This window comes from Ovis canadensis, chromosome 23 (assembly GCF_042477335.2).
Source record: "Ovis canadensis isolate MfBH-ARS-UI-01 breed Bighorn chromosome 23, ARS-UI_OviCan_v2, whole genome shotgun sequence".
In the NCBI taxonomy this organism is placed as follows: domain Eukaryota; kingdom Metazoa; phylum Chordata; class Mammalia; order Artiodactyla; family Bovidae; genus Ovis; species Ovis canadensis.
Window position 1 is genome coordinate 25,879,166 of NC_091267.1, and position 72,089 is coordinate 25,951,254.

Consider the following 72,089-nt stretch of genomic DNA (forward strand, 5'->3'; position numbering starts at 1 on the left):
ATGATAAATTGAGTCCTTAAGTCCTTGGCAGAAGAGCCAACTTACAGATAAGAGATAAGGAAATGAGTTTGCAATAGACTCTCTACTGATTAGTTGGGATGGAAATCGGAAGGTCTTCTGCAGTCTGGATTGCATTTTATATTATCTTTGCCACTTATTTAGTACATCAGCATATTTTGCAACTTCCCTCCCACCCCCACCACCAACTCAGTCTCTTCAGTAACATCTTTTGCTTGAGTGAGCAGTAAATAACAAGGAGAACTAGGGACAATTAACTATTATTGTAGCCCTATGACTAATGAAAATTCGTGCATTGCACATTGGGGAAAAATGTGCTTATTAACATGCCTGTGGGGGGTAGGTTAATGTTGCTATTTTAACTTTGCTTGGGAGAAACTGAAGTCAAATAACTTACCCAAGGTTATCGAGGCGTCTGTGGCTGTGAGAATTACACAAGCTGAGTTCCTCCCGTCAGTGGCCCCAAGACACCTGGTGAAGAAAGTCCAGGGTCCCAGCAGCACCCTCTGGCCGTATCCCAGACTCTAAACACAGGATTCATCTCTGTGTAGTGAGGCTCATTAGCAGGATCACTAAAAATGCATGTAGCAAGTAGTAAGTCTTGCTAATCTCAAGGCTTTTCTCATGCACTCACATATTCACTGGATCATTCCTTTCTGAAGATTTTTTTTTTAATTGGAGTATAATTCCTTTACAATGTTGTGTTAACTTCTGCTGTACAGCGTGAATCAGCTCTGTGCATACATGTATCGGCTCCCTCTTGAGTCTCCTTTCCAATCCCCCACCTCACCTCTCTAAGTCATCATAGAGCACCGAGCTGAGCTCCCTATGGTATACGATAGCTTCCCACTAAGTATCTCTTTGATATGTGGTCATGTGTATATTGGGCTTCCCAGGTGGTGCTAGTGGTAAAAGACTTGCCTGCCATTGCAGGAGACATAAGAGACATGGGTTCACTTCCTGGGTTGGGAAGATCCGCTGGAGGAGGAAATGGCAACTCACTTCAGTATTCTTGCCTGGAGAATCCCATGGCCAGAGGAGCCTGGTGGCTATAGTGCCTAGGGTTGCAAAGAGTCAGACACAACAAACACACAGTGTATATATGTCAAAACTAATCTCACAATTTATCCCACTTTCTCCCTCCCCCTCTATGTCCACAAGTCTGTTCCCTACCTTTGTGAGGTTTTTTAACCCAGTAAAAATGTCAGGACCCCCAAAAGAAAGCTTTAATGGTGATGTGACAGTTGGCAGACTTGGCAAGCAGGTTCATTAGGCACAAATGACACTGTCACTTACTTCTTTATAAATTCAACCAAAACTTACGTGGCACTTATTGGGTAGTTCCGTGCTGCTGTAGTATAAGTCTTAGTAAACGGAGGACTGCAGCATTAGGTGGGGCAGGTACTGAGGACTCTCTTTGTGACATAAAAGGGAGTATTCTATTGTATAGTTAACGGTTGTTATTCAGTCGCTAAGTCTTGTCGGACTCTTTGTGAACCCGTGGACTGCAGCATACCGGGCTTCCCTGTCCTTCACCATCTCGCAGAGTTAATGGTTAGCCGCTGGAAAAGTCTGAACAGGGGTGTGACTTAATTAGATTTTCTTGACTGCTACTGACAACAATCTGGCAGAGGAGGAAGAAAAACCAGAACTAGGAAATAGTCCTTTCCTGAGAGAGAAGATAAGAACTTGAACTAGATCTTTAGCCATGGGTTTGGCAAGATGAAGATAAATAGAGATATTAGTATTCACAGGACAAACAGAGAGGAAGACAAGAGTGGCTGGAGGTAGGAGACAAGAAGGGGGGCGAATTTGGGGATGACTTCTAGATTTCTGGTTTGGAGGATGGAATAGATGATGCTGTCATTCAGTGGTTCCTCCTGGAATTACAGGAGGCAATTGAGGTGGAGGCTGCGTAGGGTACAGGAGATGCAGAATAGGAAAATGTCTTTGCTTTGAAATATGCTGAGCTGAAAATGCCTGCAGGCATCTGGACAGTTTCCAATAAGCAGTTTGCTATAGAGGTTTAGCCCTCAAGGAGAAATCTGCACTAACATCAAGATTTGACAGTCTTGATGTAGTGGACACTCGTGTATCTTGGTTGGCCTGGATTCCTCACCCAGCCAGTGTCTGATCCTGAATTAAAGGTTATGGCCTGTAGAACTGAAAAATTGAACATGGTCATTCACTTTCTCTTTGCCTTTGTTTTTATGTTGTTGCATTTGTTTTTAAGCCATGAAAATATCTGATATTCGCAAGTACTTGGGAAAATATAAAGTCAAATATCAAGATGTGTCTAAGAAACTTTGATAGACTTATAAATCCATTATAACCAAGAGTACAACTCACAGGTGTTTATTTTTTTCCCTTAGTTTCCTTGAGTTTTTTTTTTTTACTTTTGTCCTTGACCTCATGAGAATCATTAGGATAACATATTTTGTAAGCTGCAAAACATTAAACAAAAGTGAAGGATTAAAACTATCATAATGATAAAGATAATTATATTTTAAAATGCAAACATTTTAAACGCAATGTCATTTAACACAATGGCTTCACACGATAATTGTTCAATCAATATTATTTTTCTAAGCCACTCCAATGGAACCAAATGCTTACAACATCTTCAGCACAAGAAAACTAGAACAATTCTAATAATCAAACCACTAGTTGTAAGAAATCAATTCTTAATGTTCCATTCACTTTGTATTGATTGGCCTTTAACAACATTTTAAGAATTCCTTCTGGTTCTGTAATTTCTGCTCAGTGCACCAAGATGATGGATGTAATTAAGGAGGTTTTTTAATTAGACAAGATTTATTTGTTCAGAAGTGTCTCTGGAAATAAACTCAAAGTTGACTACTATTAACTTTTGAAAAATAAAATTAAAAAGCAAATATTTTAGTTGAATTCTAATATATCTATTCTAGTTTAGCTCAAAAGTATTTCTTTAAAATAAACAAGTTGTCATCTGTCTAGAATATGTGAAAAGGAAATTGTGGTTCAGTTACCTACATACAGGCTAATAGCAACACCAAGTGGCAGCATATTGGAATTGTTTTCAGTCTGTTTTATGAATGCCTAAGAGAAATTACAATCTAGGAAAGTGGCTATTGTGAGCAGCATAATCTGTAATTGGCCTTTAAACGGTTGCAGATTTGAAGTATAATTACAACTAGTGCTTCTGTAATAAAAGTTTTATTTCCAGTCCAGAGTCAGAGTCAAAAATGACTCTCCATATGGACAATCTTAGTATATAAATGAGCATAAGGAAAGTTGCTTATCTTTTGGAAAGAAAGAGAAGGCATGTGCAGTGTGGTGGGGCCATCAGCCTGCTACAGGGGTCGCTGTTACCCCTTACTGATGAGAGGAACTAATGGGAATGGTAAATCAAGCAAGGTTAAATCCTCGGCTGCTTGTTGGATATATGATTTCCAGTTCATTATTTTAAACTGAATAAGGTGGTTGTTTGTTTGTTTTTTTTTTTTTTCCATCTTTAAAGTGGGGACTGCTACACTCCAGTTACAGAAAGGGGAAGCCAGTTACAGAAAGATCCAGACTGGACAGTGAATCTTTATCACTTTCAGATGACTGGGTTCCTTTTGTCTCACCTTTACCTGGGAACTGCATCTGAGAAGTTCTCCAGGTTGCAGGGTATATATGATGGGCAGATCCAGGGGGCAAGTAGGAGATGACAATAAGAGGGCAGGAAGCATCAAATGTGGCAAAGATATGAAGCCACATGGAATATGAATCAGGCTACCAAGTTCACTGTAGCTGAAGTATAAGTGAGAGAAAAAAGGGAAGCAATGAGAGTAAAGAATTAGTGAGGGGACTTCCCTGGCAGTCCAGTGGTTAACAGTCAGCACTTCCACTGTAGGGGGTGTAGGTTCAATCCCTTTTTGGGAAAATAAGATTCCATATACCATGCAGCACAGCCAAAAAAATAATAATAATTAGGGGGCAGATCATAACTGGTCATGTCACTTGAACAAGTTTGGATTTTATCATACGGGCTTTGAAAAATGGAGAGTGGTTGAACAATCTTTATTTTTTGGAAGTATGACCCTAATAACAAGTTAAGGATTAAATTCAGGAAAGAGTGGATGAGACTGGAGCAGAACTAGTGAAGCGTTGGCAGGGTGGGAGAAGCACATGAATTTATGAAACAGGCAGGGTTTTTAACCAATCAGATATTAATTAATTGGGGAACCAGAGAGGTAGAAATCAAGGATGATGCCTAGGCATCTCTTGTTTTCCTATAGATGATATTCTATCAGTGGAGAAGGGAGGGCAAAAACAGCTTTCTAATCACAGTTTCTGGTGGTGAAAGTCTTAGGACTTAGAAAAGGAGTTTAAAATTCAAGGATTCTTGAATACAGGTCTGTTTCCCATTCTTCTCCTTCCACAGTCCAGGACTGCCACCAAGATTTGTGCTACTGAACACTTAATCCAGAAATATTTAATATACTGCTATAACATGTGAGGTGATCTTCTGGATGATGGACAAGCTATACAAACTCCCCGGGTCTTAGATTCCTTAAAACAAGGGTTTTAAGGAGAAGTGAAAAGTGTTAGTCACTCATTAGTGTCTGACTCTTTGCAACCCCATAGACTGTAGCCTGTCAGTCTCCTCTGTCCGCGGAATTCTCCAGGCAAGAATTATGGAATGGGTAGCCATTTCCTTCTCCAAGGGATCTTCCTAACCCAGGGGTTGAACCCAGGTGTCCCTCACTGAAGGTGAATGCTTTACTGTCTGAGCCACCAGGGAAACCGTAAAATAAGGGTGGGATTTAGATTATTCCTAAAAGCTCCCCCTATTCAAATACTGAACCTCTGTGACTTTCCAGTAAACCCCTTTTTATTCACTAGTCATCTTTAGCCATAATAAAACTTATTTATCCCTTCCATTCATCACTATGAATATTTCTGTCTGTGATGTCTACCTGAAGGTAAGGAAATCAACCTTGCTGCAACCTCCCTTGAAAGCAGAAGTCTCAAAACTTCTGGGTTTTCTAGGACAAATGTGATTTCAGATCAGAACAAGTATCGTTTCAAACCAGAACACACCCGGTTTCAACCAGAAAAAAAGGGAAAAACAAACACAGTTTCCAACCTGTGTTTCTGAAAACACACGTGCATTGTGCCCTGACTCAGGATAATCAAAGCTGTGATCTTCCCAGCAGTTATGTATGGATGTGAGAGCTGGACCATAAAGAAGACTGAGCACCAAAGAATTGATGCTTTCTAATCGTGGTGCTGGAGAAGACTCTTGAGAGTCCCTTGGACTGCAAGGAGATCAAACCAGTCAATCCTAAAGGAAATCAGCCCTGAACATTCATTGGAAGAACTGATGCAACCTGAAGCTCCAATACTTTAGCCACCTGGTGTGAAGGGTCAATTCATTAGAAAAGACCCTGATGCTGGGAAAGATGGAGGGCAGGAGGAAAAGGGGGAGACAGAGGATGAGATGGTTGGATGGCATCACTGATTCAATGGACATGAGTTTGAGCAAACACCGGGAGATAGTGAAGGACAGGGAAGCCTGGCTTGCTACAATTCATAGGGTCACAAAGACTCGGACATGACTTAGCAACTGAACAAACAATAACTAATTAAGGTTTGAGGGAACTGGTCTTGGCAGAGACAGCTAGAAAGATTTTCTAAAGAATCATCTATAAAGCTTTGTGACCTATTGGATAAACAAGGCCTCTCCCAATGGAAGGACTTTCTGGCAAGCTTCAGTCACCAGCTGTACTTCTCAGGAAGCAGCTGCCCTGCCCCCAAACCCTGGACTTCCAGGTGTTACCTGAAAGAGGCTTAGCAGTTCTGTGAATATAAATAATCTTACTTCCTAAGAACTGCACAAAAGCCGCGTGAGCCTCTGAGCCCTGTGGCAGCTTTTTCCTCCAAATTTTGGTCCTCTAATCGAATGTCGCTCTCTTTATCAGGAAGCGAAGAGACTGCCTGGAGCCCTTGGTTAACACGTAGCAGGCTTGCCTAGACCCCTGTCTCTGACACAAGCCGCAGCCCTGGAGAACTATTAGCAGAGGCCTTCTTTCTGATGAGAGGAACTTCAAAGATCCCCGATGAGGAAAGCAGTACCCCTGGAAAATGTTAAAATGACAAATAGCAATATTTCCGCTGACAAAAGATGAAGATGAAACAAATGTAAGAACAGAAAACGTGATTTTATTTTGCTGGGCTCTCACTGAAAACTGTCATCAAAGTCTTTGACTGAAATGAAAAAAAAGGCATCACTATAACAAGCCCGGTAGAGCCAACTTAGATTTCTAACACTGAAAGTCATCTTTGAAATAACAAAAGCTTACAAAGTAATGAAAAATCTCAATGCAGAAAGTCACGTGTGTGGCCCCAAATAGTCTTGTGCTGCACATTTGGTAGACAGCAATAGAGCTGGAAGTCTCTTAGGGATTCATGTTACAAAGGAGGAGAAGACATGCGGGAACCCAGAAGACATGCGGTAACTTTCTCAAGGTCGTAGAACTAGTTAGTGACTTCCAAATTCTTAGCAACTGCCTCTACATCCGGGGAGCCGATTGCTTCTCCCTGCAAATCCAGCTTCGCCCAGTGATTGAGGCAGCTCTAATCAGGTGGTGCTAGGGGTAAAGAATCTGCCTGCAATGCAGGAGACCCAAGTTTGATCCCTGGGCTGGGAAGATCCTCTGGAGAAGGGAATGGCTACCCACTCCAGTATTCTTACCTGGGAAATCCCACAGACAGAGGAGTCAATGGGGTCGCAAAGAGTCAAACACGACTGAGCAACTAAGCACACACAGCTAGGACTGAAATTCAAGTTCAGTAGGTCCTGGGGCCTAACATTTGTCCTGCTATCTCAGGTCCATTCTGTGTTATACTCATTAAGCCATAGACTTGCTGAAACCCACCTCATCACTGCCTCACAGCTGCAGAGTCAGAGGTCCGTGTGCAGACCTATGCCCTCTGCATCAGATCTGTCTGATGACATATGACCTGGAACACAGGGGCCAAGGCTGTAAATTTCAAAAAAGTTCTGGACAAAAAAGATGAAGGGCTGATGAAAACGTGGTGCATCTTAAAATTTGGAGCCCACAGAGTTAAACATTAGGGATAAGAGAAAAGATAGAAATCCCCAAAGATAAAATGACTTTTTTCCAAACACTGCTTAATATGAGAAGTCCTAAGATCAGACAACAGGTGAGACATTCAGACAGTTCAGCCTTTTAAAAGTTGTAAAATATTTGGAGTTTTGTGGCTTAATCTGCTTTTCAGATATACAGATGCCACATTTTTCAAGAATAAGTAATTTTTTTTTAAATTTTAAGTAAAAGGCATAGAGCCTATAGAGATGAACCCTCAGATCAAACAAAAAGAAGTGGCATGGAAAATACTCAGAGAAGGGCAATCTGAGAAGGCTCTCCTGCAGAATCTGAAGGTAATGGATGGAAACTGGCATGTACAACAGAAATCAAGTTGATGAGTTATTTATGAAATTAGATCACACCATCCAAGAGGAAGGAGTCTGCGGTTGAAAACGAGATAATTGGCTTATGGAAGGATTGCTAAAAGGACTCTCAATTTATATTCTATCCACCTAGGGCTCTTCATCCCCAACCACTTCCCTGGCCTTGCATCATCTGACACTGTTCTGTGCTCCAGATCCAGCTATGAAGCTACCTTCTTGAAATAACACATACTGTTGGCCTTCATTAGCCACAAGTTCCACATCCATGGATTTAATCAACCACAGATTGAATTCCACAGATATGGAGTGCCAACTATTCATAAATGTTGCAAGAATCTCAGGGTTAACCAGTTCAAAATGGGACACTTGGTCCCCATGCCACCTAAAACTGCCTAACCCTGCTCCCCCTTCAGCTTTTCCCCACTGCAGGGAAAGCACCTCCTTCTGTTCCTTAACTCATCCCAGACCCTTCCATAGCTTAAGTTGCCCTCCCCACCCCTACATGTATCCTGGTACATTTTGTTCCGTACTGAGACCTGTGATAACTTCTCTAAAATATGTCTCTAATGCATTCCCTTTTCTAAGCATATTCCTCTACTACTCTAGCCAGATCAGCCCTCATCTCTTGCCAAGACTGTTAAAATTACCTCCCAACTGGACATCTTGTTTCTATGTTTGCCCTATTTTATTCTCCATACAGCAATCCAAATCTTTTTTAGAAACTGCAGATGATTTAAGTCTTCTACTTAAAACCCTTTTAGTAGGTGCCAATAGCATTAATGAAAGAAAGTGAAAGTGTTAGTCACTCAGTCGTGTCCTCTTTATGACCCCCTGGACGGTAGCCCACCAGGCTCCATGGGATTTTCCAGGCAAGAATACTGGAGTGGGTAGCCATTCCCTTCTCCAGGAGATCTTCTGGACCCAGGGATTGAAACTGCGTCTCCTACAGCCCCTGCATTGGCAGATGGATTCTTTACATTTTAAGCCACCAGGGAAGCACACCAATAGTATTATTAGTTAAATATAAATTTGTGTGTGTGACACACCCACCCTTCATGACTGACCCTGCTTCATTTTGCTTCCTTTTCACCCCTCCTACTCTGGCTCAAAACTTCCCTCACACACTGTTCCAGTGCTCCTTCAATAAGCATCTTTCAATATCAGGAGTTTGCACCTGCTGTTTCTTCTTCCTGGTGCATTTTGCTCATTAACAGCATGGTTATTGTCACTCAAAATTTAGATCTTAGATGGCACTTCCTCAAAGAGATCTTCCCTCTTTGGCCATCTAAGTCAGTCTCCCAGGTGATTCTCTCCTTGCCTCCTTTATTCTACTTCTTTTCCTGATATTTAGGATACTTTGTAACTATATTGTTTTGCATCCCTTTGGTTCATCTTTAGGACCTTCACTCCACGAGAGGTAATGGCACAAGAAGACTAAAATGATCTCACTAAAATGCATTATTATTTCATGTTTTGCTAAGGAATTAAAACATGTGCTGACTGAATTATGATACAATAATTGATGCTTTCCAATTGTGGTGCTGGAGAAGACTCTTGAGAGTCCTTTGGACAGCAAGGGATCAAACCAGTCTATCCTAAAGGAGATCAACCCTGAATATTTATTGGAAGGACTGATGCTGAAGCTGAAGCTCCAATACTCTGGCCACCTGATGGGAAGAGCCGACTCATTGGAAAAGCCCCTGATGCTGGGAAATATTGAGGGCAGGAGGAGAAGAAGGGGGCAGAGGATGAGATGGTTGAATGGCATTCTGACTCAATGAACATGAGTCAGAGCAAATTCCAGGAGATAGTGAAGGACAGGGAAGCCTGGCGTGCTGCAGTCCGTGCAGTTGCAAAGAGTCAGACACGACTTAGAGACTAAACAACAGCAGCAGCAGCAATATTTTATTTCACTTGAAATTTCATGATAAATACGTAAAAAGTTCCTTTGTGTTTAGACATATCTTTTGGTATATCTTATTCATATGTATTGATAGAATGCAATATTTGCAAAATAAATAAAAAAGAAACCTTAAAAAAAACTTTAGAATCTGATTCTTTTAAATGGTTATGGGGCTTAAAACCATAGATGCTAATTTTTCACAACAGTATTCTTTATTATGCTGGCAAGAATTTTGGTATGTGGGCATTACCAAACATGAACAAACACAGTGCTATTTTCAGGAGGTTTTTCTTCCAAGCTACTGACATTCTTCCTGCAAGCTTTGATGCTGGCGTGTGAAGTGCCACCCTGTAACACACTCACCCACTTGCTCTTTCTTAGGTCCTACAACGTTGCTTTGCAAGAAAATTGGGAATTTCACTCATTCCTCCAAACCTAGATATTCACTTCCCTAATATCAAATTCCACATCACTGTTTCACTTCAATAATTTTTAGCATTTACAATAATGTTTTCAATGTCAGATATAATCTTTAAAATTAATGGTGACTATTCTCAACACATACAACACCAAAAATAACTTGAAATGAAAAAAGAAAAGATACCTTGACTAAAACAAACATGTATGGACCGTGACAATTATATCAAGATATATCTTACTTTCAGAGGTGTGAAAATGTACAAAAATGGGTCTTATTGTGAAGTATGGTATAGTCTTTTGCGTTTTTATCAGCTTTTTAATTATTATTCTTTTATGTGTTCTTCTGTCCCGTTTTGAAAGAGGCACATTGAAATTTAAATTGCATCTTCACTATGAATCGTACCTTTTCTATATCAAATGACAGCATTTTTCCATTTTAATTCATTCCTTAAAGTCCGATTTTTCTGGTATTAATAGCTTGACTCCTGTTGTTCCTGTCTTTAAATCTGCCTATCTTTGCTGATTTTATGTCATTTTGCTTGAGATATGCTAATGGAAGACAATATTTGACAAAACACCATATTTTATTTTCAATGTAAGAGATTTCTTTTAATGAGGAAGTTACATTTAGTTCCATTATTAAATTTGTAATAGTCTTGTTTCTCTTAGCTGGCTGTTGTTCTTATGGCATCAAGCTATACCATGATTTCTCCATTCTTTTATTAAAATTTTTATTGTGAAATGTATCACAAATACACACAATGGAGATATATATATATATATATATATGCATATTTAAAGATTAATAGTTAAGTTGAATAAAATTCTAGTAGTCACTATCCAGCTTAAGAAACAGAGTATTGGGTATAATTCTGAAGCTTCCTGTTGACTTGATTACACTCTTTCCCTGCACTGGATTTAGTACTATCCTGTATTTTGTGTAAACTGTTCCTTTGCTTTTTCTCTATGGCTTTACTACATATATGTTGCTTTAAACAATTAAATGATCAGTTACTGCAGATGGTGACTGCAGCCATGAAATTCAAAGACGCTTACTCCTTGGAAGAAAAGTTATAACCAACCTAGATAGTATATTCAAAAGCAGAGACATTACTTTGCCGACTAAGGTCCAGCTAGTCAAGGCTATGGTTTTTCCTGTGGTCATGTATGGATGTGAGAGTTGGACTGTGAAGAAGGCTGAGTGCCAAAGAATTGATGTTTTTGAAGTGTGGTGTTGGAGAAGACTCTTGAGAGTCCCTTGGACTGCAAGGAGATCCAACCAGTCCCTTCTGAAGGAGATCGACCCTGGGATTTCTTTGGAAGGAATGATGCTAAAGCTGAAACTCCAGTACTTTGGCCACCTTATGCGAAGAGTTGACTCATTGGAAAAGACTGATGCTGGGAGGGATTGGGGGCAGGAGGAGAAGGGGACATCGGAGGATGAGATGGCTGGATGGCATCACGGGCTCGACAGACGTGAGCCTGAGTGAACTCCGGGAGATGGTGATGAACAGGGAGGCCTGGCGTGCTGCGATTCACGGGGTCGCAAAGAGTCAGACACGACTGAGAGACTGAACTGAACTGAACTGAACTTGCTTATTGTTTTACTTTGTACAAATGCAATTGACACATGATATCTTTGTTCTGGACCATTTTATGCTGATGGCTGTGATTAATTCATTTTCCCTAATATATGGTGTTCTGCAAAAAATCGTAGAAGCTTATACATTGTGTTCTGTATCAAAGGTGCTGACAATGTGGATGGTGCTCCAGAGCTGAAGAAGGTCATAACCCTGATCCTTTGTATGAATACAACAAAATCTATTCATTTTAATAATTCAGTATTTTTCCTAGGGTTGTTTTTCTAACTTTTTATTTCTTTTCTTTCTTTCTTTTTTTTTTTTTTTTGGCCATGCTGCATAGCATGTGGGACCTTATTTCCCTGACCAGGGACCAAAACCGCCCCTGCACTGAAAGCACAGTCTTAACCACTGGACCATCAGGGAAGTCCTCCTAGGTTTCTTGAGCTTTCTTTAACAGTTTTTCCTTAGCTGCTTGCAATAGTGTTGCCATGAGCATTATTTTATATGTCTCTGGAACATATAGTTTCTCTAGGGTTTTCAACTAGAAGTGGAATAACTGGTAACAGTGCATACCAATACATACATTAATAAACTTTTGTTCCGGGCTTCCCTAGTGGACCAGTGGCTAAGGTTCCATTCTCCCAGTACAGGGGTCCCAGTTTGATCCCTGGTCGGGGAACTGGATGTTACATGCAGAAACTGAAAAGATCCCATGTCCTGCAACTGAGACCTGGTGCAGCCAAATAAATAAAAAATAAACAAACTGATTTTCTCTTGTTAATCTTTTTGTTAACAAGTCTCAGCTGGAAACCTAAAACAGTGGATAGAAGATTCCCTTCCTTACGACAGCATCAGATGGATGGGGGACCACCATTGCTGGCTTTGAAAATGGAAGAAGCCACAGGAAAGGCCCTCAGCTGACAGCAAAGAGGAAACAGGGACCTCATTCCTACAAGCACATGGAGCTCAATGCTGCCAGTAACCTGAAAGTCCCCAGAAATGAATTCTCCCTCAGACCCTGCCGAGGAGGTAGCCTGGCTGACAGCCTGACTTTGACCCTGTAAGACCTAAGACAGGGCAGACAAGTCTCTGACCTACAGCGTTATGAGACAGAGATCTCTTACTCAGTGTTAGTCGATCAGTCTGTCTGACTCTTTGTGACCCCGTGGACTGTAGCCCACCAGGCTCCTCTGTCCATGGGAGTCTCTAGGCAAGAATACTGGAATGGGTTGCCATGCCCTCTTCCAGGGTATCTTCCCAACCAAGGGATCAAACCTGGGTCTCTTGCTTTGCAGGTGGATTCTTTACCCCTGTACCATCTGGGAAACCCTTACTCATGCCACTGAGATTGTAGCAATCTGTCAGCAATAAAAACCAGCACATTTGATGAGCCTAGTTTATGATAGTTTTGATGATTCAAATGCTTTTAAACAGCCTGATCAACATTATTTCAAATTAATCATTTTTCTAGTTTTGTCAATCTTTAATTGGCAGGAGGAGGCCATGAACTAAGAAGCATCACTGTTCAATTAAAGGCAAAATAGGTTGGGCAGAAAAGAGACACCTGATCAGTCTTCCAAGCAGTTATTATAGTAACTGTCTCTAGTTCATCTCTGTGGTTCATCTCTGTGGTTTCCAGACACTTTGCCCAAGTTGTTTGTTCTGTAATGGACAGCTGTGGAGCAAAATTTGGCCAGGCCATACTGGGGTTAAAGGGTGGAACTCTGCTTCAAGTTCTGTGGGGAAAGGGAAGGAAGCTGACACACAGAGAAACAATAAAACCCGAGATGAAGAAAGAACCTAAGACACTTGAGTCTATGCTTCTGATTATTCCTCACATACTTTTCCAAACTTGATATCAGATAATTAACTGCTTTTCACTAAGACAGAAATGTGTTTCAGTCATTTGCCAATGAAAAGAACCAGTCTTGAATGCTGTATTCATTTCCAAATGATAAATGTAGTGACTTATTAGTAAAACACCACACACTCACTGTCTCAAAGCTCTGTGGGTCAGAAGTTCAGTGCAAGGTCCCAGCAGAGGCACACCCCTGTCTCAGGGCTCCGGGCCAGAATGCATGTCCCTGCCTTCCAGCTTCTCCATCCACACTTGGCTGGGCCCGTTTTCTCCATCCTCAAAAGTCAGCAACGTTGACTCTCTCTCTGCTTTCCTCCATGGTCACATCTCCCTCTGACCTCTAATGTCTATTTTAATTTGTTTTCTTTTATGAATGACACTGAGCATCTTTTCATGTGTTTACTGACCTTTTCTGTTTTCTCTTTTGTGAGTCCTCCGTTTCAAGTCTTTGTCAACTTTTCTATTGGGTCGTTTGCTGCTTTTCTTCCCATTTCTTTCATGGAACTATTTCACACTTTGGAGATTTATCCTCTAGCGGTTAAATCTATTAAACTATCATCTCCTGTTTTGTGCTTATATTTTGGTAATTTTAAACTTAATCTATATTTTAATGTAGTTGATTTTGTCCATTGTTTGTCTTTTCTATATATTGATGAAGAAATTCTTCTTTTTCCCTAAAGTCAAAGGATATTCTGCTATATTTTATTGTAAAGCATATAAATTTTTCTTTTCTCACTAAGTATTTACTCTGTCAATAATTGTTTTCTCTTTTTTCCCTCAATTAATTAATTTAGTTTTGGGGCTGCTCTCTCTACTTGTGTGACTCACTGTGGGTTTAGTTGCCATACAGCATGTCCCTGACCAGGGATCGAACCTGCATCCTCTGCATTTGAAGGCAGATTATTAACTACAGGACCACCAGGGAAGTCTCATTTTTTTCTTTTAAATAAGGAAGTTTGCACAGAACATTATACTGGGCTGTCATTTTCTTACTGACCTCTAATACCAGTTCCTTTCTATTTCACATTTTCATACAGGCATTAAGTATGCTTCTGGGCTCTTTATTCTATACCATTAGTTGGTATGTCTATCCCTGAATAAATACCACAGTATATTACCTGTGTATTTATAATAAGCTTTACTATTTAATAGAACCAGAGCTCTTCAACTTAATCTTTTTCTTTATAGTGTGTTATATCTTTTTGACCTTTCGCTTACTCATATACCTTTTAAAATAAACTTGTCAAGTTCCATAGAAACATGGCTGGAATTTGGATTAGAATTACATCTACAGGACAAGTGGAGGAGAACTGACAATTTTTTTAACTCAAGGTCATTCTTGATATGGAATACGTCCATTTATTTTGGTCATCTTTAATGGGTATCAATAGCACTTTATAATTTTTAGTGTCTAACAGTCTTACTTAGCTTTTGTTAATCATTATTCCTGAGAACATTATATTTTTAGTGCAAAAGTAATTACATTTTCTAACTGTTGTTTCTTAGGTACATAAAAATGCAATTAACTCTTGTCCAATAATGATATCATATGCTACTCTAAAAGTATATAAGTGGCAGTCACAGTAGTGTCTGATTCTTTACGACCCGAGACTGTAACCCACCAGGCTCCTCTGTCCATGGAATTGTCCAGGCAAGAATACTGGAGTGGATTCCCATTCCTTTCTCCAGGGGATCTTTCCCATCCAGGGATCAAACCTGGGTCTCCTGCATTGTAGGTGGATTCTTTACCATCAGAACCACCAGAGAAGCCCCCACGCTCTTTATCAACCCATTAAATCCTCTCAACAACTCTATGAGGGGGAGATCTGTTACCCATAATCGCATTTTATTTCAGCAGTCAAACCACTGCATCAGTCTGGCCACCGGAATTTAGAGTAAGGCAGAGTGTGTAGAAGCGAGAAGAGAGAAGTACAGCAATTGCACCTTCTACGGAGAAGAGAACCTGCCACAGAACAAAATGCTGTTGGTTTCCCGGTGCCTGATGAAGAAGAGGAAAGGGTGGTCTGCACAAAATTTCGGTTCCATTCTGCAGCACCGGGAGTTCCTGACCACGGCAGTGGCCCCGGCTGCCTCTGTGCCCTCCTCGTTGACCTCCACGAAGCACTTGTGTGCAACCTTGGACATGGGCACGTTCTTCTTAGCTGACATTCCAGAAAAGTCTGCCTTGGCTTCCTCGAAAGCATCAGTCATTCCTAAACGTCGAAGAAAAGCTTCCAAGTCATAACTCGCCTCCAGCTTTAATCTAGGAAGAAAAACTTGAACTTTCTCCTCAGTCAGCTTTTCTGGGCTTGTCCAGGTTCTGAACTTCTCATATGTAAGTGCTTTTTCCACCTGAAATAATGAAGAGTTAAGTCTTAAAAGCTAGACGATAATAGCCTGGTACCCACCCACCTATTGGAGAAGGAAACGGCAACCCACTCCAGTGTTCTTGCCTGGAGAATCCCAGGGACGGGGGAGCCTGGTGGGCTGCCATCTATGGGGTCACACAGAGTCGGACACAACTGAAGCGACTTAACAGCAGCAGCAGCAGCAGCAGCACCCACCTATTGGCTCATTAACCCCTCCCCCTCATGACCTGTGACTTGATACTGAGTTCTGTTCCAGGATAATCTACAGGATATTTCCTCTTATAAACACACCAAGATTTTCCCTCTATTTCTTTCATTTTCCCTGTTTTATGGATACAAGAGAGCAACAGCTAGGAAACACCTGAGACAAAGATAGGGTTTTATTTTGAACTATCTGGACCAAATTAATGTCAAGTTGTTTTTTTAGTTTAGGAAATTCTCATAATCAATTTATTGTATTTATGTAGATGATACCACTTTAATGACAGAAAGTGAAGAGGAACTAAAGAGCCTCTTGATGAAGGTGAAAAAGCAGAGTGAAAAAGCTGGCTTAAAACTCAGCATTCAAAAACTATGATCATGGCATCCAGTCATCATTTCACGGCAAATAGATGGGGAAACAGTGTCAGATTTCATTTTTCTGGGCTCCAGAATCAATATGGACAGTGACTACAATCACGAAATTAAGACGCTTGCTCCTTGGACGAAGAGCTATGACCAACCTAGACAGTGTTTTAAAAAGCAGAGACATCACTTTGCCAGCAAACTACGTACAATCAAAGCTATGGCTTTTCCAGTAGTCATGTATGGATGTGTGAGCTGGACCATTAAGAAGGCTGAGTGCCAAAGAACTGACACTTTTGAACTGTGGTGTTGGAGAAGACTCTTAAGAGTCCCTTGGACTGCAAGGAGATCAAACCAGTCAATCCTAGAGGAAACTAACCCTGAATATTCATTGGCAGGACTGATGCTGAAGTGGAAGCTCCAATACTTTGGCCACCTGATTGGAAGAGCTGACTCACTGCAAAGACCCTAATGCAGGGAAAAATTGAGGGCAAGAGGATAAGGGGGCTACAGAGGATGAGATGGTTGGATGGCATCACTAACTCAATGGACATGAGTTTTAGCAAACTCAAGGAGATAATGAAGGGCAGGGAAGCCTGGCATGCTGCAGTTCATGGGGCTGCAAGAGTTATACATGACTTAGCAACTGAACAACATCAAATGCAATACAGTACCATGAGTTTGAGAAACTGTTGACCAAAGAGAAAAAAGCATGACTCAGAACTTGGCTGAATGAAAAAGGGAGAACTCCATGATTCTAGGGTAGGAGGGCAGGATGGGAAATTCCACAGGACTGTTGCTTCTGGCATCCTTGCTTGCCCTCTGTCTGTTCTGGGGGTAGCTTCGAACCCTCCCAGATCCAGCTTATATTCTCATTTATTAACAAGGAAAATATACAGAGGAGCATCTTCCCCCCCACCAGCAGAAGTCCAAGTGAGAACTCCTCTTCAGTGGCAGATGTTTGGATGTCAGTTCTGTTCCTAGACTCTCCTAATTTTCTTTTTTTGGGGGGGTGGGAAGCTTTTGAAAAAATTGAAATATATGTGATATAAAACATTGTGTAAATTTGACATGTACATGTCAGTGTCATACATTTATATATTGAAATATAATTGCCATTATAGCAATGATAAATACCTCATATTATATAAATATCATCTATTTTTTATTAGTTTATTTTTAACTAGAGGATAATTGCCTTATAATGTAGCCCTGGTTTCTGCCATTCATCAACATGAATCAGCCACACGTATGTGTATATATATATATGTCCCTCCCTATTGAACCTCCCTCCCACCTCCCACCCTGTCCCAACCCTGTAGGGTGTCACAGAGCACCAATTTGAGCTCCCTGCATCATAGAGCAAATTCCCAGTGGCTACCTACTTTACCCGCTTTACCTGTCGAAACGTGCATGTGTCCATGCTACTCTCTCAGTTCATCCCACCCTCTCCTACCCCCGCTGCGTCCACAGGTCTCTTCTCTATGTCTGCATCTCATTTTCTTAAAGTTGCCATGACAGATCTCTTCCTTGCCTTATGCCAGGAGGTTCCTGATTCAATAGAGAAGCCAAGGAAATCAGGCCCTATCCTCACAGGGGTAGGGAGGCGTGCACCGGTATGCTGGAGCTAGCTTGCATCTTCTGCAAAAGTCAACTGTTAAACCCTTGGGAGCCTAAACTTGGCCGTGATGCAGGTATTTACACCACAGAAATCAGCAAACATTATAAATGAGGGCTTCCCCGACACCTCAGGAGCCAGATAACCAGCATGCTGTCACTCCTGCACCTCCCACCTTATAAATTTACTTTCCCCCAACCTGAACTCTCTTTTCCTGTCATAGGAAAATGTCCTTTTCCTCCGGTCTAAGAAAAATTCCTCACCTGTACTTTAGACTCTTGATCCTCAAAATTGGGTTTATGACCAACAGAATCTATATCACTTGGAATCTTGTCAGAAATGCAAAATCTCAGGCCATAATCCCCCTAAATCAGAATCTGCATTTTAACAGGATCCCATTAGATTAACATGCACATTAATGTTTGAGGAACACTGCTCAGAGCCATCTTTATCTTTTTCCTATTATTTTGTTTAATAATTACTGGGCTCTCAACTAGACCTTCCCTTCAGAATAAATAATAATGTTCTTATTTGGGGAACTCTCTTCTTCTAGGCTTCACCAGAATTTGTTTATTCCAGCAATTCCACTCCTAGTTGTACACTCAACGGAAATGCACACACATGTTCGCCAAAAGTGATGCAGTGGTGTTCATTTAGCACTCCTTAGAACAACCCTCTGGAGAAAGAAATGGCAACTCACTCCAGTATTCCTGCCTGGAGAATTTCACAGACAGAGGAGCCAGGCAGGCTACAGTCCATCGAAGAGTTGGACACAACTGAGCGACTATCACTCACTCACTCACTTAGCACAACCCTAAACTAGAAATGCCTCAAATGCAATCCAGTGGATGCACTTTTAAAAATGAGCTCAGACTACTTAGGATTGCCACAGGGAAGGACGAGGGGAAGAGATAGTTCGAGAGATTGGGGTGGACATGTAAACACTGCTAACATTTAAAACGGATAGCCAGCAAGGACCTAATGTAGAGCACAGGGAATTCTGCACAATGGTACATGGCAGCTGGATGGGAGGGGAGGTTGGGGGAGAATGGATGCATGCATATATATACATATATGGCTGAGTCCCTTCACTGTTCACCTGAAATTATTAAAGCATTGTTAATCAGCTATATCCCAATACAGAATAAAAAGTTTTAAAAAAAACACGCGCAGGCTGGATCCATAGACACTCAGACTCAGCATCAAGGGCTTACCACAGCAAGATCCGTGTTCTCATCAGGCAGAAGGATGAGCATGCTCAGCTCAGCCCCCACGTAGGGCAGCTCCAGGACCTGGGCAGGCACCTCCTCCACGTGCCCCATTTTAAACTTGGCTTGCTTGAACATCATCTGTACTGTCTTCTTCTCCTGATAAAAATATGAAACTAAAATCAAATCACTGAAATATGAGCACTGGGTACTAAGAACTGGTATATCTAATTCACAGAACCCTTGTGGTCATTCAGTCACTAAGTCATATCTGACTCTTTACAACCCCATGGACTGTAGCCCACCAGGCTCCTCTGTCCATGGGATTCTCCAGGCAAGAATATTAGAGTGGGTTGCCATTTCCTTCTCCAAGAGATATTCCTGACCCAGAGGTCAGTCCCATGTCTCCTGCATTGCAGGTGGATTTTTTACCAGGGAAGCCCACGGAACATAATATATAGGTACATATAATTATTATTTCTGTGCATTTATGCTGATTGATGCAAAATCTTCATTAGTACATAGTAGTGTTGAGTAATAACATTCCATTGTCCCAGCAGATTAAGTACTACCATGTGGGAGAGAAAAAATTGATGAATAGATACATAAAACTCTCTATATTATTCTCAGAAGAAATTGTGCTTTTTTCTCTTTTTAAAAGATAAGTAGAGTAGCACTCACAGGGACCTTTTAATTAAAAATTATTTCTCGAAGTTAAGAGGAAAATGAACTAATATTCAAGTCTTTGCACTGGAAGATTTATTTAGAAAAGGTATATAGGCCAGAGGGAGTTACACTTTTACTCTGAAAAGTTGCTCAATTATATAATTGGTGCTATGGCCTTGCTTTTCTTGGAGAAAAACCTTGATGAGATGTCCAGAGTCCACCATTTTTAAAGACTGCAACAAATGTTTTCTGGGCATGTAAATTTTTGTGCAATATGCTATTACCAAGTGGATAGAGGTCAAATTCCAAGCTGAGAGTTATTGACCTCAGCCATTATCATATTCAAAAGTGAATGGAAATAAGTTTTTTAAAGTTAGGCATAGAAGTCTAAAAATCAAACACACAGCATGATGACTATCGTTAATCATGGATTAATAATAATATAATTAATATAACAATAATATAATAATATGGAATGCTGGATATTTGCTAACAAGGTAGATTTCAGGTGCTGTCATCAAGAAAATACATGGCAACTATGTGAGCAAAAGATATTTTAATTAGCTTCACTGCAGTAATCATTTCACTGTGTATTGCAAATCCTCATCTTGTACATCTTAAGTATGTAAAATTTTTTATTTTTTAAAAAAAGATCCAAAAATAAGTAGAAACAAAGCTGTCTTGAACATTTGCTAACACTTTTTTTTTCTTGTATTCCGAATTGTACAGCATGAATTCTAAGGCAATAGTCATAGTTGTCGTTGACAAGTGCGAGAAAAAGTCTAAATACACTCAGTGATAGGATAATACAAAAGTAACTCCAAGGCTTAGAAGAAATTTTCTTTCAATCCAAATAACATAACCAGAGACAGATCAATTTGACCAAGGAAAAAGATCAATATAACAATTATTTTGGTATTTCTCTTTCCCATTCCAATAAGAAATATACAGGGGACATGAAATTCATTCAGAAATAAATTAAGAATCAAGAAAGGGTAAAATAAATTATTTTTTCCATTCCTTCACAATCTTCAGAAAGTAGCAATACGTCTGCAAAATGTTTTCCTACCTGGTTAGTCTTAAAGGGCATCCCCCTTGTGTGCTTTCTGTTAAATTGCTCATTCCACTTGCCTTTGAAATAGATGGCATTCACCAGGACCAGCTTAGTCAGAGGACCGACTGTCCCAGACCCTAGTATCTCTGATATCTTACCTGTAAAGAATATGAGAGAAAGTTACTGCTATTGGGGGAGAATAAACATTTCTTTTACAAAAAAAGTTCTCTCTCTCGATATTGAAAAAAGGCTGGAATTCTGCCGTTCTGGCTGCCTGAGGATTCAGGGGGATGGTGTTTCATGTGGGGCACACACGCAGTGTAGTATTTGTCTTTAAACAACAGTCTTGAAGCAGAGACTAACACTAGGTTTAAGCATTTTTCAGAAATCACCACTTCATAAGCCCAAGAAAAATACCAGATTGGCACTGGGGCTTCCCTGATGGCTCAGACATTAAAGAATCTGCCCACACTGCAGGAGATCCAGGTTCAATCCCTGGGTTGGAAGATTCCGCAGGAGAAGGGAATGGCTACTCACTCCAGTATGCTTGCCTGGAGAATCCCATGGACAGAGAAGCCTGGAGGGCTCCAGTCCATGTCAGAATGGCGTTACCTGCTTCAAAACCCAGCAAGCATACATATAGGCTACTGGAAACAGCATCAGAGTGGTCACACTGCGGAGGTCGCATCTGGGCAGTCTTGGCTCTGTCTCCCTGATAACACCACCTTTCCCGAAATGAAAACCGCTCACCTTCCGTCTTCTCCATCACCCAGTCGTTTATGTGTTTCCTGCATTCTTCAGTGTCTTCAGCAAAGGACAACTCCTCCAGGTCAGCCTGATAGAACTTCTGGCAGGATTCTTTAAAAGCCTACAAATGCAGAATACCAAGTGTGGCCATATTCTACTTGGCAAAATTCCCCTAAAAGTGTGAAAACATTTTTTTTTCTTAACATGTTTCTGGCATAAATGCTTATACAGGGCACCCTGTACTTTAAAACTCATTTGTGTAATTAATCAAAATGTACAGACCACTGGCACTGTGCCAGGTGCAGGACACCAGGGTAAAGACAAGACTTTGGACCTGAGATGGCTCACAGTCTGCGGAGAGAGAAATATATATATACAGAGAGCTACAAGATGTTTTGAGAATATGGACAGTGGCAGCTATGCACAAAACAGCCTACGAACTTTCCTGTCAAACACTTCAACTCCATGTTGACCTTCTATTTGATTTTTATCTCCTCCACTACGTGGTCTAACCATGTTTTACTCATTTCTGTATGACCAGAACAGACCAGAGTGTCCAAAACATCCTTATGGAATGATTGGAAGGCTTGAACTAGACTATCAAAAAATCTTCCAGGTCTTCCAGGAGTGGAATCATTGTGTGTGTGTGTGTGTGTGTGTGTGTGTGTGTGTGTGTGTGTGTGTGTGTGTGTGTAGGGAATTAGGGAAAAAATGAGCAAGGGATAAGCCATGAAATGTAAATTGGGGTCAAATCAGGAAGGGCATTACATGCAACACATTAAAATCCACAGGTAACTCACCTCACGAAAACTTGTTTTCTGATATAATGTGCCTGGCAATTGGCTCCCATCCTCCGCCCATCTCCTGTCCTCAAACATTCTAGTTTCTATGGAGGAAAGGAGATGCAGAGAGAAGAAGAACCCAAGCGACCATGAAAAGTGGAGAATGATCCTCTGTGTCCTCAGTATTCCCCAATTACAATATTCAAAAATCTGGCTGATATGCAAAAATGAACATCCATTAACCAGGAGATTCCTGGAATCACAAGTACTTATCCTAGAAAATCTAACTAGCTAAAGGACTCAGAATCATCTCCAAGGATACTGAACCCCAGAGCAGGCAGTCCGCACTGGGTAGCACCCAACTGCAGCCAGGACAAGGTTATATTTGAGTCTTACATAATAATCCTTGGAACTGCCGACTGCTAAGATGGCCAGACTTACCCTGATCATTTCATTAATCTTAAAATAACATCCTTCTGTTTACTGTAGAGCACAATTTTTTGGATCTCACTTATTGAATAATGGCAGACTCTTACTGGACTAGGGACCTTTGGAATTATACACTGCAGTAAATAGGAAATACTCAGATTCAAAATCTTATTTTTTAGGAACAGATTTTAATTTTAGAAAGACTATTCTATCATTTACCAACAAAGGTCCATCTAGTCAAAGCCATGGTTTTTCCAGTAGTCATGTATGGACTTGAGAATTGGACTATAAAGAAAGCTGAGTACCGAAGAATTGATGCTTTTGAACTGCGGTGTTGGAGAAGACTCTTGAGAGTCCCTGGGACTGCAAGGAGACCCAACCAGTCCATCTAAAGGAGATCAGTCCTGAATATTCATTGGAAGGACTGATGCTAAAGTTGAAACTCCAATACTTTGGCCACCTGATGCGAAGAACTGAATCATTGGAAAAGACCCTGATTCTGGGAAAGATTGAAGGTGGGAGGAGAAGGGGACGATAGAGGATGAGATGGTAGGATAGCATCACTGACTCATTGGACATGAGCTTGAGTAAACTCCGGGAGTTGGTAATGGACAGGGAGACCTGGTGTGCTGCAGTCCATGGGGTCGCAAAGCGTCGGCCACAACTGAGCAACTGAACTGAATTGATTCTATCAGTGGTGTGCAAGGACCAGGTTGGACTTAAGAGAGATCAGATAGAAAACAATTAAAATAACAGTGTAGAAGGTGTGAGAACCTGGACACAGGCAATGATGATAGTGATTCAGAAGAGAGGACAAATTTAAGAGACTGTGCATGGTCAGCTCCACAGAAAGTGCCCAGTAAAGATGAGACAAGGGTTAGGGGTTGTGGTCATTGAGATGGGGGTGGGGGAAAGACAGGTGTGGGTGCAGGAAGATGAACAAATTGAAATTGACATCTGGGAGTATGATATATCAGAAACAGTCATTTTTTAAAGGACACAGTTCAGAAGTAATCATAAAATTCTCAAATACAGAAGTATAATTCTAAGCACATTTTTAAGGCAGCACAACTATACTTTATTTCTGCTCTTCCATAATTTCTGTTTTATTTTCAGTGTCTTTTTTCATCGATATGGGAGCATTACTTACTGGCAGGAAATCACATGTCTTTTCCCCAAAGAGCCTGTTGGCAGTTCTGAGCAGGCACTGTGGGCCGGACGTGCTGACTTCCCTGAGGAGTGACTGGAAACCTCGGTGGACATCTCCACCTTCATTCAGACAAAGTGCCTGGTGATAGAAGACAAGAACACTGACTTTTAACATGCCATTTTCTCCCTCGAAGAGCTCTTCCCAAACAAATTTCTGCGCTGAAAATAACAAAGGATCCTATTTTAAACCATCCTAGATGGTTTGACCATCTAGCACAGAGTTTCTCAACCTGGAAATATAGACTTTTGGGGCCACAAACCTCAGGGCTCAGTGGTAAAGAATACGCCTGCCAATGCAGAAAACCTAGGAGAGGTGGGTTTGATCCCCGGATTGGGAAGATCCCCTGGAGCAGGAAATGGCAGCCCACTCCAGTATTGTTGCCCGGGAAATCCCATGGTCAGAAATCCCAAGGTGGGCTACAGTCCATGGGGTCTCAAGAGTTGGACCCAACTTTGCAACTAAACCACCACCACCACTTCGCTGTGAGGCTGTCTGGCACACACTAGAATATTTAGCTGCATTTCTGGGCTATGTCCACTAGATGTCAGCAGCACCTCTCAGGGATGACAACCAACACAGTCCAGACCTTGTCAACTGTCCCGGGGATGTCGAATCGCCCCCAAGTGGACAGACCTACTCTAGCAGGTTTATCTAATGCCAGGAAGGAAGCACTCAGGAGGGAGACTGAATAGAACAAACAGGGATATGGAATAACCTCTAGGATACAAAATCACTGCAGATGGTGACTGTAGCCGTGAAATTAAAAGACGCTTACTCCTTGGAAGAAAAGTTATGACCAACCTAGATAGCATATTCAAAAGCAGAGACATTACTTTGCTGACTAAGGTCCGTCTAGTCAAGGCTATGGTTTTTCCAGTGGTCAGGTATGGATGTGAGAGTTGGACTGTGAAGAAAGCTGAGCGCTGAAGAATTGATGCTTTTGAACTGTGGTGTTGGAGAAGACTCTTGAGAGTACCTTGGACTGCAAGGAGATCCAATCAGTCTATTCTGAAGGAGATTTGCTGTGGGATTTCTTTGGAAGGACTGATGCTGAGGTTGAAACTCCAGTACTTTGGCCACCTCATGAGAAGAGTTGACTCATTGGAAAAGACTCTGATGCTGGGAGGGATTGGGGGCAGGAGGAGAAGGGGACGACAGAGGATGAGATGGCTGGATGGATGAGTCTGAGTGAACTCGGGGAGTTGGTGATGGACAGGGAGGCCTGGAGTGCTGCGATTCATGGGGTCGCAAAGAGTCAGACACGACTGAGCGACTGAACTGAACTAAACTGAACTAGGATACAAGAATGAGCAGAAATAGACATGGGAATGTTTCATTGGGAATTCCACAGAAGTCCTCCAGTCTAGACAGGATTTAAATGTCAAATAAGAGTGAGAATTAAGGCTGTTCTCTTATCTCCCAACAACACCAGCCCAAAGCCCCCCTCCTCCAGGGAGCTGAAAGAAACAGCCACCAGGGACTCAACTGTGGCTGGGGACTGATTCTGAGGAGGGTCCGTGCACCCTGATATGGAAATATGTGTATATGACAGTTTTCTGGGACACTTTCACCAGGGAGTCTACTTCCCTAAAGCAACAGCCACTACCTCCATGGTGCATGCGTGTGTTCTCAGTCACTTCAGTCGTCTCCAACTCTTTGCGACCCCGTGGACTCTAGCCCACCAGGCTCCCTTGTCCCTGGGATTCCTAAGGCAAGAATATTGGAGTGGGTTGCCATTTCCTTCTCCAGGGGATCTTCCTGACCCAGGGATTGAACCCGGTCTCCTACATCTCCTGCCTTGGCAGGCTGATTCTTTACCCACTGAGCCACCTGGAAAGCCCCCTTCATTGATAGCTAAGATCATATATAAAGCATATCAGGTCAATCAGATTATATATTGATTGATTGATTACATATACATATATATATATGGCTGAGCTCTCTCTATATATTATATATATATTATAATCTAATATATATAGATAGATTATATCTTAAAAATTCCAGAAGTCCCCATTTGTGCCACACTTTTTCCACTTATGTATAACCTTATACTAGAAACAACGCATTAAACAAAAAGTTCATTTACACAGTTGCATTTCCATTTGAAATATAACATTAGCAAAAGTTTAAAATTGAACGAAGTTGAAATATTTGGCTTTTTTGTGGAACAGAACTGTAGTTTCCCTTGCTCATCAAAGATGCAGCAAAGAGCACTCAGCGTCTCCCATGAACACTGGCAGGAGATGTCTCTCACACAGTTCTTTCCACTTTCAGGTCTGCATTCTTTCCATCAGTCCAGTGCCCCTCCCAGCCTCACTGGGGTCCATCAGCGGGTGTGAGGCAGGAACAGAGCAGCCCCGTGAAAGCAGAGGAAGCCCACATACCTGGGACATCTGGGCCGCCGTGTTCCCCTTGGCCCCCATTAAGACCATGGTCAGGACGGAGGAGAGGCTCAGCGGAGAGAAGAACACGTTTCGCGAGTGGTCCTCTTCACCCAACATTTTTAGTAAATTGATGGCAAAAGTGCCATTTGCTTTGCAGAGAGCATCCATCAGTGGAGGTCTGTATCAAAAGCCAAACACAGGCACGTCAGCCACGCCCTCCACTAGTCACCTGCTCATTCGTGCCCCATCTGCGGACGCTGGGTGTGGTCAGCAAAGTAGCTGCACCCTCAAACATGCGCTTGGAATCCCAGGAACCTGTGCTTGAGTCTGAATTAAGGATCTTACGATGGAGAGCGTCACCTGGATTACCGGGTGAGCTCAGTGTAGTCACAGGCTTCTTATAACAGGACTGCAAGGGACTTCCCTGGTGGTCCAGTGGTTAAGCTCTGTGCCGCCAATGCAGGGGGTTCAAGTTCAATCCCGGGTCAGAGAACAAGATCCCACGTGCCTAAACTGTGATTTATTCACAGCCAAATAAATCAATATTAAAAAAAAAAAAAAAGCAGGCGGGTCAGAGGAAGAAAAGGAGATATGAGGATGGAAGCAAAGATCAGGATGACTTGGGGTCAGAAACCAAAGAATGCCGGCAGCCTCTAGGAGCTGCAAAATGCAAGGAACTGGACTCTGCCCTAGAGCCTCCAGAGAAAAAAAGTAGCTCTGCCAACCTCTTATAGACCTTTGACCTCCAGAAGTGTAAGATAAACCCCCTATTGCTGATCCTCTCCCTCAGTTTTGTGTCTCTGGCATAATCTTTAAGTAACGTTCTATGAGTTATTAACAATTTTGTATAAATAAAAATGTCATACATCTTCTTACATAGTTGCATATATAGTTCAGTTCAGTTGCTCAGTCTTGTCCAATTCTTTGAGACCCCATGGACTGCAGCACACCAGGCTTCCCTGTCCATCACCAATCCCCGGGCTTTATTCAAACTCACGTTCATAGAGTAGGTGATGCCATCCAACCATCTCATCCTCTGTTGGCCCCTTCTCCTCCTTCCTTCAATCTTTCCCAGCATCAGGGTCTTTTCCAATGAGTCAGTTCTTTGCATCAGGTGGCCAGAGTATTGGAGTTTCAGCTTCAGCATCAGTCCTTCCAATGAATATTTAGGACTGATTTCCCTTAGGATGGACTGGTTGGATCTCCTTGCAGTCCAAGGGACTCTCAAGGGTCTTCTCCAACACCACAGTTCAATTCTTCTGCGCTCAGCTTTCTTTATAGTCCAATTCTCACATCCATACACGACTACTGGAAAAACCATAGCTTTGACTAGATGGCCCTTTGTTGGCAAAGTAATCTCTGCTTTTTAATATGCTGTCTAGGTTGGTCATAGCTTTTCTTCCAAGGAGCAAGCATCTTTTGATTTCATGGCTGTAGTCACCATCTATAGTGATTTTGGAGCCCCCCAAAATGAAGTCTGCCACTGTTTCCATTGTTTCCCATCTATTTTCCATTACGTGATGGGACCAGATGCCACGATCTTAGCTTTCTGAATGTTGAGTTTTAAGCCAGCTTTTTCACTCTCCTCTTCCACTTTCATCAAGAGGCTGTTTAGTTCTTATTTGCTTTCTGACATAAGGGTGGTGTCATCCGCATGATATTCCTGACCTGCATAAAAATTTCTAAAGAGGCAGGTCAGGTGGTCTGGTATTCCCATCTCTTTAAGAATTTTTCAGAGTTTGTTGTGGTCTGCACAGTCAAAGGCTTTGGCATAGTTGCATATATAATATCCCTACAATTGTAGTATTCTGTTCCTTTTTATTCATCATTAGAGCAATTTTTCCCTCATTAAAACTATTTGTAAACATGTTTTTTCTTTGCCCCCAACCCCCAAACTCTGTTGTTATTGTTGTTTCTCTGTTGGTTTTAATCACAGGCACAGAGGATTGAGTTAATCATCTTGCTCAGTTCATGGGCTTTGAAAAGCCCCCCTCCCCTCCATCCTATTTCCAATCCCATATTATGTCACATGGAAACAGCCAGAAACAGACTTTCCTGGTGGTCCAGTGGTTAAGACTCCATCTTCCAATACAACAGGTGTGCGTTTGGTCCCTGGTCTCAGATCTAAGGTCCATATGCTATGGGATGCAGTCAAAATTTTTAGAAAAAGAAAACAGCTGGATGGATTTCAACAGATTTGTGGGGTTGGTTTGGGACAGCCTGCCCTAAAATGCAAGTTCCTAGAAAAACACAAAAAGGACTTTAAATCCGAGAGACTAAAAAAAAAAAATATATATATATATACACATCATTTTCCACTGGTGTTGTTGAAACTGGACTGAGACCTGTGAAATGGGCCCCCGGGAATGCAGATGGGATACGAAGCCCAAATCTCAAGTCATCAGGTGGACAGATTGAATCAGGCACTCATTATAGATCCAGCCTTGACCTTCCCCCAGCTTAACTAAACTGCAGACAAGTTTCTTCCTACCTCTGATCCCTGACCTCCCTTTCCTTAAAGAACTTACTTTAGGCAGTTGGTCATCGTAAGTTTTTTCTCTGCTTCTTGGCAGCTAAACATTTTGAAAAAACTCTTTCTTATTTTACAACCCCAGACACTCTTTCTCAAGCCCCTAGAAGCCAGCTCTTTAAAATATAATCATCAAGGAAGATGGTCTCCATGGGACAGGGCAAGAAAAATGTCAGCAGGCACCTTTCTGCCAGTTGTGATAAGTTTTTGCAGCTTATTATTATAATTTTAGAAAAAAATTATAAAATGTGCATTTATTTCTATTAAACCTTCTCAAAACCTGGACTCCTAGTCAGTAAATTAATAAAACTCATCAACTCATCTCAGTTTCCCTGAGTCTCTTTGCTCTTACAGTTGAGAGCACTTTGAAAAATAAAAGGACAAATAATTACCCATAATCCTATAAGCTCATCTTTTCTATTATGTGATCTTTTTAAAAAATGTATATGTATCTTTTTAACTCAAAAAATTTAAGGTGATGCAAGAACAATATGTTCCAGTTTGAAAAACTAGCAAACAAGCAAAACCAAAAGTACTGGAAGCTCTACCTAGAGATAAGGGTCATCACACGTTTGTTCATTTTTATAAGCATCTTTCAGTCTCCTGGTGGACTGACCGGGCTTACTAAAGCCATCTTGAAAGTGAATCTCATTAAGCTTTGGAGGGGGTCAGACAGAAGGGGAAAGTGAAGGGGGTGGGGGGAAGGGCAACATTTCAACCAGAGCCTCCTCACTGTTGAATGGTTCCTTTGAAGCTTCTAAGAAATTTTTTCAAGAGAAGATGTCTTTGGCTTAAAAGAAACAAAAGCATGGTTGGGGGAAAAAAAAAGTCTGACATTCACCGGGTAAGTATAAAACTGTCCCATCCAGTACAGATTCCTTAAAGTTTGGCGGGAAAAAAGTATTAAAACGTCATCCAAGAAAATACAACAGTGCTCTATAGTTAATACACTTAATAGAGGGACAAAATGTTGTTTTATTCTGCCCTCACTTCAGTAAGTCTCTCCAGACTCTTCAGCTGCTAGGTTCCAACACGAGGGCTGCCGGAGTTGGAAGGCTGATGTACCTGCAATGGGCAAGTCTCAACAAAGAGCAGGACCCAGCCTGCCTCCTTGCCACTTCTGGTCAGAAAATAAAAACTTAGGAGGCAGGAAACTGTTATTCACTCAGTCATGTCAGACTCTTTGTGACCCCATGGACTGTACCCACCAAGCTCCTCTGTCCATGGAATTCTCCAGACAAGAATACTGGAGAGGGTAGCCATTCCCTTCTCCAGGAGATCTTTCCAACCTAGGGATCGAACCGGGGTCTCCCGCATTGCAGGCGGATTCTCTACCGGCCAAGAGGGATATTGAAACTTGATAGCACTGCACCTATCAGAAAATGGCACCAAAGAGATTCAAAGAAGGAGAGAGTTGGGTACCTGGAGATGAAACACAGGAATAAATTTGGATTGGATTTTACAGGAGCATAGAAGCTTTGGACTGTGGACTGAAAATGCACAGCATGACATTAAGTTGTGGTTAAGTTTTACTCAGGATCTCACTGAGGACTATAGTAAGGGAGATAAGCTCTCTGACATAGCTCCGAGGGGGCAGGCAGAAAAGCACGATTTGGGCTACAGAATGCCTGCAGTCAGCCATTCAGCTCAGTAAAAGGTCACTGCTAGTCACGAGGACCAGAGGGCACAGCTAGTGTTTTTAGTGCTTTGTGATGTAGGGGAAGATGCAAGAATCTCGGCTTATTAATTTTTTTCCAGTGAAATCTCTAAGGAGCCCGTTTTCCCGAAGTACAGAGTGGCTTATCCTGTTCTTCATTCCGAGTTTTATTCAGGGTGCACTGGCAGCCAGTGACTGCAGCAGCTAGACACCTGATCCTCGTAGAACTGGATGGTGAGCAACATTCTTTGTGTCACAGGAGCCAGGGTGAGGCTGGCATAAGCTTACGCTGGTGAGTGAGTCTGCACACGTGTCTGTGTGTGTCTATGAGTATGTAGTTGTCCAATCTGCATAGGCAAAGGAATGAACTGGAATATCACATTAATTTCCTCTTTACATTTCAACTGCTCTTAATTGTAAACATCTATTTCGGGTTTCTTCTACATTTCCCCTTTCTTCCTCTCATCTCCTCATGTCCATTCCTTTGCAACATCAGGGTGCTAGTCAGCGGCTGAATATTTTCCATCATCATGTCCCCCAAACAGTGAAACACCCTTGTACACACTCACATACAAGTGTACCTCTCAGATGTGTCCCAGCTCACAGCAGCGAAAAGATTTTACTTCTAGCCAATAAAATGGATTGGCATTAAACTTGTTTTCCTTTTACAGGTGAACAACATCAGGACAATTAAATACTGTCCTCAGGTCTCAGAAGAAACTAGAAGATTCAGCCACAAAAGCAAGCCTTCTGCTTCCAAGGAGATGTCTCTCAATATCCATGAGGGGCTGGTTCCGCAAGCCCCGTGGATACCAAAATCCAAAGACACTTAAGTCTCTTCTATGAAATGGGGTAGTATTTGCATATAAACTACACACATTCTCTGGTCTACTTTCAATAATCTCTAGATTATTTATAATCCCTCACACAATGTAAAATGCTATGTAAATAGTTGCCAGAGGGTGCAACTTCAAGTTTTGCTTTGGGGAACTTCCTGGATTTTTTTTTTTTTCCAAATATTTGTAGTCTCTTGTGGGTTCTGTGGAAGCAGAACCTCTGATGGAGTAGAGGACTGACTGTATTCAGCATCATTTCCTCCTGGTGCAGAATGCCTGTCACCCCCCTGCTCCACCCCCCACCTCCAACCCACGAAGTGAAGAAAGTTGCTCAGTCGTGTCCGACTCCTTTGGAGCCCATGGACTAAACAGTCCTGGAATTCTCCAGGCCAGAATACTGGAGTGGGTAGCCTTTCCCTTCTCCAGGGGATCTTCCTCACCCAGGGATTGAACCTGGGTCTCTGGCATTGCAGACAGATTATTTACCATATGAGCCACCAGGGAAGCCCAAAATTCTGGAGTCAGAGGCCATTGCGCCACGAGGTCACAAAAAACAGAGACGCCCAAACAGGGTCATGAACCCTGGCCCCTCAGATTAAAAGTCTGATGCTCTACCGACTGAGCTATCCAGGCATACATACATCCAACCCATACATACATACAAAAGTGAATTTTTCCAAAAAGCGTTTATGTCGAACTTTCCTTATAAGATTTTGGAGGATTAAAAAAAAAAAAAAAAAAACCAAAGGCCACAATTCCTGACTATGAAGAGGAAAAGTTAAAATTTTATGTAACTTCCTGCTCCTTCTGCCTCTGTAACTCAGCTTGCTCCTTGCAAAGTCTGGATCACACAGGTCACGCAGTCTCAGAAAGTGGGGACTTAAAATACTAAGAACTGGAGCTTATCTCAGTCATCCTCCTCCTGCTCTTTTCAGCTGTCCGGCCTCTGCAAACTTGCTTAATCCTGCCTTTCCCTGTAAAGGTCAGGCATTCCCCTCCCTATCTTGACTGCTGTCCCCGCTCACAGGTAACCCCTTACCAGCCCGTTAACAGCTAGTGTTGCCCACTATAGTCTGTCTATAAAAACTTTGTAATCCCTTGTTTGGGGCTCAGAGCTTGGAGTGTCCTCAGTCCTCTGGGTCCACCGGCGTAATAAGCCTGAGTTCTCCAACTCTCCAAGTGAGGTGCTTGGTTTCTGGAGTACTGGTTTCTGCAACAACTGGGAGCTCCCACCCTTGAGGAGATACACATGCGTAAATGCCTGGTTTCAAGCTGGCCTTGTACTCTGTACCAGGATAAACAACAAAGTGCTAAGGAAGCTAACAGTAAAGCAGAAAGAAATCTCTTCAGAAGCCCAGGAGAAGGGGAGCAATAAGCTGGTCCTTAAAGACTGGCAGGAGCTCGGGAAGGCAGTGAGTGTCAGGGCCAGCCGGTGCACAGAATGCACAGGAAGCGCGTGGTCTGTGTGGGGCCCAGGGAGCAGGTGACTGCAGCTTCCTACCGGAGGCACAGTGCCTGAGACAGGAAGGGGCTACCCCATACACCAGGCTGAGAGTTTGGGACTTGAGCTATGATCTAGGAAGCCAGGCACTGTTTTCAAACAAAGGCTTTATATGAGTTTTAGAAAAAGATTGTGGCTCATGGTTTGGTGCAGAAAAAAAAAAAAAAAAAAACTGGGGACCCCTGCTACTGACTAGAGACTGCCCAACACAGAGGAAACATCTGCACTAGACAGTGAGTGGAAGATGGAACTGCCAGGCTGGCCAGGCAGAGGCTCTTAGCTAATGCATCCAAAGGGTGGCACACCAACCACAGGAAGTCCTACAAGTCAGCTTGGAATGGGGAAGGTGCTACATTCCATTTGAGATGAGTGGAACATTCCATTTCCAGGGCTCCAGTAACAAAGACAGTCCTAGGGTGTTTGTCAACAAAGGGAGGGGACTTAAGAGGAGAGGAAGCTCTAGAGCTAGAGATTGACAGCCCTTAGTCTGCATCCACATTCCAGGAACCTCTAGGTAAATGGATGGAATTAGAATGTACAGGTGGAGGCCTAAGAGGAAAAAAAGAAAGAAAAAAATCCACTTTGTTCTGGGTAATTTCCAATTTTCACTGATAGTGAGAGGAAAAGCCTAGAGACTGGGACTCAGCAATCCTGATGTCCTGGGAGAACTGGACATGAGTGAGGGACCAGAGAAGTGGGGAGGATGGAGGAGAGGAAGGTAGCACCCCAGGCTGGACCGGGGAGCCGTGGGGGGTGGCAGTTCAGACCTCAAATCCCTCAGCAGAGTTAGTGGGAGCAGGAACCAGGGAGCTGGGGGTATGGGGGAGTGTGCAATCCGCACTGTGACTGCTGAGGATGGGGAGACGGGGAGGAAGCTGTTTGTTTCACGTGAGAGAGAGGGCTTCCCTGGTAGCTCAGCTGGTAAAGAATCCGCCTGCAATATGGGAGGCCAGGGTCGGCAAGATCCCCTGGAGGGAGGGCATGGCAACCCCACCAGCATTCCTGCCTGGAGAATCCCATGGACAGAGGAGCCTGGCGGGGTAGACCCCATGGGGTCGCAAGGAGTCGGACATGACTGAGCGACTAAGCACAGCAGAACACAGAGAAAGGAGCCCATGAATAAGAACAGATGAACAGATGTTAAAGGAAAAAAAAAACAAAAACAAAAACAAAAAAGAGGAAGAAATACAGAAATAAAGAAGGGAGGGACATAGGGGAGGAGGAACACGGAGAAGAATGTGGAGGAGGGGAGGGGAGCGGGGCTGGTTACACCCAATAAGCTGGCGGCCCGGCCACCTCCCTGAGCTCCGCGGAGGTTTCACTCACCAGGAGTTTTCCAGGCGAGGCTGCGGTGGGCGCCACAGACCTCCCGCTGCGCCCCGCCCCACCCCCCTCGTCCCCCGCCTACTCCCCCTTCCCCAGCCCCAGCCCCCTCCCTTCTCCCCCTCCTCCCCCACCTTGTTAGAAGTATCACAGACTTTAGAACAATTGATAATAATCGTGGTCTATTAACCGTTTTTGCCCCGGGAAAACAAAACTATTAATGGAAATTCAGTATAGTAATTAAAGAGCTTACAAGCTTCCCTCCCCGCTCTCACCCTTCACCCCCTCCTCCCCCGGCGAGGGCTCCTGCCAGTCCTCCTGCAGAAACCGCAGCCGCGGCGGGGCTCCCGGCCGCACCCTCCCTGCCGGCAAATCGCAGCGCAGTGGAGTCAGCAGGCCCGGGTCGCCCCCACTGCGGGGACCACCCTGTGACCCAGGGCGGTCTGCCCTCCGGACCTCGGGCCTCGGAGTCCTGTCCTTGGAGAGTCACCCTTGAGGCCCCAAGGAAGCGGGCCGGGATCCCGCAGGTGCGGCGGATACCGCCCTGCCGGGATACCCCCGCGGGCCTTCCCCGGGTCGTCTCCACCTCCCTGTTCTGACCCGCCTTGCCTCCGGCCTCCCGCCGTCCCTACAACTCTCCGCTGGAGCTCCCGGCTAGAGGCAGCGGCCAGGGGATCCGGAGGGCTCGGGAGCCCCCGAGACCGGGTACCTGGGAGATTCCTGCTGCTGCGGCGGCGGCTCTTCCAGGTCGGTGGATGCTTCACGTCCGCTTTGAGTTCGGGCCAGGCTTCCGGCTGTGACTCAGAACTCCGGGAGATGGCCCGGCCTGTGCAGCGGCTGGATCGTGGGCGGAGGCTGAGCCTCGCGTGTATCTCCCTTCCCCGGGCCCGAGAGAGTAGACAGATTGGTGGCGGAGGCTAGCGCCTGGTCCTCTGAGGGTGTTTGCAGAAGGCCTCGCCCGTTAGGGCCTAGGTTTGCTTTCCTGGGTTAATTTGCCTTAGTCTTAGGACTTCCCTGGTGTCTCAGATGGTAGTGTCTGCCTACAGTGCCGGAGACCTGGGTTCAATCCCTGGGTTGGGAAATTCTGGAGAAGGAAATGGCAACCCACACCAGTATTCTTGTCTGGAAAATCCCATGGACGGTGGAGCTTGGGGGCTACAGTCTTTGGAGTCGCAAAGAGTCGGACAGGACTGAGCAGTTCACTTTCACTTTTCTTTAGCTTATTTAGAGGGCTCCGCAGATGGAGCTAAGTGGTATAAAGAACTTCCCTGCCAATGCAGGAGACATGAGTTGCGGGGTTCAATCCCTTGGTTGGGAAGATCCCCTGGAGAAGGAAATGGCACCTCACTCCAGTATTCTTGCCTGGGAACTCCCATGGAAGAGCCTGGTGGACTACAGTCCATGGAGTCACAAAGAGACAGACACAGCTGAAGTGATTTAGCACGCATGCCCAGCTTGTTTAATACCCTTGTTTAGTAAACCTATGGAAGAGCACTTTAAAAATCCAGATTCCAGTCTGTCTAGTTTCGTTTTTAGCCACTACACAAATGTCTATATTATTGAACATGTTGTTCAGTTGCTCAGTCCTGTCCGACTCTTTGTGACCCCATGGACTGTAGCCCCCCAGGTCCCTCTGTCCAAGGGATTTCCCAGGCAAGAATACTGGAGTGGGTTGCCATTTTCTTCTCCAGGGGATTTTTCCAGTCCAGGGATTGGATTTGCATCTCCTGCATTGGCTGGCAGATTCTTTACCACCAGAGCCACCAGGGAAGCCCATATGCTCTTTAGTTAATAGTTTTGTTTTCCCTGGGGGAAAAACGGAGATTAACAGACCATAATTATTTATTGTTCTAAAGTCTATGACACTTCTAAAAAGACAGGCTATATACGTTTGCACTAAAGGAGAAAAACAAATATCAGGGAATACTTTAAGCCTCATTATTGAAAAAGCCTGATGAGTGCACACACATACATGTGTGTCCAGGATGACTGCAATTTATTTTGCAATCATTGTACTAGCATCCACTTTGAGTCTATTTCCCCCTTGAGTTTGCAAGCTCCATGACTCCGGGAGACAGGGGACCAGGATCCGTCTGTGTTCAGAGGCATAGTATTCATGCCCCAAATATCAACTGATACAGCATAGATGTCTAGTAACCATTTTTTAAACGAATGACTGCCTGAATGCATCGTACTAACCTGCAGTTTCTAGTATCATTCTTTTTCCTCTTGTTTGTTTGGAAAATATTTTGTTGAATATTCTTAGACTGTCAGCTTCTGACAGAGTCACTCTGGTCTTCCTTTATCTTGGCTTGGTTTCCAGGCTCCGTGTTCACTTGTTAACCTACTTTTCTTTTGAGTCCACGTGATACTTAAAGCCTAAGGACTTTTAGTGCGATAGAACATGGGAGAAGGCAATGGCACCCCACTCCAGTACTCTTGCCTGGCAAATCCCATGGACGGAGGAGCCTGGTGGGCTGCAGTCCATGGGGTTGCTAAGAGTCGGACAGGACTGAGCGACTTCCCTTTCATTTTTCACTTTCATGCATTGGAGAAGGCAATGGCAATCCACTCCAGTGTTCTTGCCTGGAGAATCCCAGGGACGGGGAAGCCTGGTGGGCTGCCGTCTGTTGGGTCGCACAGAGTCGGACACGACTGAAGTGACTTAGCAAAACACAGACACAGGGATTTCTTTTGTTGTTACTTAATGTGAGGTGCTATGGGTAGAGGCAAAATGTTTCATGATGATATGATAAAATGTCATATATATTACAATTTCCCTTCTTTGGAGCTAAAGCAAAGGACCCAGGTCTCCTGTATTGCAGGCAGATTCTTTATCATCTGAGCCACTAGGGAAGCCCAAAGTATAGGATCTCTTTTTTTTAAATTCTATGATACCAAACCAAGATTTTATACAGAAAACACGTTTTCTTGTACTATTTTATACACTGTTCATGTCAGATCCACAGTAGATTATATCTTTCACTCAGTAGATTAAAATGAAAAAAAAAGTAACCTAGAATGATACACTCAGTCTCTAAAATTAGAATAAGAGCTAATGAGACTACCAATAAGCCATTGTGTAGGAGCATTTTTAGTAGGAGTTGGAAAAACAAAGGCAATTTTGTGGCGATAAAATTTTACTAAGAATATCTTCTTATACCTGACAATATGCATTTATATAAACTAGAAATTTACTCTTCTAGTTTATAAGATTTTTAAAAGCAAAGATGTTAATGTGACAACTTTTACCCTAATAATTCTTTCTAATAAAATTTTTATTTTAAAATACTTTTAAATTCACATATTAATATCAGTGATATCACTATATCACCTGTATAAAGGTTTTTCTTCACTAAATGATGCATGTGAAATATAAATGACAATGGAAATATAGTGACCAGGTAGGTCAAGCATTGTAAGGCATTTGATTAACCGAATTTCTGAAAGGTAAATAAAAGTCACATTAAAATAAAATGTTAAAAAAAATTAAATTAGCCATTCTCTCTAGCTATATAGGCCTCATAGGATCACTAGAATATATTATTTCAAAGTAATTTTGCTAATATTTATGCATAAGAAAGAGTTAGGCTACAAACTGGTTTTATTAGAATTGTGTTTTCGATCATATGTGTATTTTTCACACTAAGATGCTCTTGTTTGATGAGAGACACAGGCTTTAGGGGGAGCAGAATCTCCCATAAAATAGAATGCTGTTGGTTTTGTTGTGCCTGATGAAGAAAAGGAACGGGTGGTCTGCACTGAATTTGATGGAGGGGAGTGTAATTCTTACACTCACTTCACTCCCAGTACCAGCTGCAGCCTCTGTACCTTGTTCATTTATTTCCACAAAAGACTTATGGAAAACATTGGACAGAAATAGGTTTCTCTGAGGACATTCCTGAGAAATCAGCTTTGCTCTGGTTAAAGGCATCACTCATCCCTATACTTCTCAAAGTTGACTTGACATTATAAGTCTCTTCCAGCTTGAACTTGGGAGGTTTAACTGCACGTTGCCCAGCTCCATCATGTTTGCGCTAGTCTACTCACTCAGCTTCTTATAGGTGATCGCTGTTTCCAGCTGCAATTTGCAGCTGATGAAAGAGTCAATAATTTCCAATTAAGAGAGAGAGGTTGAGTGAGACCTCTAGGTATTACATAGATGAATTATAATCACTCCTATTACCAAAGATAATAAAACACACACATTTGGAAGTTTTTTGTTTATAATGAGATCCTTAACCCTGCTGACATATCATTTTGCAGATTAATAGTTCTCAGGATATAGGTTTAGTAGATTAGACCTTGAAATGGAAGTGCTTCTGTGATAATTTGCATGACAGCAACTACATACACAAATATATTAATACAAATATACATTTAGATGTCATCGACACAAAAGCATATACTCTAGGACATATTGTATGCCAGGGAACAAAAAAATATATTTTTATTAGTTTTATTAACTAGTTTAAAACTAGTTTATTAATTCATAAACTAATAGCTGATTTGTTAAATTAGTTTTATTAACACAGCACACAATCCTTCGAAAACAAATTCTGAGATAAAATAAAATGTCTATAATCACACCAGTGTGAAACTAGTAGCTATAAATCATGGAAAAAAAGAAAGAAAACTAAAGAAAAGAAAATCCTTCTATCTTAAGAGTAATAACTTTTTAAATAGTAATTTTGAAGCTGCTTTTTCTCTTCATATTTAAAATTTTGAAACAATAAATATATATGTATATACACATGCTGCTGCTGCTGCTAAGTCGCTTCAGTCATGTCCAACTCTGTGCGACCCCATAGACGGCAGCCCGCCAGGCTCCCCAGTCCCTGGGATTCTCCAGGCAAGAACACTGGAGTGGGTTGCCATGTCCTTATCCAATGCGTAAAAGTGAAGTCGCTCAGTCTTGTCCGACTCTTAGCGACCCCATGGACTGCAACCTATGAGGCTCCTCCATCCATGGGATTTGCCAGGCAAGAGTACTGGAGGGGGGTGCCATGGCCACACAGGTGTACATATATAAAGCAATGTTTGACTTTTTAAATAACATACTTGTTTAAAGCACATGCTTTTGCTACTTTGAAGTTTTCTAGATCCAAATATTGCTATCAAAGACACATATGTAAATGATGTGCATTAAGTGACAATGTTTTCAGGTCAGGAACTTGCATTTTCTAAAAAAAGGCTTCTCTTATAATGATGTAACTCAAATAGTTTAATATTCACACTTGGTCTTATTTTTACCATCCTCTCAAGTTTCACAAATTTTGTGACACTACCTAGAAATCTTTCTAAACACTAGTAGGGCAGTGGAAGCAGAAATATAAACAATCTGGCACACATGAAAATTAGGCACAGGGCAAAGACAGACAGACCACTTATTGCATGTGAATTGCTCAGAAATGTGGTCTGACCAAAATCAGGCTTCAGTTCAGTTCAGTTCAGTTGCTCAGTCATGTCCGACTCTTTGCGACCCCGTGAATTGCAGCACGCCAGGCCTCCCTGTTCATCACCATCTCTTGGTGTTCACTCAGACTCACATCCATCGAGACCGTGATGCCATCCAGCCATCTCATCCTCGGTCGTCCCCTTCTCCTCCTGCCCCCAATCCCTCCCAGCATCAGAGTATTTTCCAATGAGTCAACTCTTTGCATGAGGTGGCCAAAGTGCTGGAGCTTCAGCTTTAGCATCTTTCCTTCCAAAGAAATCAGGCTTAAGAGATATTTAACTGATGAATAACTTAAATAATAACTTGAAGGTGCACAGATACAGATTATATCTTCTGAAGAGTGTTTACTTGATAAAAAAAAATGTTATTTAAGCAATGTTTTAGACTCTTCAATGTTTTTAAATGTATGTCTAAGGCTCACTTAAACATAAAGTTAATGAAATAGGTTCTACCAGAAGGAAGAAAAAGACCTATACTACCTGAAAGATTGTTATGATAAACCTACACAGCTTTGTTATTCACAATAAATATCTCTAGCTGTTGTTTGTGTGACTACCCAAAGCTAAAGGTTTCTGTAGACTACTTACCCTTCCTGAGGAATAGTAAAATCAACCTTATAAAGTTTTGTGAAGCTTAAATGATAATTTGAAAATACAGTACCTAGGGCTGAAAGGACATTGTTTGCCTTCCTGTACAGCAATTAAAGAACTGGGAGATCATGTCTTTATGTTTTTCTCAGGAGGGATAAACACTAGAACCATCTTCATGTCAGACTGATGTTTTGTGTTTTTTTTTTAATTTTTATTTTTACTTTATTTTACTTTACAATACTGTATTGGTTTTGCCATACATTGACATGAATCCACCACGGGTGTACATGAGTTCCCAGACATGAACCACCCTCCCACCTCCCACCCCACATCATCTCTCTGGATCATCCCCGTGCACCAGTCCCAAGCATCCTGTATCCTGCTTTTTTTTTTTTAAGTTATTTTTCCATGTAAATAAATGTTCTCAGGTGGTGCTAGTGGTAATGAACCTGCCTGCGAATGCCAGAAACATAAGAGACACAGGTTTGATCCCTGGGTTGGGAAGGTCCCCTGCAGAAGGAAATGACTACCCACCCCAGTATTCTTGCCTGGAGAATCCCATGGGCAGAGGAACTTGGTGGGTCCATGGCACAGAGTCACACATGACTAGAGCAACTTTGCTTGCATTTGCAAAATAGACAGTGACTCACAGAGAAAAAACAAATATTACCAAAGGGGAGAGGAAAGGAGAGAGGTATGAATAGATTGATCGCTTTACCTGATCCAGTCCACCCATGTTTTCTGGCAGTAGTATGAGCAGACTGAGGTCATGGCTCTCATAGTAGAGTTGAAGGCCTACGGCTTATGGGTTTTCTATGTAAAATACTCAAAGTTTTTCTTTCGTGGATATCATTTGCACTGGTTTGCTTGTAGTCTGTAGAATGTATGCAGCAAAATCACTGGGGAGATCTCTCACCAAATTCTTAATTCTTTAGCAACATTGAGTCAAAGATGGTGATCCTCTGCCAAATGCTGAATAAAAGTATCCAAACCCTGGTTTCTGGAAATATGTGTTCTACTGGATAACATCATCAGTAAATGACGTGGGAGTTTCTTTCTCTGACAGTATTATGGCATCCTCTATGAATCATGGCAAGCTGGATTCTACCAGACACTTAAAAGAGTATGTAATCTTATGCAAACTCCAATGATTCAGAAACTAAGTTGCATTTCAGATTCAAACATTTGAGACAGTCTTTTAATATCATAAAACAAATTCACTAAGAGAATGAGAACACAAGCAATAAACTAGGAGCTAAGAATTGCAAAACACGTTTGATAAAGTACCAGATCTGAAATTTGTGAAGAATTCTTAAAACTCACAATGATAAAGCAATGAACCCTACTTAAAAAATAGGCAAAAGGTATGAACTGATACCTCACCAAAGGCAGACCTACAGCATAAGAAAAGTTGTTCAATCCTATGTGCTTCTCCAATGCATGAAAGTGAAAAGTCAAAGTGATGTTGCTCAGTCATGTCCAACTCTTAGCGACCTCATGGACTGCAGCCTACCAGGCTCCTCCGTCCATGGGACTTTCCAGGCAAGAGTACTGGAGTGGGGTGCCATTGTCTTCTCCCCTATGTGCTTAGGGAATTGCAAATTAAAAGAGAAGATACCACACCACAGCTAATAGAATGGCTAAAAGTTCAAAACTGGGATGACACAAACCTCTAGGGAAATGACATTCTCTGCCACTGAGAATGCAAAGTGTTAGTCATACCCAATGGCAGTGCAGTGGTTTCTTACAAAGCTAAGCACATCCTTACCATGTGATCTAGCAACTGTGCTCCTGGGTGATCACCAAAATGAGTCAAAAACAAGTTCACACAAAATTTTGCACACAAATGCTTATAGCAGCTTTAGAGTGGGTAAACAAACTCTTACATCCATACAATGGGAGATTATTCAGCAATAAAGTGAAATGACCTGTCAAGCCACAAAAAGGCATGGAAGATGTTTAAGTACATAAAGAAGGTGGTCCAAGAAGACTGCATACTATGCCATTCCAATTATTTGGCATTCTGAAAAAGGCAAAACTATAGAGACAGTAAAAAGATCAGCAGTTGCCAGAGACTTAGAGGAAGGGATGAATGTGTTGAGTACAGGGCATTTTTAGGAAAATGAAATTATCCTATATGATACTGTAATGATGGATACATGACATTATGAAATGTTAGTAAAGCTAATGGTAAATGAAAGTAAAACCCTGCAGTTCAGACATTGTAGACTTGTTATTTATCCACTCTATGTGGAGCTAAACGTCAATCACAAAGTCCTACATTTCTGCTAAGGTAGTGGCCATGTGACCAGGGCTGTTCGTTCAGGATGCTCTGTGATGAAATGATTGTCTCAAGGATAAGCATATGAGTGGGACCAACCAGAGTCGTCTTTGGGAGCATCCTGTTAGAGCTAGCAGCCAAGACTCTCTATTAATAGTAGAGTTGTGAAGGTAGAATACAGGGCAGTCATATTCCCTTGTCGTATGGATAAATTTCATCTTTAGTATTAGAGTATGAGAGTAATAATAATGGGTCAGGGGTAGGGGCAGAGAGAACAGATTATGTTTGAGACTCTAGAGGTCCCACTCCTGGTTCCTCTTAGTTGCTTTGATGTTGTTTAGTCTCTTATTCATGTCCAACTCTTTTGCGATACCATGGACTGTAGCCCTGCAGTGTCTTCTGTCTGTGGGATTTCCCAGGCAAGAATACTGAAGTGGGTTGCCATTTTCTTCTCCAGGGAATCTCGACCAGGGGATCTGCTCGACCAGAGGATCGAACCCACATCTCCCACATTGGCAGGCAGGTTCTTTACCACTGTGCCATCAGAGAAGCTCTTGAACTAACAATAATACAATTCTCATGTCACTGGAGCTAGTTTGGAATGCTTTCCTATCACCCGCAGCTGAAAAGTCCTAGTGATTTTATTAAGCCAAGTAACTATCCATCTTATTTCTAGTCTGTTGGATTATAAATTCAGTCCCTTCTCCATCCTTATGCCACTGATTATCTAAAAACTGCCTATTGCACACAACCATATGGTTAGAATGATATGCCCTCAGCAACACTGTTTAAGTGAGATCATCTACCCAGGACTAAAACGTTTGCACAAACTTTGGCCAATCAGTTCCTTACCTAGGAATTTGGAATGTGACCTATCAAACTGGTCTCTAGAATGGAGGTTAGACTTCAGATTGAGAGAAGAAGGATGGGAGAAACAGAGTTGAAAAGATAGGAAATCACTTCAGTTCAGTTCAGCCGCTCAGTTGTGTCCAACTCTTTGCAACCCCATGGACTGCAGCATGCCAGGCCTCCCTGTCCATCACCAACTCCCGGAGTTTACTGAAACCCATGTCCACTGAGTTGGTGATGCCATCCAACCATCTCATCCCCTGAAGTCCCCTTCTCTTCCTGCCCTCAATCTTTCCCAGCATCAGAGTCTTTTAAATGAGTCAGCTCTTCTGTTAGGACCAAACTGGAGCCAGGACAGGCTGTAAGGGGCAGGCTAGGCCTGAGGTTTAGTTTCTAGGAAAGCTGAGGCACTGGGAACTCCCACAGGCAGTGTAGCTCGACCAATCAGAAAAATCCCCGGAGCCCCCCACCCGCACCAGACTAGAGCCAATCCAGATAGGGACGCGAGGTTTAAAAGTCCCGAGCGTGCGCACGCTCGCGCATGGTTTAACCAATCAGCTATGCTGTTACAGAAACAAAGAACCACCGTCTGTATAAAAGTACATGTGATTCAGAGCTCGGGGCTCTTGTCGGATTCCACTGTGCTGGATAAGACCTGGGCCCTAACTTGAGCTAGCAATAAACCCCTTTATGCTTTTGCATTGCTGTAGACGTCTTATTCTCTCAGTTTTGGAGACTCGGACTCTGGGCATAACACTTCATATCAGGTGGCCAAGGTATTGATAAAGAATGAATCCTGACAATATTTGAATCCTTGTTTCAACTCAAGTCCCAAGACCCAGCCCTTGGGTGTATCTGTGACCTTCCATTAACCTCCCTTGTTACTGAAGTAAATTCCTACTAGAAATACAAGTGTTCTGTGTGCCAGCCCAGAGGGCAACCTTAAAGAAAGAGATGAGCTTTTACAATGTTTTCTATTTATTTTTCTTCTGGAAAAGTAAGAGTTTGGCATAAGATATTGCTAGTTTAGTAGAACAAGAACAGAACTAGTAAGTGAAGAGTGTGGAATCTTGGTTCTGGCAGCCTTCTAACTGAAGCACAGCTCTAGTCACTTGGGGCTTCACCAATGGCTCAGCGATAGAGCATCTGGCTGCCACTGCTGGAGACCCAGGTTCGATCCTTGGGTCAGGAAGATCCCCTGGAGGAGGAAATGGCTACCCACTCCAGTATTCTTGCTTGGAAAATCCCATAGAAAGGGGAGTCTGGCGGGCTACAGTCAAAAAGTCTTTGTGGGGTCACAAAGAGCAATTAACACATGCACACACACAAACACTAGACATTAAAACACTGGACATTCTCTATTGACTAGAGAAACTGTAATGCAACCAAAATAAATAAAATTGAAATGAATCTAGTCACTTAGCCACGCTGCATTTCTAACCAGGGAAATAAATGCAGTAAATGCCTCACCTACACTAGCATAGTCGCAGCAAGGGGTGAGTGATAAAATATGTGCATGGTCTATTTTCAGAGAATAAAATAATGAAAGGGTAATCTCCAGATGGGATGAAACTGGGGCTTTTTAGGTCAGTCATCCCTACCTGAGTAAAGAGCCATAGTTTACAGGAACATATATTCAGATAGAATGAATTTAAAATAGAATTTCATTTGCAATATCTTATAAAATGCATACTGGTTACTAACAGGCTCCTACCTTGTTTATTTTGAAAGACTTTTCTGTGGCATTTTGGACTAAGAATTGATGTCCCCAGACTCCTTTAAAGTAAAGGGCATTCACCAGAACCATTCTGGTTGTAGGAGCCACAGCATCATCAGGTAGGAGATTCAGGATTTTTCCTACAGGAGCAAAGGGGCAGATTCCAAATGATCTAGTTACATCCTGGTGAAATGCCACATTTATAAAACTGATGATTATGAAATACTGTTAAATGGTAACATACAAGGATTCAAACCAGGAAGTCAGTATTGATAGAATACTTTTAATATCAACAGATCTATTTAGATTTCTTCTTCTAAATATATTTTTTTAATGTAGACCATTTTTAAAGTTCTTACTGAATTTGTAACAATACCACTTCTGTTTTATGTTTTGTTTTTTTGGCCACAAGTCAAGTGAGATCTTAGCTCCCCAACCAGGGATCAAACCCATACCTCCTGTTTTGGAAGGCAAGATCCCATCCCCACTGGACTGCCAGGGGCATCCCCTGTTTAAATTTCATCTGTTGTTTCAATAGTGTCCTTTTTTTCTAGACCAGAAATCAAGGGCTCAAGTTGCATTTAGCTATCATTTCCTCTTAGTCTTCTTTAATCTGAGGTAGTTCCTCGTTCATTCTTTGTCTTTCATGACCTTGATACTTTTGGGAAAAAAAAAAATTGTAGAATGCTTAATTCTTGGTTCAGATTTGTCTGATGCTTCCTCAAATAATATTTAGGTTATGCATTTGGGGGAGAATATTACTCTTGTGGGCTGAATTTTGTCCTCCCCAAAAGATACATTCATTCCTAACCCCCAGTCCCTGTAAATATGATCTTATTTCAAAATAGGCTCTTTGCAGATAGAATCAAGTTAAAATGAAGTCATACTGGATTAGGTTGGGGCTATAATTCAATGACTGGTGTTCTTATAAAAGAAGGGAAATTCAGAACAGACACACGGACTGTGAAAACATGGAGACAAAGGAGAGCAAAAGAAGAAAACCATGGATCAACAGAGGTAGAGATCAGAGAGATGCTTCTATACGTCAAGGTTTGCCAGCAACCATGAGCGACTAGGAGAGAGGCATGGAATGGCTTCTTTCCTAAAACTTTTCAAAGGAGTAGAAGCTTGGTGTGCTACAGTTCATGGGGTTGTGAAGAGTCAGACACAACTTAGCAACTGAACAACAACAGAGCCCTGCTAACACCTTAATTTCAGATGTGCAGCCAGAATTGTGTTGTTGCATTGTTTCACACTAAGTCATGTCTCACTCTTTGTGACCGCATAGACTGTAGCCTGCCAGGCTCCTGTGTCCATGTGATTTCCCAGGTAAGAATACAGGAGTGGGTTGTCATTCCTTCTTCAGGAGATCATCCCAACCCAGGGATGGAACCTGCGTCTCCTGCATCTCCTGCACTGGTAAGGCAGATTCTTTACCACTGAGCCACTAGGAAAGCACCAGAACTATCAGAGACTATATTTCCATTGGTTTAAACCACACAGTTTGTGGTCATTTGCTATGGCAGCCCTCGGATTTATGGCACATTTCTATCATCATAGGGAGATCTGGACAGCTCTGTGATCTGGTGAAATGGATTCTGTCATGCTCCTTGAGTGTGTCAGCCTATATAGGGAAGATGGCAAGACCCTTACGCAAACCAATCTTGTGAGCATGACAGTTACTCTCTACTCAGCTCTGAAAGGCTTTGCTGGGGTGAAAGACAGCACATGAGTCATTCCCTGCCTTCCTGTCCATAAGGCCCCCTCCTGTCTTCCAGAGAACCAAGCAGGCAGAGGGTAGGAATTTGAGAGCTGAGATTTAGTTCAGCTCTGACACTACAGTTGCTTCTATTTTTAGTGGAAAGAACCTGCTTGTCAATGCAGGTAGACATAAGAGACATGGATTCAATCTCTGTATCAGGAAGATTCCCCTGGAGGAGGGCATGGCAACCCACTCCAGTATTTTTGCCTGGAGGAGCCCATGGACCAAGGAGCCTGGTGGGCAATAATCAAGAGGGTTGCTGAGTTGGACATGACTGAAGTGACTTAGCACAGCTACTATGTTGAGTCTGTGTTGTGTATTTCAATATGCTTTTGCCTGTACAATCACATTTGTTTCTCATATGATCTGGAACAATGCAAATAGTTTCTTTCTGTAAATACAGGTTAATCTATAATTCTCAAACCAGACTAACATTTGGATAAATCTAAATCAAGCATAAATTAGGGAAAACAGTCACTCCTGCTCAGCATGGCTTCTGAGTCACTAGTTCAGTGAAAAAAAGAACTGAGAATTTAGGGCTGCCAGCTCCCTCAATTCACTTCAATAAACATTAATGTTCAGAGCAACTACCATAAGCAAAGCGGTTATGTGTTAGCGATTCAAAGCAGAAACTTGAAAAAGGTAGTAATATTGCACTTGAATCTTTGAATCTAGTGGGAAAGGTAGGGACTTCAATGAACAACCGAAGAATTGTTAATTTTAGGAGCAGTGTGGTGAGTGTCAAGGTAAAGGTTTCTAAAAGAGCTTTGAGAGCAAGTAGGAAGGCTCTTATCCCTGAGGGAGTCCCTGAGTTGTTATCCAGTGGCCATGAAGGGGCTAGGAGTGGCGGGAGAGGGGACAGTTTCAGACTGCGGGGACACAGGAGCAGGTGTGTGGGGTCGTGAGGCAGCACAGGAATCTTCCAGGATTCTGTGCCACTTAGAATTCCTGAGCATTAATTTTGAGTCAGAGAATGACTAGAGTTGAAGTGGAGAGACAGGCAAGACCCCCGAGGTAACGCTGAGCTTCTATGTCAGTTTAGGAAGTTACGCTTCATCTTTTATTACTAGTCCAGGCAACTGACTATCTTGGTTTGTCTAGGACTGAGACTTTCAGATACCAAAGTCAGGAAATCCCCAGCAAGCTAAGGCAAAATTTTAACCAGAGCATAAAGTGTATCATGTTCCCAAGCTTGGGATATTGGTGGGATTGATATACGAGCAGCAGCTGTGCAGTGCTGGAGCAGCGAGCAGCCAAGACTTGTCCAACTCAATGAAACTATGAGCCATTCTGTGTGGGGCCACCCAAAACAGACGGGTCATGGTGGAGAGTTCTGACAAAATGTGGTCCACTGGAGAAGGGAATGGCAAACCACTTCAGTATTCTTGCCTTGAGAATCCCTTGAACAGTATAAAAAGGCAAAAAGATATCACACTGAAAGATGAATTCCCCAGGTTGTTAGGTGCCCAATATGCTACTGCAGATCAGTGGAGAAGTAACTCCAGAAAGAATGAAGAAATGGAACGAAAGCAAAAACAATACCCAGTTGTGGATGTGACTGATGATGAAAGCAGGGTGCGATGCTATAAAGAGCAATATTGCATAGGAACCTGGAATGTTAGGTCCATGAATCAGGGAAAATTGGAAGAGGTCAAACAGGGGTTTGACCTGAGTACAAGAGTGAATGTTGACATTTTAGGAATCAGTGAGCTAAAATGGACTGGAATGGATGAATCTAACTCAGATGACCATCATATCTACTACTGTGGGCAAGAATCCCTTAGAAGAAATGGAGTGGCCATCATAGTCAACAAAAGAGTTTGAGATGCAGTACTTGGATGCAATCTCAAAAAATGACAAAATGATCTCTCTTTGTTTCCAAGGCAAACCATTCAATATCACAGTAATCCAAGTGTATGCCCAGACCAGTAATGCTGAAGAAGCTCAAGTTGAATGGGTCTATGAAGATCTACCAAGACCTTCTAGAACTAACACCCCAAAAAGATATCTTTTTCATTATAGGGGACTGAAATGCAAAAGTAGGAAGTCAAGAAACACCTGGAATAACAGGCAAATTTGGCCTTGGAATGCAGAATGAAGCAGGGCAAAGACTAAAAGAGTTTTGCCAAGAAAATTCACTGGTCATAGCAAACACCCTCTTCCAACAACACAAGTGAAGACTCTACACATGGACATCACCAGATGGTCAATATTGAAATCAGATTGATTATATTCCTTGCAGCCAAAGATGGAGAAGCTCTATACAGTCAGCAAAAACAAGACCGGGAGCTGACTGTGGCTCAAATCATGAACTCCTTATTGCCAAATTCAGACTTAAATTGAAGAAAGTAGGGAAAACCACTAGACCATTCAGGTATGACTTTAATCAAATCCCTTATGATTATACAGTGGAAGTGACAAATAGATTTAAGGGACTAGATCTGATAGAGTACCTGAAGAATTATGGACAGAGGTTCGTGACATTGTACAGGAGACAGGGATCAAGACCATCCCCATCGAAAAGAAATGCGAAAAAGCAAAACGGCTGTCTGAGAAGTCCTTACAAATAGCTGTGAAAAGAAGAGAAGAGAAAAGCAAAGGATATAAAGAAGGATATTCCCATTTGAATGCAGAGTTCCAAAGAAGAGCAAGGAGAGATAAGAAAGCCTTCCTCAGCAATCAATACAAAGAAATAGAGGGAAACAAAAGAATGGGAAAGACTAGCCATCCCTTCAAGAAAATTAGAGATACCAAGGGAACATTTCATGCAAAGATGGGCTCGATAAAGGACAGAAATGGAATGGACCTAACAGAGCAGAAGATATTAAGAAGAGGTGGCAAGAATACACAGAGAACTATACAAAAAGATCTTCACGACCCAGATAACCACAATGGTGTGATCACTCACCTAGAGCCAGATATCCTGGAATGTGAAGTCAAGTGGGCCTTGGAAAGCATCACTATGAACAAAGCTAGTGGAGGTGATGGAATTCCAGTTGAGCTATTTCAAATCCTGAAATATGACGCTGTGAAAGTGCTGCACTCACAGCAAATTTGAAAAACTCAGCAGTGGCCACAGGACTGGAAAGTGTCAGTTTTCATTCCAATCCCAAAGAAAGGCAATGCCAAAGAAGGTGCAAACTATTTTACAATTGCACTCATCTCACACACTAGTTAATTAATGCTCAAAATTCTCCAGGCCAGGCTTCAGCAATAAGTGTGCCACGAACTTCCAGATGTTCAAGCTGGTTTTAGAAAAGGCAGAGGAACAAGAGATCAAATTGCCAACATCCGCTGAATCATGGAAAAAGCAAGAGAGTTCCAGAAAAACATCTATTTCTGCTTTATTGACTATGCCAAAGCCTTTGACTGTGTGGATCACAATCAACTGTGGAAAATTCTGAGAGAGATGGGAATACCAGACCACCTGACCTGCCTCCTGTGAAACCTATATGCAGGTCAGGAAGCAACAGTTAGAACTGGACAGGGAACAACAGACTGGTTCCAAATAGGAAAAGGAGTGCGTCAAGGCTGTATATTGTCACCCTGCTTATTTAACTTCTATGCAGAGTACATCCTGAGAAATGCTGGGCTGGAAGAAGCACAAGCTGAAATCAAGATTACTGGGAGAAATATCAATAACCTCAGATATGCAGATGGCACCACCCTTATGGCAGAAAGTGAAGAGGAACTAAAAAGCCTCTTGATGAAAGTGAAAGAGGAGAGTGAAAAAGCTGACTTAAAGCTCAACGTTCAGAAAACAAAGATCATGGCATCTAGTCCCAACACTTCATGGGAAACAGATGGAGAAACAGTGGAAACAGAATCAGACTTTATTTTTCTGGGCTGCAAAATCACTGCAGATGGTGATTGTAGCCATGAAATTAAAAGATGCTTACTCCTTGGAAGGAAAGTTATGACCAACCTAGATAGCATGTTTAAAAGCAGAGGTATTACTTGGCCAACGAAGGTCCGTCTAGTCAAGGCTATGGTTTTTCTAGTGGTCATGTATGGATGTGAGAGTTCGATTATAAAGAAAGCTGAGTGCCAAAGAATTGATGCTTTTGAATTGTGGTGCTGGAGAAGACTCTTGCAAGTCCCTTGTACTGCAGGGAGATCCAACCAGTCCATCCTAAAGGAGATCAGTCCTGGGTGTTCATTGGAAGGACTGATGCTTGAGGTTGAAACTCCAGTACTTTGACCACCTCATGCCAAATGAGTTGACTCATTGGAAAAGATCCTGATGCTCGGAGGGATTCGGGGCAGGAGGAGAAGGGTACGGCAGAAGATGAGATGGCTGGATGGCATCCACCGATTCGATGCACATGAGTTTGGGTGAACTCTGAGAGTTGGTGATGGACAGGGAGGCCTGGCGTGCTGCGATTCATGGGGTCGCAAATAGTCAGACACGACTGAGTGACTGAACTGAACTGAACTGAGATAATTCATTAATTTCAAACTGAAGCTGTTAATATTTAAGTAGCACTGAAATAAAACAAGGGTAGGCAACATCCAGCAATACATTTATATGAAATGGACCCAAATTGGAATTTATCTAAGATTAAATCTATCACATTCATAGTTAAACCTTTTCATAATTAGCCTATTATTAATTAGTTGTAAACTAGGATATTTCTGTGAACCAAAATTCTGTTATTACTTTTTTTAGGCCATTAAATATCTTGTAAATTACAAGCTTAAGGACATATTCTCAGTCCAAACTGACAGAATATGCACCTTGCCTCTCTCATTCAGGATTATTATCTGTCCCATTTCCACATTTGTCATGGAGGCCACCCTCTTGGGTGGGAATTCTGTCACTTGGCCTTTGATTGCTGTATGATATAGAGCTGAATTTATTTGCTTCTATTTTTTTTTTAAACACACACATTTATGTTTACACATGCAGAAATACACGTATATATGGCTATTAGATTATATGTGTTGCTATATAAGGTCTTCCTTGGTGGTTCAGATGGTAAAGAATCCGCCTGCAATGGAGGAGACCTGGGTTTGATCCTTGGGTTTGGAAGATCCCCTGGAGGAGGGCATGGCAACCCACTCCGGTATTCTTATCTGGAGAATTCCATGGACAGCGGAGCCTGGTGGGCTGCAGTCCTTGGGGGTCACAAAGAGTCAGACACTAATGAGTGGCTTTCACTTTTGCTTTGATATGTAAGGCTATGCCCATATACACACTGATTTGAGAATACTTACATCAAATTAATAACTGCTTATACAATAACACTGTTCTGCTATTTTAATGCTCTTCATGGATTCGTTAGATTTGTCCAGACAAGCAGGGACTGAACAAAATAACAACCAAACAAAGCAAGAGGAACAGAATTCAGCTGATTTTTCTATTTGTGTCTTTTAAAATCAATTTATTATTTTATTTATTTATTGTTGGTTGTACTGGGTCTTTGCTGCTTCACACAGGCATGCAGGCTTTCTCTAGTTGAGGCGACTGGGGGCTACTCTCTAAGTGAGGTTTCCCTTATTTTGGAGTCTAGGCTCTGGACTCACAGGCTACAGTAGTCGCCCTGTAGCCTGTGAGATCTTCCCTGAGAAACTGTGTCCCCTACCTGGGAAGGCAAATTCTTAACCACTGGACCAACAAAGAAGTCCTCTATTTGTGTTTTTAAGAAAATCCTTCTAAGATTAGAAGGATGATGACTAACACTGTTAAAGTATGAGCCATGATTTTCTTGAAATATTTTAATAATCAAAATAATTTTTTTAAAACATTGAACCAGACTTGATAACCTCATTCCTCCAGCTGATTTTGCCAGAGAACAGGGGTTCTTAAATGGTTTTCCTAGAAACAGCTGTCAATTGACTCAGTCTCTCAGACTTATTTTTTAAGGTCTGGAAAATTTATGTGTCTTTTATTTTGGAAGACATAATTGTAGAATGTGGATTATTCGGGTTTCAGGAGAGGAATGAAAGTGAAAGCCAAAAAAAAAAAAAAAGAAAAGAAACGAAAGAAACATTTCATTTTAAGACAATAGAAGATAGTTGATCTTTCTTACTCACCTAGGCCATTTGGGCTGCAGTGGTCCCTTTGGTGCCTAAATACACCATGGCCAAGGAAGCTGAGATGCCCCAGGAAGAAAAGAAGATATCTTTACCCTCAGCAGATTCAGCTAGCTTTTTGCCAAACTCCAGAGCAAATCGGTTGACAGATTTTGCTCGAGAGTTCAATGGGAAGATCTAAGAAAAATAAAGCAGTTAAAGATCGTGTTAATAATCCTTTCCATTTATTTTATTTTTGTACCTGGATTTTTTGGCTTACACAATCACCTTTTTTATCACACTTCATTGAAATGACAAAAGAATGTATTATCCAATGTAAAATCTATATGGGGCTTCCCCAGTGGCTCAGTGGTAAACAATTGGCCTGCCAATGCAAGACACATGGGTTCAATCCTTGAAGCAGGAAGATCCCCCAGAGAAGGAAATGTCAACCTATTTCAGCATTCTTGCCTGGGAATTCCCATGGACAGAGGAGTCTGGTGGGCTACAGTCCATGGGTCACAAAGAGTTGGACACAATTTAGCAACTAAACACCAACAACAATAATCTGTATATCTTTTATCCATACTCTCATAAGAACTGAATGAACATAATTCCAATATTATTTTAAATATTAGAAAACTGAAGTGCAGAGAGTTTAAGAGAACTCCCTCAAATTCTACAGCTGATACTCCTGAGAGAATACCTGGATCCTGGTCAGTTAGTGGCTCCCTGTTGAAAAAGCCAGAATATAAATGGTAGTGGAATCAGCCGAGTGCTTCTTTTTAATACAATACATACCTGCTGACTTTACCAGTAAATGAGGAATAGTTATACACCTTTTTGACTTTGTACTCTTTTTCACTTATCTTTTACCCCTGTTTTGATACTTTTTAACCTTATTTGTTCACACCTTGATAAGTGATATCCTGGTTCCTGGAGAGCCTTTATCCTTTATAAGAAGTTGAAACCCAACTTTGCTTCAGATCTTTTCCCCTGGAAGCTTTTTCTGAACTTGGGGGTTCACAGGAGCATGTCTGCCTCCAAAGTCCCATAAAGTAAATTTCACCACTTGCTTGGCACTCATCACACTGCTAGTTCTGTTTTTATATATTTATAACTTTTCAACTCTAAGATAAGTTCCCTGAGAGCAAAATTTCCTTACTCTTCTTTGTGCATCAACTAGCACCCAGCTCAGGACTTTGCACAAAATGGAAACTTACAAATACTTATTTTTTATTTAGAGTGTTAATAGTTTGGGTTCTAGTCACCATTTTAAAAAATCTATTTACACCTGAAATTTTATACAGTTTAGTGGAAACGCTTATAGAGAAGTAGAGAAGTCAAGACTCTCTTGTATTTATTCTCACTTACTGAGTCTCCCTGAAACCAATCTTAATGAACAGAGAAACTCAAGCTTTCTCATATTTTTAATTTTTAATTTTTTTTAATTTTTGATGCTTTTTTTTAAATTTTAAAATCTTTAATTCTTACATGCGTTCCCAAACATGAACCCCCCTCCCACCTCCCTCCCCATAACATCTCTCTGGGTCATCCCCATGCACCAGCCCCAAGCATGCTGTATCCTGCGTCAGACATAGACTGGCGATTCGATTCTTACATGATAGTATACATGTTAGAATGGCATTCTCCCAAATCATCCCACCCTCTCCCTCTCCCTCTGAGTCCAAAAGTCCACTATACACATCTATGTCTTTTTTGCTGTCTTGCATACAGGGTCCTCATTGCCATCTTTCTAAATTCCATATATATGTGTTAGTATACTGTATTGGTGTTTTTGTTTATGGCTTACTTCACTCTGTATAATCGGATCCAGTTTCATCCATCTCATCAGAACTGATTCAAATGAATTCTTTTTAATGGCTAAGTAATACTCCATTGTGTATATGTACCACAGCTTTCTTATCCATTCATCTGCTGATGGACATCTAGGTTGCTTCCATGTCCTGGCTATTATAAACAGTGCTGCGATGAACATTGGGGTACATGTGTCTCTTTCCATTCTGGTTTCCTCAGTGTGTATGCCCAGCAGTGGGATTGCTGGGTCATAAGGTAGTTCTATTTGCAATTTTTTAAGGAATCTCCACACTGTTCTCCATAGTGGCTGTACTAGTTTGCATTCCCACCAACAGTGTAGGAGGGTTCCCTTTTCTCCACACCCTCTCCAGCATTTATTGCTTGCAGATTTTTGGATCACAGCCATTCTGACTGGTGTGAAGTGGTACCTCATTGTGGTTTTGATTTGCATTTCTCTAATAATGAGTGATGTTGAGCATCTTTTCATGTGTTTGTTAGCCATCCGTATGTCTTCTTTGGAGAAATGTCTATTTAGTTCTTTGGCCCATTTTTTGATTGGGTCGTTTATTTTTCTGGAATTGAGCTGCAGAAGTTGCTTGTATATTTTTGAGATTAGTTGTTTGTCAGTTGCTTCATTTGCTATTATTTTCTCCCATTCAGAAGGCTGTCTTTTCACCTTGCTTATATTTTCCTTTGTTGTGCAGAAGCTTTTAAGTTTAATTAGATCCCATTTGTTTATTTTTGCTTTTATTTCCAGAATTCTGGGAGGTGGATCATAGAGGATCCTGCTGTGATTTATGTCTGAGAGTGTTTTGCCTATGTTCTCTTCTAGGAGATTTATAGTTTCTGGTCTTACATTTAGATCTTTAATCCATTTTGAGTAATATCCAATAAAATAGACTTTAAAACAAAGGCTGTGAAAAGAGACAAAGAAGGCCACTACATAATGATCAAAGGATCAATCCAAGAAGAAGATATAACAATTATAAATATATATGCACCCAATATAGGAGCACCGCAATATGTAAGACAAATGCTAACAAGTATGAAAGGGGAAATCAACAATAACACAATAATAGTGGGAGACTTTAATACCCCACTCACACCTATGGACAGATCAACTAAACAGAAAATTAACAAAGAAACACAAACTTTAAGTGATACATTAGATCAGTTAGACCTAATTGATATCTATAGGACATGTCACCCCAAAACAATGAATTTCACCTTTTTTTCAAGTGCTCATGGAACCTTCTCCAGGATAGATCACATCCTGGGCCATAAATCTAAAGTTGATACATTCAAAGAAATCGAAATCATTCCAAGCATCTTTTCTGACCATAATGCATTAAGATTAGATCTCAATTACAGGAGAAAAACTATTAAAAATTCCAACATATGGAGTTGAACAACACACTTCTGAATAACCAACAGATCACAGAATAAATCAAAAAAGAAATCAAAATATGCATAGAAACTAATGAAAATGAAAACACAACAACCCAAAACCTGTGGGACACTATAAAAGCAGTGCTAAGAGGAAAGTTCATAGCAATACAGGCATAGCTCAAGAAACAAGAAAAAAGTCAAATAAATAACCTAACTCTACAACTAAATCAACTAGAAAAGGAAGAATTGGAGAACCCCAGAGTTAGTAGAAGGAAAGAAATCTTAAAAATTAGGGCAGAAATAAATGCAAAAGAAACAAAAGAGACCATAGCAAAAATCAACAAAGCCAAAAGCTGGTTCTTTGAAAGGATAGATAAAATTGACAAACCATTAGCCAGACTCATCAAGAAGCAAAGAGAGAAAAATCAAATCAATAAAATTAGAAATGAAAATGGAGAGATCACAACAGACAACACAGAAATACAAAGGATCATAAGAGACTACTATCAGCAGTTGTATGCCAATAAAATGGACAACGTGGAAGAAATGGACAAATTCTTAGAAAAGTACAATTTTCCAAAACTGAACCAGGAAGAAATAGAAAATCTTAACTGACCCATCACAAGCACGGAAGTTGAAACTGGAATCAGAAATCTTCCAGCAAACAAAAGCCCAGGTCCAGACGGCTTCACAGCTGAATTCTACCAAAAATTTCGAGAAGAGCTAACACCTATCCTACTCAAACTCTTCCAGAAAATTGCAGAGGAAGGTAAACTTCCAAACTCATTCTATGAGGCCACCATCACCGTAATACCAAAACCTGACAAAGATGTCACAAAAAAAGAAAACTACAGGCCAATATCACTGATGAACATAGATGCAAAAATCCTCAACAAAATTCTAGCAATCAGAATCCAACAACACATTAAAAAGATCATACACCATGACCAAGTGGGCTTTATCCCAGGGATGCAAGGATTCTTCAATATCCGCAAATCAATCAATGTAATTCACCACATTAACAAATTGAAAAATAAAAGCCATATGATTATTTCAATAGATGCAGAGAAGGCCTTTGACAAAATTCAACATCCATTTATGATAAAAACTCTCCAGATAGAAGGAATAGAAGGAACATACCTCAACATAATAAAAGCTATATATGACAAACCCACAGCAAACATTATCCTCAATGGTGAAAAATTGAAAGCATTTCCCCTAAAGTCAGGAACAAGACAAGGGTGCCCACTTTCACCGCTACTATTCAAGATAGTTCTGGAAGTTTTGGCCACAGCAATCAGAGCAGAAAAAGAAATAAAAGGAATCCAAATTGGAAAAGAAGAAGTAAAACTTTCACTGTTTGCAGATGACATGATCCTCTACATAGAAAACCCTAAAGACTCCACCAGAAAATTACTAGAGCTAATCAATGAATATAGTAAAGTTGCAGGATATAAAATCAACACACAGAAATCCCTTGCATTCCTGTACACTAATAATGAGAAAATAGAAAAAGAAATTAAGGAAACAATTCCATTCACTATTGCAACGAAAAGAATAAAATACTTAGGAATATATCTACCTAAAGAAACTAAAGACCTATATATAGAAAATTATAAAACACTGGTGAAAGAAATCGAAGAGGACACTAATAGATGGAGAAATATACCATGTCCATGGATCGGAAGAATCAATATAGTGAAAATGAGTATACTACCCAAAGCAATCTACAAATTCAATGCAATCCCTATCAAGCTACCAGCCACATTTTTCACAGAACTAGAACAAATAATTTCAAGCTTTGTATGGAAATACAAAAAACCTCGAATTGCCAAAGCAATCTTGAGAAAGAAGAATGGAACTGGAGGAATCAACTTGCCTGACTTCAGGCTCTACTACAAAGCCACAGTCATCAAAACAGTATGGTACTGGCACAAAGACAGACATATAGATCAATGAAACAAAATAGAAAGCCCAGAGATAAATCCACACACATATGGACACCTTATCTTTGACAAAGGAGGCAAGAATATACAATGGAGTAAAGGCAATCTCTTTAAAAAATGGTGCTGGGAAAACTGGTTAACCACTTGTAAAAGAATGAAACTAGATCACTTTCTAACACCGCACACAAAAATAAACTCAAAATGAATTAAAGATCTTTCTCATATTTTTAAAATATTGTATTCAGCTTCTAAATTTCACCTCTAATCACTCTGATATTTTCATTTAAGTTTTTTAAGACTGGATCGCTATCAAAGAAATAGTGAGTTCAAACTATTATCATTTTATAGCCAAATAATTTCTCAAACTGATTAATTTAAAATAAGCTGAATTCCTAGGTCTAGAGATTCCCATTAGGGCCTCTGTTGTGTAGAACTTGGTCTTGCACTGATATCATCTGGCCCTCTGAGAAACCTAGAATGAGAACTTTAGTCAGGAGATTGTTCTAGTTAAATGGTTGAATCAAGGAAGAGACATGTGCAGACAAAGTCTTGATTTTATCATGATTTGAATTAATAGTAAAAATTGTTGAAACCCCTCCTAGTCATAGGCTTACCCTTAACCAAAGAGCTTCTCAGCCCCTAAGTTATCTCTAGTTGATAATACGGAAGCATCATCATCACTTACTTATTTCAGAAGCTGATGATAATTTTAGGCTAACATATCTTAATAAAAAGAGCAACAACTCTAGTTTTGTAATAACTCTACACCCTCATAAAATCTTTGAAATTTACAAAGTGTCAAAGTGAATATAAGCACTTTCTCCTGACAGATCCAGTGCCATCTTGGAGATAAGCTCCCTGTTTTCTTTATAGCTATGTCCATTTAAATGATGCTTTGTTTATTGCCTATATATTAAGCTTTATCTTTTATTTTTCAGGTTTTTTTTTTTTTTTTGGCTGTACTGGGTCTTATTTGTGGCATGTAGGGTCTTTGGTTGAGGCATGTGGGATCTAGTTCCCTGAACAGGCATCAAACTCAGGTCCTCTGCTTTGGGAGCAGGGAGTCTTAGCCACTAGACCATCAGGAAAGTCCCCTAAGCTTTATCTTTTAAGAACTAATGAATTTTTTCATATGGAAAATGCTTGGCTCCATGGCCAAAGAATAATCACCTTGAAGGGAAGAGAGGAGAAATTACTATTTTAGGGCTGAGGACTTATATCTTTAAACTTATGATTTATGATTATTCTAGAGTTTAGATACTTGTAACAAATCCCTGAAAATGATAATTCTCTCTGATGAAATTTAATTTCTTGTGGAAATTAATAGCCAGTTATCTTCAACTTCATTAACTCTCTTATTAATATAATCATTAGTATATCAGATGCAGCCCAGAATATACAAGAAGAGCAATTCTCACCTTTAAAAAAAAAGTACCAAAGTGCTAAGCCAGTAGTGAAAAGTGCTTTCTGAAAGATGCAGAATTGGGGGATGAAATTCTCATGAAATAATTTATCCATTCAAGGGATGGAGAGTGATCTTTTCAGGGGCAACTAAAAAGAAAGACTAAAATCTAGGTCAGAAGTCACATGTTCCCTTTTCAGAATGCCTGCTCTTCTGCAGTTTTCAGGAGGTATATAGATATATCAGTATGCATGCTCAGTTGCCCAGACTGACTCTTTGTGACCCGATGGATTGTAGTCCACCAGGCTCCTCTGTCCATGGAATTTTCCAGATAAGAATACTTCAGTGGGTTGCCATTTACTACTCCATATATCAGTATCAGTTCAGTTCAATTCAGTCACTCAGTCATGTCCAACTCTTTGTGACCGCATGGACTACAGCACACCAGGCTTTCCTGTCCATCACCGACTCCTGGAGTTTACTGAAACTCATGTCCATAAAGTTGATGATACCATTCAACTATCTCATTCTCTTGTTCCTTTCTCCTCCCGCCTTCAATCTTTCCCATCATCAGGGTCTTTTCCAATGAGTTGATTCTTCCCATCAGGTGGCCAAAGTATTGGAGTTTCAGCTTTAGCATCTGTCCTTCTGATGAAAATTCAGGACTGATTTCCTTTAAAGTCCAGGAAATGCTCTAGGCCAGGATACTGGAGTGGGTAGCCATTCCCTTCTCCAAGGGATCTTCCCAACCCAGAAATCAAACTGGGGTCTCCTGCATTGCAGACAGATTCTTTACCAACTGAGCTATCAGGGAAGCCCATATATCAGTATGCTGCTGCTGCTGCTAAGTCACTTCAGTCGTGTCTGACTCTGTGCGACCCCAGAGATGGCAGCCCACCAGGCTCCGCTGTCCCTGGGATTCTCCAGGCAAGAACACTGGAGTGGGTTGCCATTTCCTTCTCCAATGCAGGAAAGTGAAAAGTGAAAGTAAAGTCGCTCAGTCGTTCCTGACTCTTAGCAACCCCATGGACTGCAGCCTACCAGGCTCCTTCGTTCATGGGATTTTCCAGGCAAGAGTACAGGAGTGGGTTGCCATTGCCTTCTCTGATATATCAGTATACATACCTATAAATATACATACCTATAAATAACACATTTATGCAAAATCTCAATCTGTAAAGGGGCTTAACTAAAGAAATATAGAAATAAGAAAAGGATAGTAGCATTCATCAAAATGTCTCATCATAGATACACATATTCCCAACAAATCAGAATTGGAAAGAATCTTCTGTTCCTTCTAACCAAATTGCCTCATTTTATCTGCTAGGAAACTAAGGCCCAGAGAGGTTAAATGTGCTGATTAACATACATAGTTATCTAACAGCAAAGCTATCATCACAATCCTGGGCTCTGGAACCTAAATGCAAATGCTTTTGTCACTATATTTTATTGCTTTTAAGGTTCTATGGTAAAAAGGAGGGATTGGGTGATGAAAGAGGATAAGCAGGAGGAGGCAAAAAGGAGGGATGATGGTGAGCTGGAGGAGGTAGCAGGAAGGACTCTCCTCCCCTTTTCCATGAGAGGATATTCAAGGCCTCCTGAGTTTCCAGCAGTGCTAATACTGCCTACCTTGTGGAGCCGTGCATATCAGAAAATAACCTCTCCACACTCCCAGTGCTTCTAAGTTTACCTAAAGCCATTTCTATGGGAATTAATAGTCTGGCAGGGTTTCTGATAAGTATGAAGTGTAAGGTTAGGGGCTTAGATTATTCCATAAAAGAGAGGAAAGTTAATGGCCCTTGGAATGGTGGCCAAGACTTGAAGCTGGGTAAGGGTAGTAGGTAAAGAGTCAAATCGATAGTTCCCTACACAAATGAGTGAGATCAAGTTTATGTTGCCAAGTCCAGTCTTTTGAAGGGGTAGAAGCGTTTTGGTTCAATCATTCTGAGACTATCCTATATCTTTTTGCCCCTGTTGACAGATACAAAGGTAGCAAATCCAAAAATGTGACTGGAGAAAACATCATTCATAGTTTAACAATTCATGGCAAAACCATCTCTTGCACATCTTTGGAAATGAAGGTGCTCTCCTGCTTAGTCTTTTTCCAGCACAATCTTTGAACCAGCTCAGGGTTAAATCTCTCAGACTTGCACAGAATTCTTGGGGGTTGGCCTTCAACTATCATTTCTGTTCTGTGGAAGTCTTGATAACTTGTTTTTTAGCTAGGCACTTCAATGAAGAAAGAAAACATTAACAAATATTTTTAAACAGAGACGTATTTACAATACCTTGTTTTCTTCCACCGGAGCAGAATTGGCAGTGGGTTCCTTTAGTAAGAGATTGTGGCTGAGTTAATTAACTCTGAAATGTAGGAGCAATTTTTAGCAATTTTAGCACCATCCTTCTCTTAGCCCCACCCTCTGATTCAGTTTTACAAGCCCATACACTCTTCCTTTCAAGTTTATCTTGGCCAGAAGCTCAAATAAAAATAAAGATAGATAAGGTTTTGCCTCAATTACTTAATTGCCCACATTTTCCATGTCTGTCTGCATACAAAGCCTGGAATTATGACAAATTGTAACTTATACTTTCCTGGCTTCCTGTTTTCCCTAGTCTGCCAACTGGCAGCAATTCGTGGCTTCCCTAGGATATTTTTTTCCTACAAAAACAGAAAGTTTTAAATTAGTAGAATAATTAAGAGCAATGATACGGAGATTATTATAGGTGAACTGTTTCCTGTTAAATTGCTCACAAGCTACTAAGTGAAGTATCCAGGAAACGTTTCTGTTCTTCTCATTTGGGGGCTGGTGTCGACCCCCAAGCACAATTCCAACTAGTTTATGTCCACTGTTCCCACTCCAGAGACATGGAGTCTCGATGCATGTTTTAGATGCAGTTACTGGGTCTGGTAAAAAACCTCCTGCCAATGCAGGAGACACAGGTTTGATCCCTGGGTCAGGAAAATCTCAAGGCTTCCCAGGCAGCACTAGTGGTAAAGAACCCCGCCTTCCAGTGCAGGAGACCTAAGAGATGTTTGTTCAGTCCCTGGGTCACATCCCCTGGAGGAGGGCATGGGAAGATCCCCTGGAGGAGGGCATGGGAAGATGCTCTGGAGGAGGGCATGGCAACCCATTCCAACATTCTTGCCTGGAGAATCTCATGGACAGAGAAGCCTGGTCAATAGGGCTGGTCGTGGTCAAGAGGGCCGCCAAGAGTCAGAAACAACTGAAGCGACTTAGCACACACATGCACACACACCCATGTATCATATGGAAACTCCAGATCGAGGGATTGTCCATCTTGACTGCCAGTGGTTCACCAGAGAGTGACTCAGGCTATATCACTGCATAGATCTAGTTATTTGCATTACATTCAATGTATCCATATTGGTTTTGGGGGGGATCAGACAAGAAATTGTTTCACCTTTTCTAAAACCTCTTCTCTTAAACCACAGACTAAATCTTATTCATGTTTTCCCACAAACCTTCTCCAGATTCCTTTCTCACTGACCTCTAGTTTAAAATCTTTAGGGACTTTCCTGGCAGTCCACTGTTTAAGACTCTGCACTTCCACTGCAGGGAGCATGGGTTCAATCCATTATCAGGGAACAAAGGTCCCAGAGGCTGCACTGCACAGCCAAAAATAGATAACTAATAAAATGGAATCTTTATATATTGATATCCTAGCTTGTAGGAGACAGGAAGAATAAAAGAAAAGCAGGCCTCAGCAAGGGCTGCAAAAGAAATGTATAATTATTGATTAAACTGAATGCTATAAGGCATGAGGCTCTTGGAATAAGTCTAGAGGGAACAGTTCATAATCTTGAAAACAAGATATGATCCTGGGGTCAGAAAACCGACCCCAGACTGTTTCTCAACTGGTGTCTCAGAGTCACATGTTTTGTTTCTGGTGGAAAATCTATAGATAGGAATATTAGTCTTAGTTACTGATTTGTTATTGATTACTGTTTCCCAATTACTCAATGGTTAATGGTCATTTTGTTCTTTGGCCCTGAAGGCCGTGTGAGTTATAGCTTAACTCCCCACATATTGTTTCATTCACGGCTGAAAGTATAACAAAGCTGGCTTGGACTCAGTTTCGGCACCTTCGCCTTGAAGCAGTGTTGGTCCCCTGATCCTCGCTTTTCTCTGAATTCTTGTGTCTCATTTCTCATTCTCCTGCTGTATCACGCTTTCGGAAACCCTGGTTGTTGAGCCGATCTCGACACTAGCTATGGGCTTACCAGGTGGCACTAGCGGGCCTTCCTGGTGGCACCAGTGGTAAAGAACCATCTGCCAATTCAGGAGACATAAGAGGTGCAGGTTTGATATCTGGGCCAGAAAGATCCCCTGGAGGAGAGCATGGCAACCCACTTCAGTATTCTTTCCTGGAGAATCCCATGGATAGAGGAGCCTGGCAGGCTGCGGTCCATGGAGTTGCCAAGAGTCGAACAAGACTGAAGTGACTGAGCACAGCACATACATACTAGCTATATTGATAAAATTTTGGTTTTGCATTGTTTTGATGACTGTTTGGAGGGGGCAAGGAAAGAGGTAATGCTATCCTAAGTCAACAATATAATACTATCAGCAGAATTTTGCTGATTTGTTTATTTGCTGTTAGTTGTGGCCCACCTGGTGTATGTTTAGCAATATGGACCAATATCCCTACTGAGCATGAAGGAATAGGAGCTATATGAATGAAGAACTGGTGTAAGGGCAGAGTTTTGCTCTAGCTTTTGTTTTTGCAATATTTGATCTTAAGATTGCAGGAATGTATTCAGTATTCAAAATCTGTTAGAAGATAAGAAAAGAATTCTAGGTACATTAATACTATTCAAATGGGAATCCAGAAGAAGAAAGGAAATAGGGTGGAGCCCAGACAATTGTGTGGATAATGGCTGCTTTATTCAACCATTGGTCAGGTAACAAGACCACTGAATGGGTGCCTGGAGAACATCCATTTTTCACAGTTCTGGACTCTATAGGTTTGAGATGAGGGTGCCAATGTGATTGGGCACTTGGTCAGGGCTCACTTCCTGGCTCACAGGGACTCTCAAGAGTCTTCTCCAACACCACAGCTCAAAAGCATCAATTGTGATTTCATGGGTGGTGTGAAAGGGAATATCTCCTGTCATTAGAAATCAAAGATGCCACATCTACCTGTGATGCCCGCCTCCCAGAATGTGAATATTTGGGCCCCACCAGTAAGAAGCAGACGAGGGAGGTCCCTGCCATTTGCCACATAAAGAATTTAAGGCAACACAATGAATCTAAGAATGTCACAGTCCTTCACAGGTGGGCAGAATCAGGTTATCTCCCTGAGGCAGACCATTATGTATGCCTATAATAACAAAATCGACAATGTAAGGGTTAAAATCACAGAGTAGATTCATTGTGAATTCCAAATTAACACTTCCCGGTTACATTAGAACACTAATTACATTCTGGGACACACTCTCATGACCAACTCTAATGCCAATTATCTCCCAAAGGGCCCCCTTAAAAACAACATTACATCAGGGATTAGGGTTTCAACACTTGTGTTGGAGTGAGGGTAACAAATATTCAGGCCATAGTGGTAGCTGAGAGTTTCCCAGAACTAAAGCAAGACACAGGTATCCAAATGGAAAACATCTCCTGATGAATAAACTAAATTTTGAAAACCATTTTAAAGCACTCATAATGTGATGAAATATTAAGAACAGCATCAAAAGCAAAAATAAAACTATTAAAACTACAAGAAGCAAAACTCCAGAGACATCACTTTGTCCACAAAGGTCCCTAGAGTCAAAGCTATGGTTTTTCCAGTAGTCATGTATGGATGTGAGAGTTGGACCATAAAGAAGGTTGAGCACTGAAGAACTGATGCTTTTGAATTGTAGTGCTGGAGGACTCTTGAGAGTCCCTCGGACTGCAAGGAGATTAAGCCAATCACTTATAAGGAAAATCAACCCTGAATACTCATTGGAAGGACTGATGCTGATGCTGAAGCTGAATCTCTAATACTTTGGCCACTTGATGAGAAAATCTGACTCATTGGAAATGACCCTGATGCTGGGAAAGAGTGAAGAGCAGGAAAAGAGGGCAACAGAGGATAAGACGGTTGGATGACATCACCTACTGGATGAACATGAGTTTGAGCAAACTCAGGGAGATAGCGAAGGACAGAGAAGCCTGGCATGCTGCAGTCCATGGAGTAGGAAAGAGTCGGACACAACTGATCACAACTTAGCAACTGAACAACAACAAAGTGTGAAGAATACTTTGAACCTAGAATTCTGTGCTCATGCTCTAATTCAGTAATGAAGGTGATATATATCTTAAGACTCAGAACCTCGCAATGATTCAGAAAGTTACTACTTATTACCTTCCTGAATGAATTCATAATATACATTTTTTAAATGAATCTAAAAGTAAGTAGGAGAATGCAAGGAAGAACCTATAATTTTTAAGAATATCTGATTTTGAGGAAATAAACCATAATTCAAGCCTTAAAAAATTAACTGAATAATTTTCTGGGATGCTATGCTTGATCATCTGACATTGAGACAGTTTTATTGCCAACTAAGAAAATGACTATAATCACTAGTATTTATATGCTAAGAATTTGTTTAATTTCTTGTTAGATATGAATTCATACCACCATCAGAGCAAACTTATGAGAAAAGCACTGTTTTCCCTAGTTTACAATGAAATAAAACTGAAGTGTGAAGAAGCATCATTCCCAGCTTATAATTAAGAGGACACATAAGTGTTTGAACTGGGATTCGGGTGCAGTTAAGTCAAAGTCATGAGGCTACCTCTTTAGCCACCATGCTCCAGTGGGTCACCCATCCCTGGCTTTCATCATAAAGAGGTCAAAGCCTGGAATGCATTTTCAGTATCCAAGCCACACTTCTGCAGCCAGATCAGACTCCCTAATCCTTAGATCTTCCTTAGTTCTCAAGACTTAAATTACGTTCTTCTCTGCTGCTGATCCACTCTAAAGTGTTCAGTGCTATTTGAAGCAAACACACTTAAAATAAGTCGACTTATATTTTCCTTCCACCCTTGTGCCCAGCTCATCTCTACCCCTCTGAACTCTCTGTCAACTCACTCAATGATTATGACCTTGATGCTATGTCTGCAGCCACTAGACTTGGTGTTTATTCCTGATGTCCTGATTTGAATACAGGGGTCCCCAAAGGACTCTGACCCAGACTATCATTTTGAATTGTTATACGTTTTTCTGCTGTGAGAAGGCAGTTCTAATCAATTTTTCACACAACTCCACCCTACCCCCAAGACTGGGGCCCCTTGCAAAGCAGTTGGTTATTCCCTTGGCTCCTTTATTCTGTTTGCTTGGGTCTCACAGATGAGCGGTGATGACTGATTTCTGAGAAACAAGATAAGGAGGTCTTATAACCTAAAGACCTGGTAGAATGTAAACAAGCAAATGGTTTGTGAAAATAGGTTTATTTTCTATATTTTAGCAACCTTACATAAGTTACAGCCATGTGTATATGATACATAATATTAGACATTTGTTTAGAAATGCACACAATATGTACTTCCCTGTTGTTCAATGCTTTCTTCTAGGTTTCTATTACAAAAGGTCATGGAAGGCCACCTACTTATCCTTCATTATAAGAACAAATGCATATGCATGCACGCTTAGTCACTAAATCATGTCTGACTTATTATAACCCCATGGACTGTAGCCTGCTAGGCTCCATCAATGGAATTTTCCAGGAAAGAACACTGAAGGGGGTAGCCATTTCCTTCTCCAGGGGATCTTCCTGACCCAGGGATCGAACTTGGGTATCCTGCATTGCAGGTGAATTCTCCATCCTCTGAGCCACCAGGGAAGCCCACAAATACATATTTTTCCTTAGAAAGAAAAATAAGTGATAACTGGCTTCTGTAAATGTATCAACTATACTAAGCAGTGACCATAATAAAAAAAAACAGTATATAAAAAAATAAATAATACAGTGAAAGTTAATGCTATAAAATAAACCAAGAGTTAGAAAGAACTAAATGAGATATCATCCCATTTTAGGAGGCCAAATGATTGATAGGGGGGTAATGTTATGATTCACAGATGTCACGCTATGTCTGTGTTATCTAGGTAGTGTGTAATAAAAGTTTTTCAGAAAACCAGAAACATGCAGAGAAGTTTTGGCACTTGCATAAATCCTGAGGCTCACACTCATTTTACAAATTCCTGTGCAGAAACAGAAACTTTCGATTTAGGGTGAGGCAAATCTGCCCAAAAAGAGGATGCTCTTGGTTATCTTGTGCATGATAAGGAAGAGGAAAGGATGGTCTGCCACGAACTGCGGGCCTCCGTGGCCTGTTCTTCCTGTCATGATGGCCCCAGTGCCAGCAGCAGCCTCAGTGCCCTCCTCGTTCACTTCCACTGAAGCCTGATGGAACACTTCGGACAGAAACAGGTCATTGTTTCCCGACATGCCTGAGAAATTGGCTCGGCCCTGGCTGAAGGCATCGCCCATGCCCATGCTTGTGAGAATGGTTTTGAGTTCATAACGCTCTTCTAATTTGAACTCGGGGATATACACCACCACGTCATCCTCAGCCATGGTGTCTTCACTGAGCCACTTGTTGAGTTTGTCATAGGTGATTTCACTTTCCAGCTACGAATCCAAAGCATAAAAAAAAAAAACAATGAATGCTTAGCAGAGAAGGACAGCAACCTCTAATGTTGACAACCAATGACTTCACTATATTTTAGGTAATATTAAAATTTAACAGTTGGCAAAACTTTTGCAAGAAGATAGCATGTATAACATGTGTTTAAGACTGATGAACAACAGTGGGAAAGCTGGCACAGTTCCTCTCAAACCAGTTCATGTATTCAAACTGCACACCATTTCCTCAGGTGTTCAATTCAGTTCAGTCACTCAGTCATGTCTGACTCTTTGCAACCCCATGAATCGCAGCACGCCAGGCCTCCCTGTCCATCACCAACTCCTGGAGTTGTAGGTATATGCAAGGGCTTCACAGATGGATCAGTGATAAAGAATCCACCTGCCAACGCAGGTGGATTGAATAGGGAAGATCCCCTGGAGAAGGAAATGGCAACCCACTTCAGTAATCTTGACTGGGAAATCCCATGGACAGAGGAGCATGGTGGGCTATAGTCCAGGGGGTCTCAAAATGTTGGACCTGACTTAGCGACTAAATAGCAACAGCAGCAGACATGTGCAAAGGTGAGTTTGGCCCCAGAAGTTTAAAACAATGGAAGCTGGAACTCTTACCAACTCCAAGCCTGTAGAGGATTCAGCAATTCCATCTGGGAGCAGCAGGAACATACTGACATCGCCAGCATATGGGAGTTCTAGAATCTGGACCTTCAGGTCTGCTATGTATCCAATGTTTAGCTTTTCATTCAGGAACATCATCTCTACTGATTTGCGCTGAGTCTAAAGTAATTAAAAAGTAAAATATGAAAGTTGATAGTAAGATGTCAAAGATTTACAATCAGACATAAAAGAGAATGGGTTATGCTTTTATGCTAAAGAAATATGTTTTTCAAAAATTAAAAATTTGTTTAGAAATGTCAAAATATATTTTAAAAATAAAAATTTATTATTTGCATATTCTCACAGTGATTCTGATCTATTTTGTTATTTTCAAGATAGTACCCATTAGTAATAAGATGGACAGTTATAATTATAATAATACTAAAACATTTGTTCAGTACCTACTAGGGGTCAAGAACTCTGCAAAATCTCACTGAATCTTTATAATAACCTTTTGGGTTGGAAACTATCATACTAGTTTCACAAATCAAAAAAATGGAGTGCATGAACCACAAGTAACATCATAGTTGGTCAGTAGTAGAGCCTAAATGTGAGTCTAGATTGTGTAATTATAAAGCCCATGATCTTCACCACTACTCATAAGGCCTCTCAGAAAACTACTGGGTGCTATTCAGTAACCTGAAATAGTCAATAAACTATCTAGTGTACATAACTTATAACTATTAATAGCAAATCATGTATGGGTATCAATGAGTGGTCCCTAATTATTCTTTCTCTATTTTGTCAAAGGCCTTAAACTCTATGTTAAGAAAATTCAATTTGTTGTCATTGTTTCATACCGAGTTCACTCGGAAAGGATAAAGTCCCTTTAATTTCTTCTGAAATGGAGTCTTCCACCTTCCTTTGAAGTAGACAGCATTCACCAGGACCATCTTGGTGTCTACATCAACAGAACCTTCAGGTAGCAAGTTTGGGATTTTGCCTACAGAAAATATGATATATGTTTAGGTTTCATGATTAACAATTATGAAGTCATTATGATTTCTTGAGTCTTTTGAGTCACCATCAAGCTCAGCATCCACATTTATCATACTCTGCAGAGATGCTGATAGTCACTTTCAAATTTTTCTCTTAATTTATTTAAATCATAAGTAAAACTGAGACCAAAATTTTCAGGTTTACAAAATTCAAGAGAAAATGAAGAAGTAATATAATTATGACTTAGAATTACTATCAGACTTGGAAATTTTTTTTAAAGTTTCTTTTTAAAATTTATTTCCTTTGGCCACACTGTGCTGCATGCAGGATTTTATTTCCCTGACCAGGAATTGAACCTGCATCCCTTGCTTTGAGAGTGCAGAGTCTTAACCCCTGGACTACCAGAAAAGTCCCAGAAAATTTTAAATTCCTTTTATACTGTTTTCTCAAAGTTTTGTAGTTATATGAAGTTAGTTCATTCAGATGGGAGTGAAAAAGAGACTCAAGGAATATAATGGGCTTCCCTGGTGGTCAGATGGTAAAGAATATTCCAGCAATGCAGGAGCCCCGAGTTTGGTTCCTGAGTGGTGAAGATCCCCTGGAGAAGAGAATGCCAACCCATTCCAGTATTCTTGCCTGGAGAATTTCATGGGCAGAGGAGCCTGGTGGGCTGCAGTCCATGGGATCGCAAAGAGATGGACACAATTTAGTGACTAACACTAACAAGGAATATAATAGTGCATTTCCCCAGTAAGTCACTAGGGCTTCTTCTAGATCTGGTCTAGACAGCCCATGGGCCTCATTGATTCACCCAAAAACAATGTTTTGGAAGTTGTGCTAGACCTACATAAGGAATGGCACAGATTCCATTAAGTAAGAAAGGAAGAATTGTCCTGGGGAGGCTTAGAATATTGGAGCAACATTCTAAATCATTTAGGAAAAAAAAGTGCAATAAGTTCTATAAGAGAGCTGAATAATGCAGAGAACTGTGACAACACAGAGAAGGGAGTGAATGATTGAGCCCAAAAACGTTCCCAGAAATAATAATATCTGAGTGTGAATTTTTTTTAAGTTAGTTTAAGAAACAGCCTATTTATAGTGAATACCTGCTCTGCAATATTTCAACCACATTACTTTATTTAACCTCACAGCCACTCTAGTAAGGAAGTATTATTAGTGTCAATTTACACAAGCAGGAAATCAACCCTGAATATTCTTTGGAAGGACTGATGCTGAAACTGAAATGCCAATACTTTGGCCACCTGATGGGAAGAGTTGACTCATTGGAAAAGACCCTGATGCTGGAAAGATTGACAGGAAGAGGAGAAGGTGGCAACAGAGGATGAGATGGTTAGATGGCATCACTGGCTCAATGGACATCAGTTTGAGCAAACTACAGGAGATAGTGAAGGACAGGGAAGCCTGGCACCCTGCAATTCATGGGGTGGCAGAGTCGGACAAGACTTAGTAACTGAACAACCACACAAATGGACACTATACTGAGATATTAATAACCTTTCCAAGGTCACAGTGCTTGAGAGCCAGTCAGAATTCCACCATCTTCCATTTCTACCGACAGTTACGGGACTCAAGCGAAAAGGTCACTGTAGTCTGACCAGTTTCAGTATAGTTATTCAATATCTTCATTCAATATACCCCCTAGCAATAAAGATGCTTGGTTACTACTTGGAAATGGCAACCCACTCCAGTACTCTTGCTTAGAAAATTCCATGGATGAAGGAGGCTGGTGGGCTACAGTCCATGGGGTCACAAAGAGTCAAACAAGACTGAGCAACTTCACTTCACTTCACTTGGAAATCTGCTGGGACGCTGTTTAACTTTGTGACACATAGTATTTGATCATAACAAGGAATAAAGAAATATTTTCTCAAATTACTATAAAAATCAGTCCAAATGACTATTTGGCATTTTTGCAATTCCACTGATTGATTTATAGCCATTCACCACAAATGCTTAGAAAGAAGAGAAATTCTTGCTGTTCTCAAAAAAGCAAAGCTTTCATGTGTCTCTTTAATTTTGCAATCCACTTTGACTTTCATTTCTGTTAAATCTTCACTTTTTCTGCTTTCTTTTTGTCAGTGGTGTGTCAGTCTTTTAAAACAGTAATTTAAAAATCTAGAAATGAAGAACTGAAGTAGGTCAACTATTTTCAGAGAAACGATAATACTTTTTTTCAATTCTACAGAACTTAATACAAGTTTTTCTATTATGGTAGCTAAGAAAGCAGGATAGCATACTATGGCTTGAAATAATGTTTTAAACATAGGATGTAGGGATTTCCCTAGTAGTCCAGCGGCTAATATTCCATGCTCCCAATGCCAGGGGCCCAGATTCAATCCCTGGTGAGGGCACTATATTTCACATGCCACAACGGTGACCCATCATAGCCAAATAAAAAAGTATTTAAAAGTAAATAAATCAACATAGGAGATAAGTGAAAATATGTTTTCTGCATTAAGTTATCAAACTC

The 72,089-nt window shown here is 41.3% G+C and overlaps 2 protein-coding genes, 1 non-coding gene and 1 pseudogene across 6 annotated transcripts in view; all 4 read right to left on the reverse strand.

The window, feature by feature from the left end:
• Positions 1-15,058: 15,058 nt before the first annotated feature.
• Positions 15,059-35,341, reverse strand: SERPINB8 (serpin family B member 8). 4 transcript variants are annotated; one of them, XM_069569295.1, is made up of 8 exons: positions 34,835-35,175; positions 26,279-26,456; positions 23,832-23,969; positions 22,271-22,356; positions 21,474-21,591; positions 20,739-20,881; positions 19,010-19,162; positions 15,059-15,596 (listed from the first exon to the last, which is right to left on the reverse strand). In XM_069569295.1, the coding sequence occupies exons 4-8, from the start codon at positions 22,346-22,348 to the stop codon at positions 15,192-15,194; spliced, it is 897 nt and encodes a 298-aa protein (XP_069425396.1). In that variant the 5' UTR covers positions 22,349-22,356; positions 23,832-23,969; positions 26,279-26,456; positions 34,835-35,175; the 3' UTR covers positions 15,059-15,191. The 4 variants fall into 4 exon arrangements, with proteins under 4 accessions (XP_069425396.1, XP_069425395.1, XP_069425397.1 ...); XM_069569294.1 differs by lacking the exon at positions 22,271-22,356 and having other exon boundaries at positions 34,835-35,341; XM_069569296.1 differs by lacking the exon at positions 26,279-26,456 and having other exon boundaries at positions 34,835-35,000.
• Positions 31,862-31,934, reverse strand: TRNAK-UUU (transfer RNA lysine (anticodon UUU)). Its single transcript has one exon. It is a non-coding gene; the product is annotated as a tRNA-Lys (tRNA).
• Positions 35,342-37,804: 2,463 nt separating the features above from the next.
• LOC138428093 (serpin B10-like) lies at positions 37,805-53,104 on the reverse strand (annotated as a pseudogene).
• A 13,686-nt stretch (positions 53,105-66,790) lies between these two features.
• Positions 66,791-72,089, reverse strand: part of LOC138428069 (plasminogen activator inhibitor 2-like) — a 17,342-nt gene continuing 12,043 nt past the window's right edge. Inside the window, exons 6-8 of the mRNA XM_069568298.1 lie at positions 69,460-69,602; positions 68,615-68,779; positions 66,791-67,990 (exon numbers count right to left, since the gene is read on the reverse strand). Coding sequence (XP_069424399.1) covers positions 67,586-67,990; positions 68,615-68,779; positions 69,460-69,602 — 713 coding nt within the window. The 3' untranslated portion in view covers positions 66,791-67,585. The remainder of the gene's footprint in view (positions 67,991-68,614; positions 68,780-69,459; positions 69,603-72,089) is intronic.

Bases quoted from the DNA above. Each gene is read 5' to 3' on its own strand.
- SERPINB8 (XM_069569294.1), bottom strand. From the start codon at position 26,446: ATGGATGCTCTCTGCAAAGCAAATGGCACTTTTGCCATCAATTTACTA. The intron at 20,882-21,473 runs GTGAGCGGTTTT...TATTCTTTACAG, and splicing joins GGTGATGGAGAAGACGGAAG to GTAAGATATCAGAGATACTA. The intron at 15,597-19,009 runs GTAAGCCCTTGA...TCATTATTTCAG, and splicing joins AGAACACGGATCTTGCTGTG to GTGGAAAAAGCACTTACATA.